The 72,089-nt window shown below is 44.7% G+C and overlaps 3 protein-coding genes and 1 pseudogene across 4 annotated transcripts; all 4 read left to right on the plus strand.

The window, feature by feature from the left end:
- The first annotated feature begins 25,258 nt into the window (after nucleotides 1-25,258).
- Nucleotides 25,259-26,615, plus strand: LOC123087108 (HMG-Y-related protein A). The gene is made up of 2 exons (XM_044509008.1): nucleotides 25,259-25,483; nucleotides 25,611-26,615. Exons 1-2 carry the CDS (start codon nucleotides 25,409-25,411, stop codon nucleotides 26,232-26,234), a joined length of 699 nt encoding a protein of 232 aa, XP_044364943.1. The 5' UTR covers nucleotides 25,259-25,408; the 3' UTR covers nucleotides 26,235-26,615.
- Nucleotides 26,616-32,702: 6,087 nt separating this feature from the next.
- On the plus strand, nucleotides 32,703-37,840 carry LOC123087109 (coatomer subunit alpha-3). The gene is made up of 3 exons (XM_044509009.1): nucleotides 32,703-33,039; nucleotides 33,644-34,138; nucleotides 34,663-37,840. The coding sequence occupies exons 1-3, from the start codon at nucleotides 32,832-32,834 to the stop codon at nucleotides 37,611-37,613; spliced, it is 3,654 nt and encodes a 1,217-aa protein (XP_044364944.1). The 5' UTR covers nucleotides 32,703-32,831; the 3' UTR covers nucleotides 37,614-37,840.
- A 595-nt stretch (nucleotides 37,841-38,435) lies between these two features.
- On the plus strand, nucleotides 38,436-38,588 carry LOC123088707 (uncharacterized; annotated as a pseudogene).
- Nucleotides 38,589-52,077: 13,489 nt separating this feature from the next.
- On the plus strand, nucleotides 52,078-53,760 carry LOC123082364 (neurogenic locus notch homolog protein 3-like). 2 transcript variants are annotated; one of them, XM_044504709.1, is made up of 6 exons: nucleotides 52,078-52,195; nucleotides 52,321-52,497; nucleotides 52,648-52,719; nucleotides 52,865-52,990; nucleotides 53,094-53,183; nucleotides 53,406-53,760. In XM_044504709.1, the coding sequence occupies exons 1-6, from the start codon at nucleotides 52,114-52,116 to the stop codon at nucleotides 53,483-53,485; spliced, it is 627 nt and encodes a 208-aa protein (XP_044360644.1). In that variant the 5' UTR covers nucleotides 52,078-52,113; the 3' UTR covers nucleotides 53,486-53,760. The 2 variants fall into 2 exon arrangements, with proteins under 2 accessions (XP_044360644.1, XP_044360643.1); XM_044504708.1 differs by lacking the exon at nucleotides 53,406-53,760 and having other exon boundaries at nucleotides 53,094-53,356.
- Nucleotides 53,761-72,089: the final 18,329 nt, after the last annotated feature.

The following is a 72,089-nucleotide window of genomic DNA, read 5'->3' on the forward strand; positions in this document are numbered from 1 at the left end:
GGCACGGTCATGGAAAAACCTGGAGTGGAAACAAGGTCTTCAGAGAAGACAATGCTATCTGACGAAGCGCATGTCTTGCTGGTTACAGATAGCTCCTCAAAGGAGGATTCAGAGACAGGTGACCAGTCCTATCCCCCCCCCCGAGGTGCATGCTCTAACTTGGCAGGGTTATGTTGCTCATATCGTGCGTATGGTATCTTGCATTGCTATGTCATTTGCTTAGTTTAGACATGCTTTGTGTGAATGCCACCTATTTAGTGTCTAATTACCATATATGTGAATTATGCAATGCCATCTTGTTGCAAGACATTATATATGTGAATTATGCAATGCTATCTTGTTGCAAGGCATTATATATGTGAATTATGCAATGCCATGCTGTTTAGCCAAGTGTCATATATGTGAATTATATCATGCCGTCCTTTTTTTGTATTTCTCATTGCTTTTGTCGACAATGTTTGTATATTCAACTGTTCTTCCTATGCATCAGCCATTTGAATTGGTGATGGAGAAATCTGGATTGAAAACAAGGTCTTCAAAGCAGACAATGCTACCTGCTGAAGCAGATATCTTGTTGGTTACAGATAGCTCTTCAGAGGAGGATTCAGAGGTAGATAACCAGTCCTATTATCCCCCTGAGGTGTATGCTCAAACTTGGCAGGGTTATATTACTCATATCATGCATAGGTTGTATTGCAATGATTAGTTTTTACATCATATACACGATATTGAATGCCATCTCCTTAGTAGACACATCATATATGCGATTGCCCTCTGCTCACTACCTTAGTATATAAATCATATATTTGAAATATATCATGTCATGATGTTTACATAGACAGCATGTATCTGAATTATGGCATGCCAACCCATTTTCTAAAGACATAATATAGTTATATCATCTCATCATGTTTACATAGTCATCATATTTTGAATTATGTCATTCTATCCGTGAATTATATCATGCCATCATGTTTCCATCGACGGCATGTTTGTGATTTATGGCATGCCAACCACTTTAATAGACACGTCGTATAGTTATATCATGTCATCCTATTTACATAGTCATCATATTTTGAAGTATGTCATTATGTCCTGTTTAGTTAGCCATCATACATGTGAATTGTGTCATGCTATCCTATTTAATTAGACATCATATATGTGAAATTATGTCCTGCTATTATGTTTGGTTAGACCACATAAATGTGAATTATTTCATGCCCTGTTTTCTTCCCTACTATCCATTGCACCTGTCTATCTTACAATGTCTGTACATTCAATTACTTTTCTTGTTTATCAACCATTTCAATTGGAGGGGGTGATGGTAGTATCTGTGGGAGTAAAAACACGGTCTTCAGAAAAGATCGTGCTACCTATCGATGGAAATAGAACCATAGTTGTACTTGCCCAAGAACCAGCCCCACCACACATAACCTAGACTCATGCAGATTGTACCCCTATCCGGTTGGACAGAGAACCAGCTATACCCCTTCTAACCCCAACCCCAGCAGATAGTAACCCAGTTCCCGTTGACACAGCACCGTCTCCACCACAGAGCACCCAAACACAAGCAGTTAGTAAGGCAAATGCAGTGCCCAAAGCACTAGGACCACCACTCCGAACCCCAAGTCAACGCTTAAAGCAGAAGAAGAATTGTTCTCAGGTCAGGTTCCGTAGCTATGGTTCATACTACTTTGCTCTTGCATCACTGTATTTACTCATACCAACTAATTTTAAATTTGAAGGATGCAACTGAAACTCCAGTGGCGCAACAGGTGTGTTTTAAACCTGTTTCTTTAATATGTTTGCTGTTGTAACTTGCTCTATGTTGATTTCAGTTTCAATTGAATAAACAGTTATGTTCTCATGTCATGCACATTACAAGTGTTGTTATTGTTGTGTAGTTTCCCACACTTATATTCTGTCTATGCTGCTTTGTCTTAAATAGATATGATTCGAACTGTATATATCTTGATTTGGCAACATAAACTAGAATGATATAGACCATACAGTGACCATACTACATAGATATATGTTTGTTTCATGTTGTTATCCTGTCCACCTTACTACTGAACTGGTTTACCAAAATGAGTTTCATATACTACATTTTAAACCTGTGATGTCTTTGTTTGTTTCTCTTTTAGAGCGCGGATAAAATATTGGAGAAGAGTACCCCGTTATGCAATGGTAAAGGAAGTAATGCATATAAGGTTCAAGATAGTGAGACATCCTTGTTGGTCTCCAAGAAAGCTGATAAAAACTATATTGAAGACACTGAGACAACCCCAAAGTCCTGTCTTGATGTAGTGTTCAAGTTACTGGCTACTACTGCTGGCACCAGCTCTTTGAACTCACTGCCTGAATCAGTTCGGCTTCTTGAGTCTCAACTTCAAGTTGAAAGACATCGATTGGATGTTATGCGATAGGAAGCCGAAGGACTGAGGAAGTCCCTGCAGAATTCAGATGCATACTTTCTGGTGCAACAGCAAGTGCTGGAGGATTTAAGCGTCAAACAAGAGGAAGTTAATAAGCTTGCTAAGCATCTTGCCAGCATTATGGGTACCTAGGATATTGTTTCTTGAGCTCTTCTGAAGTGGTTTCAGTTCTGGACTTGTTTTGCTGCGGCATTTATATGCTGCTTTGTTCCCTATATTTGCACTGGTGGCAAACTTTGATGCCCAGTGGATGTAATATGTGTAATAGCCATGATAGCCTAGCGTAAGTTGCTTGCTAATTTATTTCCTTATTGTATTCTTTAGTTGTTTTCTTGTAGTCAGTGCAGTTCTTTTTCTGCGGCTTGCTAGTGGCCGCAATAACCTATTTTTTAAAATTGTGCCAAAATAACCATGGGCTACAAATTTACTGTAGTTAACATGGGGCTCCTACGGGCCGTAGAAACAATGGGCCTTCTACGGGGCGTAGAAACAATAGGACTTATACGGGGCGTAGACATAATGGGCCTTATACGGGCCATATCATCAATGGGCCTTCTCTGGGTCGTATGATCGGTTGGCCAAACATGGGCCAACAACAGACCACATTATGGCCGTAAATGGGCTAGAGTTGAAATCGTCCGTTCATGGGCTGAGCATAACGGGCCGTCGTTAATCGGCCGTATTTGATGACGCTATGAAAATGGCCCAACGTATTAACGGGCCACAAACGGGCCGACTGTAACCACGGGCTGAATTTGGCCCACAAGCAGAAAATGACAGTAACGAGCCGTAAGTAAGCGAATACTGGAAATGATCCCAAGAATAAATGGGCCCTAAGAAGGCCGAAAGATAACATGGGCTGGAAACGGCCCAACGGAATAATGGGTCGTTAATGGGTATAAAGTGATACACTGTTCATTACGGGCCAGTTTCACCACGTGCCGTTAATGGGCCGAGGGTTACTAAGGGCCTCATATGGGTCGAAAGACGTCATGGGCCATACATGGGCCGGAAGTTAAAACGGGCTAGAATTATATTGGACGGCCCAGATGACGCAACTGGGCCTAATTTGGATAGGCCGTAAACGGGCCCTGGGCTAGCGGGCTGTAAATGGGCTATATGCAAACAGTCCGTTAACAGGCTTGCCGTGGGCCAGCCTGCCACCTTTTGACCAAGTCAAACATGTCGGCCTTTTCACAGGAATGGGCCTCTGTTGGGCCGTGCCATGTGTCGACGTATCATAGGCGCTTTGGGTCCAATGAGTGGATGACATCTGTCCCAATGATGAGCCGACACGTGTTTCCTCCAGCCAATGATGATTTTACATGTGGAAAATCCCCATTGGTCGGGGCTATTAACGGGTTATCAGATCCAAAACCGGACCCAATAGCTTAACGACGTTCCGTTATGGTGGATGCCACGTGTCGGTCACCCTTGACGAAAGCACTTCTGCGATGCACGATTTATCGTCATGGAAGTGGACACTTCCGTGATGATAAATTTGGTAATGTCATGGAACACTTCTACGACAGCACAGTTATGATTGTCTTGATTCTGTCATAAATTTGTCATGGATGTACATGCATGACAGACAACGTGACCTACTGTGACAAACACGTATCATCACGGAAGTGTACTTTTTTGTAGTGAGGGGGTGGCATATATAGAGTGCGCCAGGACCCCAGCCAGCCCACGTTACAAGGGTTCAATGTACATAAAGAGAGGACGTTACTGGTAATGTCAACATTAAAGTGATATAAATGACCCTTAAGACTATGGAGTGAACGCCTGACTGTTGCCATCCTGAGTGGCCTTAGATCTTCTGCGCTCCGAGTGGTTCATGATGTGGTCGAATGATCATGTCATGGTCGAATGGAATTGGGCTACCCGAGTGGAACTCATGGTCGAGTCGGTTGCATCTTGAGGTAATTCCAGTCGGTAGAATTTGCTATCTTTTGGATATCTTTGACTATAGGGTAGTGTCCTTGGGAAGGGTACTTAGACCAGGTCTATTGCCCTACCCTAGGTACACGGCACCATCACATCCCACACAGTCAATCCAGGGAACACGTTTCCGTTCGGACATACATCCCACATAGTTTTATGTGTAGGCTCGTGTGTGAAAGGTGTAACTATCACACACGGTTTGCCATGGTTAACTGTTTGCTTTTATCAACTATATCACACACGATTTGATGAAGAAAACTGTGTGGCATTGGGATATCCATCGCAAGCGCTTTTTCTGCTAGAACCGTTTGCAAAGGTCCATGGCACATTTAGCAGGTTTATTAGTTTACAATTAATAATTCTAGTATTACGCAAATTCACATTTCATATCAAACAACTGTTTGCCAATTTCATACCAGGCACATAACTATATTATAACATCACAGTACAGTAGCTACATGAAAACAGCATAGTACAACATATAGCTAGTTCAACTTCATAAGAACAATATATTCATTTCCCTAATCATGATCATCCAGGCTCGTCTTATCCACCTCTGCTTTCAGTTCAGTAAGAACCCGTTTTGCACGGGCCAACTGGGAAAGTGCCTCCTCCTTCACAAACACCATCTTAGCAAAGTCCGATTTAAAAAAATTGAGCTCATTCTCCACCTTCAAATTTTTATCCCGCATCTTGAAATATGCTTCAGCATTGACAACACTTTCTCTAAGACTGCGTGTGTTCTCTTCCTCATACATGCTCCAGAGCTTCGCTAGGCAAATCTTCAAAGACTATGGCCACTCTTGATCAACCCACTCCAAGTAAGAACACTTCCGTTCATCCTATAATATTTAAAGCTAGATCAGCAACAATTTTAGGGGAAATGGGTTTATAGCAACATAGAAAATCACCAATGCTTATTTTGAAAAACTGAAGAAACATGTTAATTATGACATATCTTCTCAAAAAGATCAATGTGCAAATGAAATAATTGGTGCTGAGACAACAACCAAATTCTGGAACATCAGAAGCTATAATTAACTACAACGATGCTACAAGTTCTTACTCGTGTACAATAAATAACAAATTGAACATTTTATGAGGAAGGTAAATATAACTGCAACAGCATAGAGACAGTGTTTGGATGACAGCAAATTGATACTAACAGGTGTGTACATGACAAATTTAGTAACATAGAACTAATAGCACTAAGGATGTCCACTATGTATGCCAAAACTGGGGTAAAGACAACTGTTGCTACATCTCGCACTGGTGCCCTGCACTGGTGAGCTGATGCAGCAAAAAAAATCAGGGACCCGGACTCCATAGCACGTAGTTGCTCCGATGCCCAGTTCCTTCATGCCATAAAGATTTAGTATTTTACTGCTTGGCTGCTCGGATGTGTGGACCAAAGTTGGCTGCACAAACTGCTGAAGCGGTGCCAAATAATTTTCTAATGGCATCATTGATGAGATGGCAACAATTTAAGATACTAGGTACAAACTATGACACTGTCTTAGGATGCATTTAGTTGAAGGTGTGGTATGAATGGGTTGGGACTGTGACAGTGTCTGAATCACATCTAACAAATGATTTGTAACAACGAAAGAGGGTCTAACCTTCTCTGCACATGCCAGAAACTTCCTCCCACTATCCATAGAATCAAACGCAACTAGCTTCACACATGGAGATTGATGGTCACAATGAGCAGATAGATCTTCAGCCACCCCGCTCCATTCGTTGCCACTGATGGTCTTATGGAGCTACAAGAGGAGAAATGACTCAAATCAACCGCCAGGTAAAAATCCTTCATTCCAAGTCATAGCCCGAGAGAGAGAAGAGAGGCATACCTGGGTGGTGAAGGAGTAGTCACCGGAGGAGGAACCACTGGAGAGGTCTTTGAAGAAGACCATGGCGACCCCGGCGGTAGGATGCGAGACGGCGAGAGCAAGGAAGCGGCTATAGCTTAGCAAGGAAGGAAGGAGGAAACAGGGGAAATGTGACTTATGGTCGGGGAGAAAAGGGGGTGGGGAAGGGGGAAGGGGGCGGGGGTAGATATTTTGGCGGTAGGCCAAAATTTTGGAAATGTGGAGGGAAACTTCACGCGCGGTGCCGCCGGACCATTCACTTTGAACGATTGTGTGCATCGTAAACAATTCTTCTGCTTTACGCACATGCGATGAGTTTGATAATTCAAATTTTGGTGGAAATGTCCCTGGGTACATCATTCCATAATTTAACATTGCTTGCTAATTTGGGCACACGAAAGAGCGTACAGCAAACAGACCACACTTACTGAATCGAGCAATTTTAGTAATTAAACAGAGCCAGTTGACCTAAACATTGCTCTAACAAAAGACCAGCATTAAAAAAAGTCTAAGTACGCATAATTTTAACAAATCCGCCGCCGCGCAGGCCAATGCATCGCCGGTGTGAGATGAGACGTCGATGACTTGTCCTGGCGACATGCCGCCGTTGGTGGACTCCGCGTCCCCCCTACTGAAGTCGACCGCGTCCTCGTCCTCATCCTCGGCACCGCCCTCAAGGTTGTAGTACTTGTAGTAGTGGCTGCGCCAGAGCTCGCATTGGTACTCCACCGTCGACTCCTCGACGGACAGACTCTTCTCTACCTCTACCTCGGCCACACGCAACTCCTCCTCCCGGCGCTCCTCGATCTCCGCCGCCTCCTACATCTCCAGCTCCCGCTCGGCGACCTCATGAGGAAGCAGGTGCTCCATGGCCACTGCCGCCTTTTCTGATGTGGGTTGCATGCTGGAGTCCGAGGTGGCCTGGAATATTTTGGCGTGTGCATCCTCGATCTTGGCGTGGATGGCCTCGACCCAGGCCAAGGCGACATCAGCGGCATGGACGACAGCTCGAGCGCTCTCGGCATTTGAAGCTGCCCTGTCGGTTGCCGTAGATGCCCTCTCGGCGGAAGCAGCCACGCTCAATGCGGATGCGGTGGCACTCTCAGCGTAGGCGGCCGCGCTCTCGGCGCAGGCGGCGGCGCTCGGGAGGGGGGCATCGTACGGGCCTTCACGAAGCGTTTCCACAGCGTCATCTTTGCAAGAAGGGGGTGCGGGAATGGGGGTCGGGATTCATGGATTCGGGGGTTGCCGGCACTGGAGCAGACGAGCCGGCGAAGCTTAAGGAGGGAGACTTAAATAGACCCAGATATTTTCATCGCAAACGGTTCCTAGAAAACAATTATGTGTGATGTTGTAGATATTTTTTATTAGCTATGAAAGACGAATTTGGAGTACAGTGGCAATGGATGGTGTTTTAAATGCACGAGAAATTTTGTAGTACTAATACAACTGTCATGTCAAAATTTGGAAAATTTCAGGGGCATTTGACCTTTTAAGACATTTAAGTGATTTTCTAGTCATTTAATGACCGTAATTGAAATTTGAACTACATGTACATGCAATAGCTAACCATAATGGTTTGAAAACTCATATTTTGTGTACTTGTGTGCAAGTTAATTCCATGTGAAGTAAATTAGAAAGAATTTTCAAACATATTTATCTCACGACATGGACACATGCATATGTATGCATGGAGTGACATGGCATTTTAATTCCAAAAATTTTAAAAAAAATCAGAATCACATGAAACCTTGGTTGATGTAATGTCATGCCACCAAGATAATGTGGTAAGAAAATTGGCATGTTTGACGAAAGTTTGGACACACACCCCTCACAAACCGGAGCAACTTACTAGAAGGCTCGTGGTTCCAAAAGGGAACAATGCATGTTTCATGATGAACGGGAGATAGCTTTCTCTTACGGCCTTCAATTTTTTTCTATGCTAACGTGCACTACTACAACTATAATGTGAAATTTTTGAAAATTTTAGGAGTCATTTGAATTTTTAAAGAAATTTAAGTGATTTTCTAGCCATTTAATGACTGTAATTCAAATTTGAACTACATCTACATGCAACACCTAACTAAAACAGTTTGAAAAATCATATCTGTGTACTTGTGTGCAAGTTAATTCCATGTGCAGTAAATTACAAGGGATTTTTAAACATATTGGTCTCACGACATGGACACATGCATACGTATGCATGGAGTGACATGGCATTTTAATTCCAAAAAATTAAAAAAATGATCAGAAAAAAACATGAAACCTTGGTTGATTTAATGTCATGCCACCAAGATGATGTGGTAAAAAAATTTGGTCTGTTTGACAAAAGTTTGGACACACACACCCCTCACAAACCGGAGCAACTCACTAGAAGGTTCGTGGTTCCGAGAGGGAATAATGCATGTTTGATGACGAACGGGACATAGCTTCCTCTTACGGCCTTCAATTTTTTTTCTACATCTAACGTGCACTAATATAGCTGTCATATGAATTTTTTGAAAATTTTAGGGGTCATTTGATCTTTTAAAGACATTTAAGTGATTTTCTAGCCATTTAATGACCGCAATTCAAATTTGAACTACATCTACATGCAACGCCTAACCATAGCGGTTTGAAAAATCATTTTTTTGTGTACTTGTCTGCGAGTTAATTCCATGTGCAGTAAATTAGAAGAAATTTTCAAATCTATTGGTCTCAAGGCATGGGCACACATGCATGGAGTGCCATGGCATTTTAATTCCAAAAAATTAAAAAATGATCAGAAAAACATGAAACATTGCTTGATTTAATGTCATGCCACCAAGATGATGTGGTAAAAAATTGACATGTTCGATGAAAGTTTGGACACACACCCCTCACAAACCGGAGCAACTCAGTAGAAGGTTCGTGGTTTCGAGAAGGAACAATGCATGTTTAATGACGAACGGGACATAGCTTCCTCTTACGGCCTTCAAATTTTTTTCTATGTTTAACGTGCACTAATACAACTGTCTATTGAAAATTTGAAAAATTTCAAGGGTCATTTAACCTTTTAAAGACATTTAAGTGATTTTCTAGCCATTTAATGACCGTAATTCAAATTTGAACTACATCTATATTCAATGCCTAACCATAACGGTTGGAAAAATCATATTTTTGTGTACTTGTGTGGGAGTTAATTCCATGTGCAGTAAATTAGAAGAAATTTTCAAACATATTGGTCTCAAGGCATGGGCACACATGCATGCAGTTCCATGGCATTTTATTTCCAAAAAATTAAAAAATGATCAAAAAAACATGAAACCTTGCTTGATTTAATGTCATGCCACCAAGATGATGTGGTAAAAAAATTGGCATGTTTGACGAAAGTTTGGACACACACCCCTCACAAGCCGGAGCAACTCACTAGAAGGTTCGTGGTTTTGAGAGGAAACAATGCATGTTTGATGACGAACGGGAGATAGCTTTCTCTTACGGCCTTCAATTTTTTTTCTATGTTTAACATGCACTAATACAACTGTCTTCTAAAAATTTGGAAATTTTCAGTTGACCTTTTAAAGACATTTAAGTGATTTTCTAACCATTTAATGACCGTAATTCAAATTTGAACTACATCTACGTGCAACGCCTAACCATCACGGTTTGAAAATTCATATTTTTATGTACTTGTGTGTGAGTTAATTCCATGTGCAGTAAATTAGAATGAATTTTCAAACATATTGGTCTCAAGGCATGGGCACACATGCATGGAGTGCCATGGCATTTAATTCCAAAAAATTAAAAAATGATCAAAAAACATGAAACCTTGCTTGATTTAATGTCATGCCACCAAGATGATGTGGTAAAAAATTGGCTAGTTTGACGAAAGTTTGGACACACACCCCTCACAAACCGGAGCAACTCACTAGAAGGTTCGTGGTTCCGAGAGGGAACGATGCATGTTTGATGATGAACGGGAGATAGCTTCCTCTTACGGCCTTCAATTTTTTTACGTTTAACATGCACTAATACAACTGTCATGTGAAAATTTGGAAAGTTTTCAGGGGTCATTTGACCTTTTAAAGACATTTAAGTAATATATCTGGTGTTCAAAAACGAAAATGTAAAGATCTGGCAAGACAACCGACCCCCACACGATTGGCACTTTATCTCGCAGCTCGAGGTTTGGTAGGTGAGTGGCCAGGATCATTAATCAGACACGGTTCTGCATTGGAAACCGTCAGCTGTTATGTTCACACACGGATTTTGGCTATTATGTTCACACACGGATTTTGCTGCGGGAATCGTGTGTAATTCAAACTATAGTACTCGTAAATTCCGGCGACCGGCGTGTGTACTGTCCCCGTCGATCTAGATTTCGGCCGCCAATAAATACTACCTTGCTCACGTCGTCCCGCCTGCATTCTCATCTACATCCTCCCCTCGCTCACCCTCTCTCTCTCTCTCTCAAATCTCTGCCATGGGACCGCTGGTCTGCCCACGCGCCGACGAGGAGTCGTTGCCCCCCGAGGACGCTCACTCAATTAGCAGCGACGAGGACCCCTATGCGCCTCCTGACGAGGTTGTGCCGGACCCCCCAACTTTGGATTGGATTTGGGGCCAGTACAATCTTTGTCTATGGAAGTCGCTGTCGCCGGCTGAGAAAGCCATGCAAGTGGCGTTCAAGAAGGAGATGGCGGAGGAGGAAGCCAGGTACCAGGCGTCCTGTGAAGCCTATGATGCCGCCTGGAAAAAGGAGGCAGCGGAGCTTTGGGGGCGGGCGCGTCGTCGTGCCGAGGAGGTGTACGAAGACGGGTACTTCACGAGAAAGGTCATAGGTGTTGGGCGCCTCGTCGCTGCGTGGAGGTGGGCCGATAAGCTCCAGCGTGCCACCGACGAGGAGCTCCGGTGTGCGCCCAACGAAATGGCAAGATCGGTCGCGCGCGTCCGCCAGCAAGAGGCAGATCGGTACGTCAAGCGCTGCGAGGCGGAGGAGGCGGAGTACTGCCTCCGCACTGGGAAGACGCCGCGCACCAGGGAGCTGCTGGCGAGGGGCTGCTGGAATACTGGCCCCAGGAGGGATTATTAGTTTTAGTATTGTTCATTTCAATTTTATGTATTGTACCTAGTAGTTAAGTATCATCACGTATATGTGATGATATTATATATATATATATATATATTCTGTGATGAACTAATAAACATTTAATATATATATATATATATATTATGAATTCCATTTTCTATCTGTTTTTGTATACTAATTTGAATCTAGTTGTTACCATCCACATATACGGAATGGAAAGCGTATATACACACATTGAAACATAACATATAAGAATGGAAAACAGAGTACACACATTGAAACAGAGCAATACTATGATTGCTGTGAATATATAGCTATCCACGTCGAAACGACTTTTCAAAATAAAACGCGTTCATGAGACCATGACCAGCAACCTTTGCCTACGGTAGCTCTTGGCTCTGCGTGAACTCGTGCAGGCGTTCGTCCAAGCGGTCGACACGCTCGTGGTACATCTGGAGCATGATCTCAAGCTCCAAGTTGGCTATTTCATCAGAGATCACCAGTTCAAGGATGCGACGGCCATGTACCTCTACTGCGCCCTGGTGGACACCTGGGCCAAGGAGGCAGTCGAGCCTACAGACCAACGCGTTGGCATCCAGCGGGCCACCGACAAGGCGAACGGTGGCACCCATGCGAATGGCACGGCGGGCGTCCAGTGCAAGTATGGCGCGGCCGGCCTCTGGTGCAAGTTCGGTGCTAAGGGCCTCTGCCCACTCCTGGTGAGGAATGGGGGTACTGACCGGACGTGTACCCAGCTGCGATGTCGTGTCGACAGCAGGCAAGTGCCGATGGATCTGCTCTTGTTGTGCAGCACGCCGCGCCTCTCGCTCTGCGGCAGTACTCCAACGGCCTCGCTGTGCGCGTTCGAGCCGATACCGCAGCCTATTGGCACGGACGCGCCTAGATTTCTCTGCGGCGCGCCATCGATCATGTTGTGCGGCGAACTGCAGCCTGTCGATGCTGACATGCCTATCTTGATCCGCGGCGCTCAAGCGCCATGCGCCAAAAGTCTGCTCAACCCTGGTGATGATGCGCATCACGACATCGTCCATCGCGTTACCGGGGAGTGCCTCGGCCTCGACGGGCCGTGGCGCCTGCTCATTTTCCTCGTCGATGAGGTTGATGGCAGAGGCGACACTTTGGTGGGTTGGCATGCTTGGAAAAGGTGGATATGCTACAGGCTGCGCTTGTTGCCTCCGTGTGTCGCGCACCGCCTATGCACAATATCGCTGGGTGGCGAGAAACATGTGAGAAAATGGCAGGAAACGGTGGCATGTTCATAAAACTCCATCAATTAATGGAAATTTGGCATAGAAGGAACATCGAGCTAGAACAAGAAGGAGATGATGATCAGATGAACACGAACTAGACTAGGGAACCGTTTTTGTTATTATCGGTATTCGCACACATTTCTGATTACAGACCTGTTTGTCGCGTATCACAAACATCTTGTTATATTGAACCATTTCTGTTCTCTTGCCTCAAGGCAAACAGTTGATCCGAGTGAACCGCATGTCGTATATCGCACACACCTTCATCTGGATGCCCATTTCTTTTGTGTTGCCTAATCACAAATAGTTCATCTGTGTGAACCGTATGCTATATATCGCACACACCTTCATCTGGCTGCCCATTTCTTTTGTTCCTCCTCATCGCAAACAGTTAATTGAGCTGAACCGTATGCCCTGCATCGCACACGCAACTAAAATCTGAACCGTGTTTGATGCATCCTCCATCGCAAACGTTTTGCACCTTTTTGACGGTTTTTTACACCACCGTTTGCGATTATGGCATCGCACACAGTTCCGTCGAAGGGTCTCTGATTGTTGTGTCGCGTTAGCAGCATCCTGCAGTAGTGTAAGCACACACACTTTTGCTTCCTAGATGGATACTCTGGCTTTTCACAAATACCTGTTTCTCAACCTGATCAAGAAAACACCACTTTTACTTGTCCTTTTGGAACCTATGCTTATAGACGTATGCCTTTTGGTTTATGTAATGCACCTGCTACCCTTCAAAGATGTATGACTGCTATATTCTCTGACTTTTGTGAAAAGATTGTTGAGGATTCATGGATGACTTCTTTGTTTATGGGAAGTCTTTTGATGATTGTTTAAGCAATCTTGATCGAGTTTTGTAGAGATGTGAACAAACAAATCTTGTCTTGAATTGGGAGAAATGCCACTTTATGGTTAATGAAAGCATTGTGTTAGGTCATAAAATTTCTGAAAGAGGTATTGAAGTGGACCAAGCTAAGGTTGATGCTATTGAGAAAATGCCATGTCCTAAGGACATCAAAGGTATTCGTAGTTTCCTAGATCATGCTGGTTTATATAGGAGATTTATTAAAGACTTCTCTAAAATTTCTAGGCCTCTTACTAGTCTCTTGCAAAAGGATATTCCTTTTGTTTTTGACGATGATTGTCTTAAAGCCTTTGAAACACTCAAGAAAGCCTTAGTTTCTGCACCTATTGTTCAACCACCTGATTGGAACTTGCCTTTTGAAATTATGTGTGATGCTAGTGATTATGATGTTGGTGCTGTTCTAGGACAAAGAGTTGATAAGAAATTGAATGTTATTCATTATGCTAGTAAGACTCTAGACAACGCTCAAATAAATTATGCTACTACTGAAAAAGAATTCTTAGCAGTGGTGTTTGCTTGTGATAAGTTTAGACCTTATATTGTTGATTCCAAAGTAACTGTTCACATAGACCATGCTTCTATTAAATATCTTATGGAAAAGAAAGATGCTAAACCTAGACTTATTCGTTGGGTTCTCTGGTTACAAGAATTTGATTTGCATATTATTGATAGAAAAGGAGTTGAGAACCCCGTAGCTGATAACTTGTCTAGGTTTGAAAATGTGCTTGATGACCCACTTCCTATTGATGATAGTTTTCTTGATGAACAGTTAGCTGCAATAAATGTTGCTAATGGTACTCCTTGGTATGCTGACTATGCTAATTACATTGTTGCTAAATATTTTACCACCTAGCTTCACATATCAACAAAAGAAAAAAATCTTCTATGATTTAAGACATTACTTTTGGGATGACCCACATCTTTATAAAGAAGGAGTAGGTGGTATTATTAGAAGTTGTATACCTGAGCATGAACAGGGACAAATCCTACGGAAATGTCACTCCGAGGCTTATGGAGGGCATCATGCTGGAGATAGAACTACTCACAACGTATTGCGGTCTGGATTTTATTGGCCTACTCTCTTCAAGGATGCTCGTAAGTATGTCTCATCTTGTGATGAATGTCAAAGAATAGGTAATATCGGTAAGCGTCAAGAAATGCCTATGAATTATTCATTTGCTTTTGAACCATTTGATGTTTGGGGGTTTGATTACATGGGACCTTTTCCTTCCTCTAATGGGTATACAAATATTTTGGTTGCTATTTATTATTTTACTAAATGGGTAGAAGCTATTCCAACTAGTAGTGCTAATCACAACACCTCTATTAAAATGCTTAAGGAAGTTATTTTCCTAAGGTTTGGAGTCCCTATATATTTAATAACTGATGGCGGTTCACACTTTATTCATGGAGCTTTCTGTAAAATGCTTGCTAAGTATGATGTTAACCATAGAATTGCATCACCCTATCATCCTCAGTCTAGTGGTCAAGTTGAACTTAGCAATAGAGAAACAAAATTAATTTTGCAAAAGACTGTTAATAGGTCCAGGAAGAATTGGTCTAAGAAGTTAGACGATGCACTTTGGGCTTATAGAACAACTTATAAAAATCCTATGGGTATATCTCCTTATAAAATGGTTTATGGAAAAGCTTGTCATTTACCTCTTGAGTTAGAACATGAAGCTTATTGGGCAGTTAAAGAACTCAATTATGATTTCAAACTTGGTGGTGAAAAGAGGTTATTTGATATAAGCTCATTAGATGAATGGAGAACCCAAGCTTATGAAAATGCAAAGTTATTCAAATAAAAAGTTAAAAGATGGCATGATAAAAGAATCCAAAAGCGTGAGTTTAAAGTTGGAGAATATGTTTTTTGTACAACTTTCTATTTAGATTTTTTGCAGGAAAGCTCCTCTCGAAATGGGAAGGCCCCTATGTCCTCGAGGAGGTTTACCGGTCTAGAGCCATCAGAATAAATAATTTCGAAGGCACTAACCCTAATGTTGTCAATGGGCAACGAATAAAGCATTATATCTTAGGTACGCCTATTAATGTTGAAAGTAATATTATTCAAACCTTGACATCGGAAGAACACATAAAAGAGTCCTTTCGGAACACTCCAGAATCGTGAAAATAAGGAGGTACATGATATGGTAAGTAAACGGACTCCAAAAATCTGCAAAAATATTTTTTATTAGTTTTGGAATATTTTAAAATTTTGGAAATAAAGAAACTCCCAGGAAGCGTACCCTGGTGGGCACAAGACACCAGGGCGCGCTTGGCGCGCCCAGGTGGGTTGTGCCCACCTGAGACACCTCCCGTACTCCATTTTTCTACCATATGCTTGTCCTGCAAGAAAAAAAATCTATATATACTTCCCGAACCTGTTGATCACCGTATCGTGGAGAAATCCTCTGTTCTCCTTTCCCTGTTGTTTTCTGTCAGATTCCATCTACCATGGCCTCTTCAAGCTCCTCCAAGGACAAGATTTCTCCTTCATCACCACCATCATCTCCTTCACCACCAAAAGGAGAATTGAGTATCGGGTATGGGCACTCCCCTTGGCTTCCGCCAAGCTTGGGGGAGGTGCCCCGGTATCGTATCATCCCACTATCTTTTTGCTTTTATTTATCTTAGTTCAATCTATTGCTTTTAGATGAAATAAAGTTTAGTTCGATTATTTCTTCTTTTGAGAGTTTGCTTAGTGATCTATCCTTGTAATCATGTGCAAGTTATATACTGAAGTTAGTTTTAGTTTTTGCTTTCATTACTTTCATGCTACAAATAAAGAAAAGAAATAAGGAAGAAAGAAAAAGAGAAAGGAAATAAATGAAGAAAGTAAATAAATAATGAAAATATTATATACTAATCCTATGGTAGGTGATGACACCACATAAGGAAAAGTATAAGTAGAATATTTTATTATAGATTGACAAACATAGCATTAGTCAATGGTGCAACTCATGGAAGAATTAATAAGGGAAGAGAAGATTCACATATACATATATTATCCTAGAAATCTTTTGTGATTGTGAGCCCTCATCAAAATATTATATGCCAAAATTGTTGGCATTGGACAAGCAAGACAACTTAATGGTTCATGTTTGTTTATATTCACATAGAGTCATATTGTCATAGATCCTTTAACATGTGATGCTTGCCACCTATCTTTGCTAGCCAAAAGTTATGTACTAAGTATAGATACTACTTGTGCGTCCAAAACCCCTTAAACCCCAAATCTTTTTCAAGTGTCTGCCATACCTACCTAGGGATTGTGCAAGATCCCTCAAGTAAGTTGTCATCGGTGCAAAAAGGCAATAAAAATTGCTTCTAAAAGTGTGAGATCGTTTAGGGTAAGAGAAAATTGAGCGTTGTATGAACTTGGATGACAAAGAATAAAAGCGACAGACTACATAATAAAGGTTGTCATCTTAATGGGCAATACAACGTGACGTTCGCTTGCACTAAGGGATTGAGCATACAAACAAATAAGTGCATGGCAACCTCTACTTCCCTCTACGAAGGGCCTATCTTTTACTTTTATGCAAAGAGTCAAAGTTTTTCCCTCTATTCCTTTTATTTTTCTCTTTTGGCAAGCATCATGTGGCGAGGAAAGATGTAGGCACATATGTCCAGTTGAATATAGATAGCATGAGTTATTATTGTTGACATCACCCTTGAGGTGAGTATGTTGGGAGGCGAACCCTATCTTTCTTTGTGTCCGATTGAAACGTTTTGCTCATGGGTACAAGGTGAGTGTTAGCAATCATAGAAGACTATATGATGGTTGAGTATGTGGACTTGCCTAAAGGCTCCAACATGTGACCCTTCCTGAAAAGATGATGAATTGTAGTTGCAAACTTGACTGATAACATAGTTCATTGCTTTCTAATAGAGTTATTGCTTTATACTTCGATTGTGTGATGAACTATTACTTATTCATGAGAAGTATATGATAAAAGTTCTATGATAAAATTCCTACGTTTAATTTTGTTTCTGCTATAATAATCAACATGATGCTTCTATGTCCGTATTTTTTTTTATCGACACCTCTCTCTCAAAGCATGTGGACATGTTTTTCAATTTCGGTTTTCGCTTGAGGACAAGCGAGGTCTAAGCTTGGGGGAGTTGATGCATCCATTTTGCATCATGTTTTCTTACTGTTATTTATAATGTTTTTATCCATAATAATGCTTTTTGGAGTAATTCTAATGCCTTTTCTCTCATAATTTGCAAGGAACACACCAAGAGGGAGAATTCGCTTGCACTAAGGGATTGAGCATACAAACAAATAAGCGCATGGCAACCTCTACTTCCCTCTACGAAGGGCCTATCTTTTACTTTTATGCAAAGAGTCAAAGTTTTTCCCTCTATTCCTTTTATTTTTCTCTTTTGGCAAGCATCATGTGGCGAGGAAAGATCTAGGCACATATGTCCAGTTGAATATAGATAGCATGAGTTATTATTGTTGACATCACCCTTGAGGTGAGTATGTTGGGAGGCGAACCCTATCTTTCTTTGTGTCCGATTGAAACGTTTTGCTCATGGGTACAAGGTGAGTGTTAGCAATCATAGAAGACTATATGATGGTTGAGTATGTGGACTTGCCTAAAGGCTCCAACATGTGACCCTTCCTGAAAAGATGATGAATTGTAGTTGCAAACTTGACTGATAACATAGTTCATTGGTTTCTAATAGAGTTATTGCTTTATACTTCGATTGTGTGATGAACTATTACTTATTCATGAGAAGTATATGATAAAAATTCTATGATAAAAGTCCTACGTTTAATTTTGTTTCTGCTATAATAATCAACATGATGCTTCTATGTCCGTATTTTTTTTATCGACACCTCTCTCTCAAAGCATGTGGACATGTTTTTCGATTTCGGTTTTCGCTTGAGGACAAGCAAGGTCTAAGCTTGGGGGAGTTGATGCATCCATTTTGCATCATGTTTTCTTACTGTTATTTATAATGTTTTTATCCATAATAATGTTTTTTGGAGTAATTCTAATGCCTTTTTTCTCATAATTTGCAAGGAACACACCAAGAGGGAGAATTCGCTTGCACTAAGGGATTGAGCATACAAACAAATAAGCGCATGGCAACCTCTACTTCCCTCTACGAAGGGCCTATCTTTTACTTTTATGCAAAGAGTCAAAGTTTTTCCCTCTATTCCTTTTATTTTTCTCTTTTGGCAAGCATCATGTGGCGAGGAAAGATCTAGGCACATATGTCCAGTTGAATATAGATAGCATGAGTTATTATTGTTGACATCACCCTTGAGGTGAGTATGTTGGGAGGCGAACCCTATCTTTCTTTGTGTCCGATTGAAACGTTTTGCTCATGGGTACAAGGTGAGTGTTAGCAATCATAGAAGACTATATGATGGTTGAGTATGTGGACTTGCCTAAAGGCTCCAACATGTGACCCTTCCTGAAAAGATGATGAATTGTAGTTGCAAACTTGACTGATAACATAGTTCATTGCTTTCTAATAGAGTTATTGCTTTATACTTCGATTGTGTGATGAACTATTACTTATTCATGAGAAGTATATGATAAAAGTTCTATGATAAAAGTCCTACGTTTAATTTTGTTTCTGCTATAATAATCAACATGATGCTTCTATGTCCGTATTTTTTTTATCGACACCTCTCTCTCAAAGCATGTGGACATGTTTTTCGATTTCGGTTTTCGCTTGAGGACAAGCGAGGTCTAAGCTTGGGGGAGTTGATGCATCCATTTTGCATCATGTTTTCTTACTGTTATTTATAATGTTTTTATCCATAATAATGCTTTTTGGAGTAATTCTAATGCCTTTTCTCTCATAATTTGCAAGGAACACACCAAGAGGGAGAATTCTGGTAGCTGGAAATCTGGACCTAGAAAAGCTACGTCAGGCCACCTATTCTGCACAACTCCAAATGAGCTAAAACTTTACGGAGATTTTTTATGGATTATTTAAGGAATATTGGAGTCGGTAAACACCAGAGGGGGGCACCAGGTGAGCACAACCCACCTGGGCGCACCAGGCCCCCTGGCGTGCCCTGGTGGATTGTGACCTCCTCGGTCCACCTCTGGTGCCCATCTTTTGGTATATAAGTGGTTTTGACCTAGAAAAAATAAGAGGAGGACTTTCGGGACGAAGCGCCGCCGCCTCGAGGCGGAACTTGGGCAGGAGCACTTTTACCCTCCGGTGGAGCGATTCTGCCGGGGGAACTTCCCTCCCGGAGGGAGAAATCATCGTCATCATCATCATCACCAACAACTCTTCCATCTTGGGGAGGGCAATCTCCATCAACATGTTCACCAGCGCCATCTCCTCTCAAACCCTAGTTCATCTCTTGTATGCAATCTTGTTACCGGAACTATAGATTGTTGCTAGGGGGTGACTAGTAGTGTTGATTAAATCTTATAATTGATTACTATATGGTTTATTTGGTGGAAGATTATATGTTCAGATCCAATATGCTATTTAATATCCCTCTGATCTTGAGCATGATTATTATTTGTGAGTAGTTACTTTTGTTCTTGAGGTCATGGGAGAAATCATGTTGCAAGTAATCATGTGAATTTGATATGTGTTCGATATTTTGATAGTATGTATGTTGTGATTCCCTTAGTGGTGTCATGTGAACGTCGACTACATGACACTTCACCATATGTGGGCCTAAGGGAATGCATTATGGAGTAGTAAATAGATGGTGGGTTGCGAGAGTGACAGAAACTTAAACCCTAGTTTATGCACTATTCCGTAAGGGACCGATTGGATCCTAGAGTTTAATGTTATGGTTAGAATTTATTCTTAATACTTTTCTCGTAGTTGCGGATGCTTGCGGGGGGGTTAATCATAAGTAGGAGGTTTGTTCAAGTAAGAACAACACCTAAGCACCGGTCCACCCACATATCAGAGGGGTAGGGGAACAACCTTGGGCGCCCCAGGTAGGAGTAATCCTACTTGGGGGGCCTATTCCAATTCTGCCTCCCCCCTTCCTTATTTCTGGAAGGGGGAAGGAAAGAGGGGAGAGGGGAAGGAAGGGGGATCCTATTCCCTCTCTTTCCTTTCCTCCTCCCCTTTTCCTTCTCCACTTAGGCCGGCCCATATGGGGGGCGCACCAGCCCCTTGTGGCTGGTGTGTTTCCCCTCTTAGCCCATAAGGCCCATATCTTTTGCCGGGGGTGCCCGGAACCCCTTCCGGTGACCCGATATGTACCCGGTACCCTCCAGAACACTTCCAGTGTCCGAATACTATCGTCCTATATATCAATCTTTACCTCTCGACCATTTCGAGACTACTCTCGTCATGTCCGTGATCTCATCCGGGACTCCGAACAACATTCGGTCACCAAATCACATAACTCATATAATACAATATCGTCATCGAACATTAAGCGTGCGGACCCTACAGGTTCGAGAACTATGTAGACATGACCGAGACACCTCTCCGGTCAATAACCAATAGCGGAACTTGGATGCTCATATTGGCTCCCACATATTCTACGAAGATCTTTATCGGTCGAACCATTATGACAACATATGTCATTCCCTTTGTCATTGGTATGTTACTTGCCTGAGATTCGATCGTCGGTATCTTCATACCTAGTTCAATCTCGTTACCGTCAAGTCTCTTTACTCATTCTGTAATACATCATCTTATAACTAACTCATTAGTCACTTTTCTTGCAAGGCTTCTTATGATGTGTATTACCGAGAGGGCCCAGAGATACCTCTCCGATACTCAGAGTGACAAATCATAATCTCGATCTATGCCGACCCAACAAACACCTTCAGAGATACCTGTAGAGTGTATTTATAATCACCCATTTACGTTGTGACGTTTGATAGCACTCAAGGCATTCCTCCGGTATCCGGGAGTTGCATAGTCACATAGTCGAAGGAATATGTATTTGACATGAAGAAAGCAATAGCAATAAAATTGAACGATCAATATGCTAAGCTAACGGATGGGTCATGTCCATCACATCATTATCCTAATGATGTGACCCTGTTATCAAATGACAACACATGTCCATGGTTAGGAAACCTTAACCATCTTTGATCAACGAGCTAGTCAAGTAGAGGCTCACTAGGGACACAGTGTTTGTCTATGTATTCACACATGTATTAAGGTTTTTGATCAATACAATTCTAGCATGAATAAGGAAATATAAAATAACAACTTTATTTTTGCCTCTAGGGCATATTTCCTTCATTGACAACACCTCTTACACATTGGGTTGCAAATATTTGTTCTTTGTGTGTGGGTACCGTTTACATAGTGTTGCTTGGTTCTCCTACTGGATTGATAACCTTGGTTTCATAATTGAGGGAAATACTTATCGTTGTTGTGTTGCATCATCCTAAGCAACGCAGAAACAAGCAATTAGTGGGGTTTATTCATGTGTGAGTTTACTTTGTCTACGTCATGTCATCTTGCTTAAGGTGTTACTCCGTTCTTTATGAACTTAATACTCTATATGCATGCTGGATAGCGGTCGATGTGTGGAGTAATAGTAGTAGATGAAGGCAAGAGTCGGTCTACTTGTCTCAGATGTGATGCCTATATACATGTTCATCGCCTTGGATATCATGATGATTATTCACTTTTCTATCAATTGACCAATAGTAATTTGTTTACCCATCATATGCTATTTTCAAGAGAGAAGCCTCTAGTGAAAACTATGGCCCACAGGTCTACTTTTATCATATATTAAAATCCAAAAATACCTTGCTACAATTTTATTTACTTTACTTTATTTTGTAATCTTGTGGTATATATCTATCACTACGAGATTTGATCCTTGCAATTAACCGCCGTGGGATTGACAACCCCTTATTCGCATTGGGTGCAAGTATTTTTTTATTTTTTGTGTAGGTACTGCTAACGAGGTGTTGCGTGGTTCTCCTACTAGATTGATAACCTTAGTTCTTAACTAAGGGAAATACTTATCTCTATTGTACTACATCATCCTCTCCTCTTCGAGGAAATCCCAATGCAGCTCACAAGTAGTAAGGCCAATGGCGGTAACTGTGTCATGGCATGGGGATCAGTGTGCACACCAAAATGGGCCGATGGATTGGGCATCCCAAACCTTAGGTGGCTGGATATCGCCATGCTGGCGCGCTGGTCGTGGTTGCCTAAGTCGGGATGATGATAGTCCGTGGAAGGAATTTAACATCTTGGTGCAAAAGGAATCTTTTGTCCTATTTACTGCTGCATCTGGAGCAAACATTGGTGATTGGCGTGCCACGATGTTCTGGGAGGACCCGATGGCTAGATGGCATGTGAGTTATAGAAATTGGGCCTACTGTATATGAGAGAGTACCTCGGCGTGTAAGATTGTCCAGACAGTTCAAGAGACACTATCAAACCAAGCCTGGGCTATAGATATTGGACCGGATCTTTGGTTAGGTGCACTTCAGGAATACATGCAACTTTGGCCAAGGATCAATGTGGTGCAACTTCTGGATGGGTGCAAGGACACAATCCGTTGGTCTTGGAAAAGTGATGGAGGCTTCTCCATACGATTTGTGTATGCCATCGAATTTGCCAACAGGGAGGTGATGCCAATGATGGAGTTCACTTGGAATGCCAATTTTTTGCATGGCTCGCAATCAAAAACAGGTGCTGGACTTCAAATAAACTGGCCACAAGAGGATTACCACACTAGGACTCTTGTCCGTTCTGTGCTCAACACGAGGAATCTATGAACCACATCATGTTGGGATGTGTTTTTTGCGCGAACGGTGTGGAAGACGATCTACACGGCCCTAGGGAGGCAGGACTAGACTCATCGGTCGACGACATGCTACAATCGTGGTGCCTTAACAAGACATCTACGAGGTACAAACCCAAGGACCTGAGGACGGTTCTTCTACCGGGCATGTGGGTGCTCTGGAGACATAGGAATTCAAAAGTCTTCGATGAGGTATCATCTTTGGTAAAAGTTGTAGTTGCACAGTTTGAGATAGAGTGTCGAGGATGGAGACATGCATGACTGACAAGGGTGATTTGGATCATCTACTCAGAGTGGTGTCTAGGTGGGTTAGGCGAGAGTAATCCTAAGTTTGTGAGTGGGGTATGGGTGGAGTGTTGTGTTAAAGCTATGTAATACCACATGGTGGATTCGTGGTATTTATCTCCCTCTATCTTTCTATATAATACGATACACACGTTGTTCGTATTCGAGAAAAAACAAGCTCCGGTGCGGGAACATGTACTAAAGAACATTGTATTCCGTCAAGAATGAGGAAAAGGGAAAACAATATTATTTTATGTATTCTAATCTAAAGACTTGACAAAGTTATGAATCCCCGCAAAGAGACATGAAAATCATGGCTACTTGTCCTACTTACTCTGATGGTCCAAAAGATATGAAGCATATCTAATTCCTTTGCTTTGCAAAGGAGGTTTGAAAAAGGTTAGGGGTGGGTGATTGTGCTAGAAAAGTGGTGTTGGAGTATCCACCAGTCCAAGATTTGTGGATTGGGTAACCAAAATGTGCGTGAAATGATTGCTATCTCAACACGGTATCGATGATGGGAAAGGCGAAAATTGATACAGAAGAAGACAACTCAGAGTGCGTATCAAAAATTTATGGGGGGTGGCTCTTACGATAAACTTTGTTATTGCCTCATCTCCAAATGCTTCTATGAAAAGGGGTCTGGTCTTGACCTCTAGTGAGCTTTGTGAAACTTAATGTTGATGCTTCTTTTGACCATGGCATGCTCAGGGGCATGATGGGGGGCAGTCCCTAAAGATGACAAAGGCAGATTTATCATTAGGAGAATGGGAGGATAGAATATTGCGCGGATGTCGTGATGACTGGATGCAACCGCCTTATTATTGACTCGGACAATCTAGAGGTGATTGATACTATGAAGGATGGAGTACGGTTGGCGGGTGCGGCGGCGGTGGTAATTTTCGATGATTGTTTTTATTATGCTTGTGATTTCATTATTACTAGGTTCGAACACTGTAGTATGTAATAGAGAAGCAAATAAAGTTGCTGGCGAGCTCCCTAGATTAGCTAGATTTTTCATGACTCCTGAGTCGATCAAGCCTCAGTCAATGCTACATTCATGAGTCTTACATGAATATCCACGCAAAATTTTCTTTAATTTTCTTTCTTTTATAATATGCTCTCTCACTCCATTGAGACTCTAGATCATACCTGGCCAAACGGGCCGGCCCGGCCCGGCACGGCCCGCCAGGGCACGATTACTATATGGGTCGTGCCGTGCCGGCCCGCGTGCTGCGCCCTCAGGCCCAGGCACGGCCCAATTAGTAAACGGGCCGGCACGTTGGCCCGTTTAGCATGGTGGGCCGCATATTTTCAGTCTATTATTTGACGCACTGAGCGTTTTTTAACATATTTTTACATGTTGGGTCATATATAGATGTATAAAAAAAATAAAAATAAAACTTAATCAGGCCGTGTCGTGCCGGCCCGCGTGCCCAGCCTCCAGGCCCAAGCACGGCCCAGGGCGTGCCTCGTGCCGGGCCCAGCCCGTTTAGCCCGTGCCGTGCCTGGCCCAAGGCGGGCCATGCCGGCATGCTCACGGGCCGGCCCGAAAAAAACAGCCCATTTGGCCAGCTATACTCTAGATGTAGCCACACCCTTGAAAAAAACCGTGGAACGGCCGGGCTGCACTGCCAACCACCAGTGTGGGCGTGGCGGGTCGTGGGTAGTGGGGATGCGCGAGTGGGAAGGGAAGGGAAGGGAAGCCGGTCGCAACCCACGGCTGCCCGGTACCACCCGACAGATTCCTCGTCTGAACCGTACTTGCGTTCCATTTCCGCCCCGCAGCGCCTCACCCAGATCCGCGTCCCCGTGCGCTGCGCCCCCAATTCCCACCCCCCACCACCACCCCTTCCCTCGCTCACTCCCACACGCGCTGCTCTGCCTGCGCTCGCGAGAGAGACAGCCGAGCCGAGCCAGCCCGCGGGCGACGCACGCAGGCATGGCCACCTCCAGCGGCGACCAGTCGTCGCCCCGCGCGGCCTCCGACCTCGCCGTCCTCCCCTCCTACCCCGAGGCAAGCACCCCTCTAAACCCTAGCCTCCGCGGCCGCCGCTGCCGCCTCGTTCTTTCCCCAGATCTGCGGCCCGGCCCCCGACCGATCTGGGAAAATTGACTTCTTTGGCTCCTTGTGGTGGGTGCAGATGATCGTGGAGGCCATCGCGTCGCTCCGGGAGCCCAACGGCTCCAGCCAGGCCGCCATCGCGCGCCGCATCGAGGCGGCCCGCGGCGCCGGCGGCGACCTCCCGCCGTCCCACCCCGCGCTCGTCGCGGCGCACCTCTCCCGCATGTCCGCCGCCGCCGAGCTCGTCGCCGTCGCCGGGGGCAAGTACGCGCTCCCCCCGCCGCCCCCGCCCTCGAGGTCCCCCGTCGAGGAGGACGACATGGAGGCGGAGATGGAGGAGGAGGAAGAGGAGGACGACGAATCCTCCGACGACGCGCCGCTGCTGCTGCCGCCCCCGCCTCCCGCCAAGCGCGGCCGCGGCCGGCCCCCGAAGGTGCGCCCGCCAGGCCACTACCCCGGGGGGGCCCCCGCCGCCATCGGCGCCCCTCCTAGCGACGGACTAGCCGTCGTCGCCGTCGCCACCGCGCCGCGCCGGCGGGGCCGCCCGCCCAAGCCGCGGGACCCGGACGCGCCGCCCAAGATCCCGCGACCGCGCGGCCGGCCGCGCAAGAACCCGCTCCCGGACGGCATGGTGCCGGTCCCGCGGCCCGGCCCCACCACGGCCAAGCCGCGCCCGCAGTTCGCCGAGGTCGGCTTCGTGTGAGCGAGGCCGGGCCGGAGCGAGCGAGCTAACAACATTTCCACTTTGTGCCCGGTGTCCGTTCCGTTCAATGTGGGGGTCATTTCTCCGTTCGTGTGTTGTTCTAATTCGAGGTGGAAGACGAGACAAGACGAGGCAGCAGCAGCGTTTGTCCGGTGAGTGTGGGTGGTGTTTCAGTACGTGGTGTGGTGTTGGTCGCCGGAGGGGTGCCGTCTCCCCCGGCGAGCGACGGTGTATCCCTCTTGTATCTCTGTCAGCGCACACTTAGTCGATCAGTTCCTTCCGCCAGGAGGATACCACGAGCTGAGGCGTCCGCGTCTGCTCCAGCGTGTATTGATGCTCTTCGCAGTTCATTTCAAGCGTGAATCACATTGATTTTTGTTACTTCTGACTTCAATCTCCCATGGTTTTTCGGTTGCCGATCTGTGATGTGAACACTGCACTCCAGTAACTGTTAAAATTCATTTGCAACCGCTCTTGATGCTCCATTTCCTACATGGTTTCAAACATGTGCTTGCATCTTGTCCCTTGTGCAAGGACAAGGATCACGCATGATATGCCTCGCCTCCGCTGTGGTGTTCTCTGGGCCGCGAATGAGATGCTGGTGCACGACAGAATCTGGTGATCTGCTGATGCGGGGAAGCGATCCCGGAGAGGCGATCAGATGCTGTTGCGACGCCGAAGTAGCAGCAGTCATACTCCTAGGTTGTTGTAAGAATGTTCATGGCTGGCATCAATGCAGGTGGAGAGAGATGGCTGAGGAGCACGACGTGGTCTGGGCTCCGGTGCTTATCATCTGGTCAAAGGGTGGTTCAATCCTCTTCAATTCCATCATCCCATGTGGTGCTGAGTTCGAGCTGCCGGCGGTGGTGATGGCAACCATGGCTCCATCCGGTGCTGAGTTCGAGGCGAGTCGCTCGCGTCGTCTTCTTCCTCGTCCATTTAACCGGCGGTCCTGTCCGGCTTGAGAGTGGAGAGATCGCTGGCCTCGAGATAGCTTCGGTCTGAAAGAAACGCCAGTTTGTTGGGAATGTTGCGGCTCGTCTGCATCGGCAAAGCTTCAGTGATCGTGTATCCCGATGACTCTTTCTGCCGCCTCACTTTTTTCTCCCCTGCTACAGCAACCTTGGGCGATTTCTTTGGTAATTCAAACCCTCTGTTACTCTGTTTGGAACGCAGTAACTTGGACGTTTTGTGCAGATTTTGCTGTTCTCATCTCTGTCTCTATGTTACTACTATCTGTTACTTCCTCCATTCCACAATGTAGTGCGCCCGTGTTTTTCAAGATTAAAGTTTGACCATAAATTTAACCAACGAGACCGACTGCGGCAGGAGAAAAAATTATATCACTGAATTCGTATGTGAATTCAGTGATATAATTTTTCCTCCTGCTTTCCTCCTGCCGCAGTCGGTCTCGTTGGTTAATTCTACGGTCAAGTTTGAATCTCGGGAAATGCGGGCGCACTACATTATGAAATGAAGGGAGTATGTTGCTATTTAAAATTTTATTATGACTTGTTGGGGCTTCAGGCGTGAAATTGGACGGTCTCTGGATCAAACTGCAACCCGGACGGTATCTTCATCGTGAAGCTATGACCACTTGGTCGAACTGCCGTGCGCTCAGTTCATGTTCCTAGTTCACCTCAACCTATCCACAAAATGTTCTTTTCCTCCTGAAGAATCAAAGAGAATTGGCATGCTTTATAAGAAAACACAAAAACATGCAAAACGGATTTCCGCCCGAAGAGCCTAACTACGAGCAAGCCAACTACCTACACCATGCCCGAAGCATCGTCGGACCAGAAAGCTGCACTTGCAAGGCAAACCACCGATAGAGTTCCGGTGCCAGAGAGAGATTTCCTCCTTTGAAAGCTAAGGGCATGTACAATGGTGCCATCTTAAGAGTGCCAGGTAAGATAAATAATAAGGTGGAGGAGAGAAAACTCATAAGAGAAGGCTTGTCTTCTCTTATTTAAGATAAGACAAGAGATGATCTCTTAGCACAATATGTCTCACCACATTTTTAGGAATTGCTAGTTATTGAAGATAAGACTAAGAGATGACCCATTGTAGACATTTTTCTTTGTCATCTCTAAATTACATGCAAAACTTAAGATAAGACTATCTTATCAACCATTGTACATGCCCTAAGAGAACACCGACAATCCCCATGACCAATGATGCTTGTTCGATGACGAGCTCTCGCTTTCTCAAAGTGGCAACACCGATAGACTCAAACCGGCCTCACAACACCATATCGTGTCAAGGTCTCCAAGGCGTCGCCTCCTAGGAGGGAGCGGCGCCAGGAGCAGCTACTGTCATTTGATTTGGCAAAACCGGATATGAGGTTTTCACCCTAGGGACAAAGATGGGGTAGAGAAGTTGCGGAACCTATGAGTGTGTATGAATTTTTCTAGTTTCACAATTCTAAGAAGCACAACCAAGATTTAGCAAATAACACGATGTAAATATCTTAGATCTTGGTCTAGAAAGTGTAAGATGGATGGAAGTCCATTTTTCAGAATAAAACCATGGTCGGCATGGATCAAACCCCATGCCAAGCACTCATTTTTTTCCTGACAAACTTGTGCCCTCCGTAGAGGGCCAGTCCTATTTGGCGCCTAGGCCGCGCGTACGACTTGCGTGTGTGTGTCCTCTGTATGGGCTTGCCCATGCTGGTTTTTCCCACTTATATTGCTTATTTTTCTGAACCGGCCCTGAATTCAGTGTTGCCTTTGTTTATTCTTCTGGCATTTTCTTTCTTTTATCTTTTTTCATTTTATTTTTATTTTTCATGCGTTTGTTTTTATTTTCTTTATCTTCATCTTTCTTTTCTTTTTCATTTTTCCTTCTAGTTTTTTATTTTTTCGTTTTGCAAACATCTTTCAAACCCATGAACACTTTTTGAAATCATATTTTTTAAGAAATCATGAACATTCTCGAATTGTAATTTATTTTGAAATCATGAACATTTTTTAAATTCGTAAGCATCTTTTGAAGTCGTGAACAATTTTTGGATCTGCGATCCTTTTTTAAAAATTCAGGATATTTTTTAAATTGTGAACATTTGTTAACTCATGAACTTTTTTCGACTTCACAAAATTTTTGGAGATCCACAAACACTTTCTTGTTTTTAGTACAGCAATTTCTAAAATTCATATTTTTTTTCAAATTTATGAACATTTTTGCAAATGCACGCAAATTTATTATTTTTTTGATTTTTTTATCAAATCATGAACATTTTTTCAATACGTGGTATGGTTTTAGAAATTCGCAAACATTTTTTCAACTCGTGAATATTTTTTGAATCAACGAACATTTTTTGAATTACATACATTTGTTCAAATCCACAAAAAAATTTGAATGCGCAAACATTTTTCAAAATTATGAACTTATTTGATTTCTTGAACCCTTTTTTAAAAACATGATTTTTTTTATATGCGATCATTTTTCGAATCTGCAACAAATTTAAGATTTCTTGATTAATTTTTTCTCAAAATTCACAATTTCTAGAAATTTTGATTTTTTTAGATCCCGAATTATTTTAAAGAAGACTAAAAAACAATTTGTTGCATATTCTTTCTTTTAAAAAATAATATGTTTATTCTTCTGGCATTTTCTTTCTTTTATCTTTTTTCATTTTATTTTTATTTTTCATGTGTTTGTTTTTATTTTATTTATCTTCATCTTTCTTTTCTTTTTCATTTTTCCTTCTAGTTTTTATTTTTTCGTTTTGCAAACATCTTTCAAACCCGTGAATACTTTTTGAAATCATATTTTTTAAGAAATCATGAACATTCTCGAATTGTAATTTATTTTGAAATCATGAACATTTTTTAAATTCGTAAGCATCTTTTGAAGTCGTGAACAATTTTTGGATCTGCGATCCTTTTTAAAAAATTCAGGATATTTTTTAAATTGTGAACATTTGTTAACTCATGAACATTTTTCGACTTCACAAAATTTTTGGAAATCCACAAACACTTTCTTGTTTTTAGTACAGCAATTTCTAAAATTCATATTTTTTTCAAATTTATGAACATTTTTGCAAATGCATGCAAATTTATTATTTATTGATTTATTTAACAAATCATGAACATTTTTTCAATACGTGGTATGGTTTTAGAAATTCGCAAACATTTTTTCAACTCGTGAATATTTTTGGAATGAACGAACATTTTTTGAATTCCATACATTTGTTCAAATCCACAAAAAAATTGAATGCGCAAACATTTTTCAAAATTATGAACTTATTTGATTTCTTGAACCCTGTTTTAAAAACATGATTTTTTATATGCGATAATTTTTCGAATCTGCAACAAATATAAGATTTCTTGATTAATTTTTTCTCAAAATTCACAATTTCTAGAAAATTTGATTTTTTTAGATCCCGAATTATTTTGAAGAAGACTAAAAAACAAAAAAGACAAAAAATGTAGAGAAAAATAAGGGGCTTCCCGTTCCGCTCATGGGCTGCACGCGGGTCCCTCCATAGAGGGCCACCCCACTCTTGTTATATTGGAAAGGCCTAATTGCGAAACCGGGCCAAAACCCAGAAGATTACAAGATCAACGCTACACGTTACAGGCAAAGGAAAACATAAAAATGAATAACAACTTTGCCATCAAGAACCAGGTGTAAACAACTATAGCAAGAAAATGACATGTCGACCTCCAGGCCGCATGAAGGCGGACACGTGCTGCTGAGTCTGGTTGTTCGCCGACCAAGGGATTTACTGTCGACACTGACGAACAGAAGCCCGAGGTCATCACCGGCGGATGAAGAGCAAAAACACTATTAACATGTTAGCAAATCCTTCCCCACAAGGTTTGGAGGGAGAGGACGAGCTTGGCGTCAAACCAACTTGCTTCAACTTCCAGACGACCTACTCCAAAACCTAATCGAAAGCACAGAGTGAGAACAAAGCAGATAATGAAGATAAGAGGGAACAACACCTGCCGAGAAGGGACCAACATGATGCATGCATTTTTATTAGAACAACTAGACCTAGAATAAAGGAAGAATGACCGACATAGATTTCTCCTTCCTACGCCAACAACAATCCAAGGGGGAGAAACGGGGGATCAACTCTCCGTCTCTCTCCCCATCGCGTCTCATTTCCTTCCCCGTCAGCCCCTCCCCTTCCCGGCTCTCGCCAACGATGAACAGGGCGAGGGGCCCTTTTCCCCTTTAATTCAGTAGCCCCTCATCAATCATGTTGGAATAAGCACCAATACAGATACCATATGGTGTTTTATGTGAATTTGTATGGATGTTATTCCCAATACAAAATCCATTCCGCACGAGAACCAATCCATTGTTGGATGTTTAGGAGGGTACTTGTACTCTGAGTCAATGAACAATCTAACCATAGCTTTTGCCATCCTATTGTTCGATCAATGCATAATGTTTTCAATAGAAGGTGATGTTTTCGATGATATCAAGATGCTAGTGGCGACATCGATCAGTCTTAAAGCTCGGCGACTGCAGTCTTTGGAGGACATTGTACATAGTGTTTACGTGTGACGATGGATGCGTAGATACGAGAGCACACATTGTACTCATAGTGCAAAGTAACATAGTACTAGTGTCATAGAGGACTTCATTTATTAGCTTGTATACTCATCTTGTCTTGGGAAACGCTATATTACAGTAACATATTATGTTACCACTTTTCATTAACTATATACCACGTAAGGCTGGTCACAGTGAGGAGGAACTTAGGAGTAACATCACACACTCCAATACAACTTTGCTTATGTGGCACGTATTTAATGAAGAGCGAGGTGTTTGTGGTAACTAGCTAAGTTACCGAAACATCACACACTCCAAGAAACAATGAGTCTATAACCTAATAAATACATCGTTGCATGACACTACATAGATGTTCCTACCCACTGTGGAGGTAGTAACATAGTCTAGGGAAGTGTGAAGTTACTAGCTTATGTTCTTGCCCATTGTGACCAGCCTAAGCAATTTTTTCTTGAAGTGCGCTATGTTACTAGCTAAGTTACTCCCACTATGACTAGCCTAATGGTGTCCAGTGACATTTTTGAGCATGCGCTTAACGAAGCGATGACATTTTTAAGCATGCGCTTAACGAAACGATGACATTTTTGAGCAGTTGAAATTTCTAATGGCAAAACCAAGTAGTAAAATACAACCAGAATGACATAAATGATAAACACCCTTATCTAAAACGTCCTGCACTTCTCTAAGCATGAAATTTATAATTCGTACTCTACCAAAAATTGGTCACAGCCAAACCGCTTATCTTAGCATTGCGGCGAGCGAGCGCGTGACTGACAACCCGGGCGCACCATTTCCGACGGCTCAGATCGCCTCTCCCCCAGAATCCAACGGCGGCGCCGCCTCTCACCACCTCAGCACTCAGCAGCGTCGGAAACCCAGATCTCCTCTTGCCCGAGATCTAAAGCACCTTCCTCCTCCCCATCATCGGCCATTCCCTCCCTCCCCTCCCCCTCCTCCGCCCCAGATCCACCGACCCCCCCACCCCACCTCCGCTCCTCTCCGCGGCCAGGGCCAGGGGCCGCCGCCGCCGTCGCCGGGGACGACGCGCCGCCGGCGGGGGAACGGAAGATGCTGACCAAGTTCGAGACCAAGAGCAACCGGGTCAAGGGCCTGAGCTTCCACCCGCGGCGGCCATGGATCCTCGCCAGCCTCCACAGCGGCGTGATCCAGATGTGGGACTACCGCATGGGCACCCTCCTCGACCGCTTCGACGAGCACGACGGCCCCGTCCGCGGCGTCCACTTCCACGCCACCCAGCCCCTCTTCGTCTCCGGAGGTACTGCCCCGCCCCGCCCTGCTAGATCCCGCTCGGCTCGATCGGTTCGGGCGTGATTTGCCATTTGCGGATTGACACAGAGCCGCGCGCCACGGCCCCGAGCCTTGCCTTGGATTGGAGGCTCTGCGCGCGAGTGTCGAGGCCGTTAGATGTCTCTGTGATCCGTCGACGCTGCTGTTAGATCGCGCTTGATGTGTGCCGGTGGCTGTTAAGGTGTCATAAGTTGGTAGGATGGGTTGGTCGGATCTAGTGCTTCCTTTTATGATCTTTGCTGTTTCTAGAATTGTTTACTTGGAGTGCCATTTGGTTTTTATTAGTGACTGTTATCACCGTAGTTTATTAGCCAGTTGAAAGTGAATGTAGAGTAGGTGGTAAAATAATCCAATGCATGCTCATTAGCATTCACAAAACGTTGAGGGGATTGTGTCGCTGATGACACTGGGGTGCACTCTGGTTAGTCTGCTTCATGTTTTAGTTACTAGCTTAACAGTGAGTCAATGCTTGAACGCTGAGTGAATGTAGAATAGGTGGTAAAATAATCCAATGCATGCTCATTAACATTCACAAAGCTTGGACTAAGATTTTGGGTTGTGATGCAATGCAGGTGACGATTACAAGATCAAGGTGTGGAATTACAAGACACACCGCTGCTTGTTTACGCTTACTGGGCATCTCGACTACATTCGTACTGTGCAATTCCACCATGAGTACCCATGGATAGTAAGTGCCAGTGATGACCAGACAATCCGGATCTGGAACTGGCAGTCACGTACTTGTGTGGCTGTGCTCACCGGGCATAATCACTATGTCATGTGCGCGTCCTTCCACCCCAAGGAGGACCTGGTTGTGTCAGCATCGCTAGATCAGACTGTCCGTGTTTGGGATATTGGTGCCCTGAGGAAGAAGACGGTGTCACCTGCGGATGACATCCTGCGTCTCACTCAGATGAACACTGATCTGTTTGGGGGTGTCGATGCGGTTGTGAAATATGTCTTGGAAGGCCATGACCGTGGTGTCAACTGGGCATCATTTCACCCCACATTGCCACTCATTGTTTCTGGGGCAGATGACCGGCAAGTGAAGCTGTGGAGAATGAATGGTAACAGTGCAATCACTTCTTTAACTATTTATGTCTGGTTTATTTTATTTCGTTGTATGAAAACAATAATTACATATTTATGTACGCATCATTTCATTATTTTGTATGACAGTTTGAAACAATGCTTCTGAATTAGTCATTTTATTTTGAATCCTTTTGATTCTGTTTAAGTGATATTACTTGTACAGAACCTTTTACTGTTTACTCCTCAGTCTATCACAAGTAATATCAACTAAATTGTCAGTGGTCATCAAAACTAGCTGAACGCAAGAAACATGTTTCGTAATTGTCAAATTACCTTTTTGTTAATTCTGAGTGATCACATGTATATAACCATTTAATATCCAGTAAAACACTCTGCATATTAGTAGGACTGAACAAATTATAAACAAATTATCAAATTACCCTTGTTTGTTCAACATGAGAAATGTCAATTGAAGGTCTAGTCTAGCACTAATTATTTTTTTGCTGAGTATTGGTTGGATTGAACAAACAATAAAATAAAATTTGATATTTTTTGACAGATACCAAGGCTTGGGAAGTTGATACTTTGAGGGGGCACATGAATAATGTGTCGTGTGTGATGTTCCATGCGAAGCAAGACATCATTGTGTCCAACTCAGAGGACAAAAGCATTCGCATTTGGGATGCCACAAAGCGAACTGGTATTCAGACATTTAGGCGGGAACATGACCGTTTCTGGATCCTTGCCGCCCACCCTGAAATGAATCTTCTTGCTGCTGGTCATGACAGTGGCATGATTGTGTTTAAATTAGAGAGGGAACGCCCAGCTTTCAGCGTGAGTGCTGATACTGTGTTCTATGTGAAGGACAGATTCCTCCGGTTCTTTGAGTACTCCACCCAGAAGGAAGTTCAGGTGGCTCCAATAAGAAGACCAGGATCCGTCAGCTTGAACCAGGCACCCAGGACACTATCTTATAGTCCAACTGAAAATGCTGTGTTGATCTGCTCTGATGTGGACGGGGGCTCATATGATCTGTACATTGTTCCTAAAGATTCTGCTGGCAGGGCTGATTATTTGCAAGAGGCAAAGAAGGGAGCTGGTGGCTCGGCTGTTTTTGTGGCACGGAATAGGTTTGCTGTCCTTGAGAAGAGTAGCAATCAAGTTTTGGTGAAGAATCTTAAGAATGAAATTGTGAAGAAGAGTCCTCTTCCTATTGCGACTGATGCAATTTATTATGCTGGGACTGGTAATTTGTTGTGCAAAGCTGAAGATCGTGTGACCATCTTTGATCTACAACAAAGGCTAGTTCTTGGTGAACTCCAGTCAGCTGGTGTTAAATATGTAGTTTGGTCCAGTGACATGGAGTATGTTGCACTGCTGAGCAAGCATGCAGTGGTTATAGCTAGCAAGAAGCTTGTTCATCGCTCTACACTGCATGAAACCATTCGTGTGAAAAGTGGTGCCTGGGATGAGAACAGTGTTTTTATTTACTCTACTTTGAACCATATCAAATACTGTCTTCCCAATGGAGATAGTGGGATCATAAAGACCCTTGATGTCCCTGTTTACATAACAAGGGTTATTGGGAACAACATTTTCTGTCTTGATCGTGATGGAAAGAACAAGCTGATATCAGTCGATGCTTCTGAATACATTTTCAAGCTCGCCCTTCTCCGGAAACGTTATGACCATGTTATGAGTATGATTAAGAGCTCACAGCTGTGTGGGCAGGCAGTGATTTCATATTTACAACAGAAAGGGTTTCCAGAAGTTGCTCTCCACTTTGTGAAAGATGAGAAGACAAGATTTAATCTAGCTCTTGAAAGTGGTAACATCCAAATCGCAGTGGCTTCTGCAAAAGAGATTGATGACAAGGATCACTGGTACAGGTTGGGAATTGAGGCCCTGAGGCAGGGGAATGTTGGTATTGTGGAATATGCATACCAGCGGACGAAGAATTTTGAGAGGCTGACTTTTCTGTATCTTATTACTGGTTACATGGACAAGGTGGGCTTCATGTGCAAAATTGCCGGACAGAATAACAATTTGATGGGTCAGTTCCACAATGCATTGTATCTTGGGGATGCTAGGAAGCGAGCTGAGATCCTGGAGAATGCCGGACAGCTTCCTCTTGCCTATGTCACTGCCGCCACTCATGGGCTCACTGAAATTGCTGAAAGGCTTGCTGCTGAGTTGGGTGAGAATGTTCCTTCTCTACCTGAAGGAAAAACTCGCTCACTTTTGATTCCGCCCGCACCTCTCATATCCAGCGTTGATTGGCCATTGCTCCGGGTGATGCGTGGCATATTTGAGGGTGGACTGGATGCTACTGGGAGAGCAGAAGTTGAGGAAGATGATGAAGCTGCTGGTGCTGACTGGGGTGATGAGGACTTGGATATTGTGGATGCAAGTGATGCAGTGGCAAATGGGGGTGATGGTTTTGATCCCGAGGAAGGTGAAGCGAACAAGGAGGATGGTGAGGAAGGTGGTTGGGATCTTGAAGATCTGGAATTGCCTGAAGCAGAGACCCCAAAAGCTGCTGGAAATGCTCGCTCCACTGTGTTTGTTGCTCCTACACCAGGAATGCCTGTCAGCCAAATTTGGACTCAGAAATCTTCTCTTGCTGGGGAGCATGCAGCAGCAGGCAACTTTGACACTGCAATGAGGTTGCTCAGCCGCCAGTTGGGCATCAAGAACTTTGCTCCCCTGAAACCCATGTTTCTCGATCTGCATATGGGCAGTCATTCATATCTTCGTGCACTTGCAACTGCTCCCGCTATATCAATTGCTGTTGAGAAAGGTTGGAGTGAGTCCTCAAGTCCTAACGTGAGGGGCCCTCCTTCACTAGTCTTCACCTTCTCACAAATGGAAGACAGGCTCAAGGCAGCCTACAAAGCCACAACCGAGGGGAAGTTCCCAGAAGCGCTGAGACAGTTCCTCAGCATCTTGCATACCATTCCCCTGATCGTGGTAGACTCACGGAGAGAAGTTGATGAAGTGAAGGAGTTGATCGAGATAGTGAGGGAATATGTTCTTGGTCTAAGAATGGAACTCAAGAGGAAGGAATTGAAGGACAACATCAACCGGCAACAGGAACTGGCGGCCTACTTCACCAACTGCAAGCTCCAGAGGGTTCACATGAGGCTTGTGCTCTCAAACGCCATGGCTCTATGCTACAAGCAGAAGAACTTCGCGACCGCAGAGCACTTTGCAAGGCTGCTCCTCGAGAACAGCCCCAACGAGGTCCAAGCGAAGAAGGCTCGGCAGGTGCAGCAGCAGTGCAACGGCAAGCAGGACAGCCATGAGCTCAACTATGACTACAGAAATCCGTTCGTCGTCTGTGGCTCGACGTATGTTCCCATCTACCGCGGCCAAAAGGATGTCTCGTGCCCATACTGCGGATCCCGGTTTGTTCCTTCCATTGAAGGGCAGCTTTGTACCATATGCGAGCTTTCTGTGGTTGGCGCGGACGCCTCGGGCCTCCTGTGCTCCCCTACACAGACGAGATGAGCGGAAGAGGCTAGTCGTTAGAGCTCCCCTATATTCTTTCTAGTCTCGTAAAGTCTTGTCTTATATTTTACCAGGAGGTTTACTGAATGTGTAAGGAATAAGCATAATAGTACATGGTTTTGTCGAGTTTTTCTCATACTTCTCCATACCCCCGGTTTTGTTTGCCTTGAGGATGCTGTTATACTGCTTGAGACTTACCATGATCAACTCATGCAAACTTTGCCCTATCCGTTGATGTATCATAGTTTCGCTCACAGTTAGATTATTTGTTGATGTCAGGTTACATGTGAGATAGAAAACTTTGCCTATACATGATATCAACGAGTTAATTAGTACTCCATCCGTCTCATACTTGTTGTCGCTCAGCTCAAACGAAGGTATCTGTCATTGAATATTGGTTGTCGCTCAAACGGATGTATTTGACATTGAAATATGTCTAAGATACATCCATTTCTGCGACAATTAATATGGAACGTAGGGAGTATAAGATATATTTTTCATCGATGAAGAAAAGTTATGGTTTAGATATGTTTTGCTATCAACGAAAATTATGGTGTTAACCTTTTCTTGAGAAAAAAATGCTAGTGTCAAGCCTGTTAACTCATTTTTTTTCCTTTGATAACTTCATTCGTTTAGCTCTTGTTTACCGCAGGCCGATTAGCGTAAGATAGAGAAATGGCCTTGTATACTAGCGGCCCATGAGAAGAGCGAAGCGTGCACAGCTGGTTTTTGCGCGTTCCTTTTGTCCCACATCGCTGGGCTAGCGAGGATGGGGAGGTGGAGATGGGTATAAGATGGCATGGTGAGGCTACAGGTAATCTCATCTTTGCGCTTGGGGCAATGACGCAGCTAGTGAGGTTATACCGAGGCGCGTCAATTGCTGGTTGAAAACTATTTCCAAACCCCCTCTTTGGCTCCTCGGAGCCACTGAGAATTTCTGGAAGGGCTCTCTCTCCTTCGGGTGAGGGTAAAGCCCTACAAATCACAAACATAAACATTTATATTATTTGTGGGCAGATTATGAGACCGAAACTAACAAACCACGTGTACGAACAGGCATCACAGCATTGAAGCTTGCTGGAGGGTAGGAAACAACGTAGCAAGACGACCTCGGGAGTGTGTTGCCTGCCATCGATTGTCGTGGGTACTTGCCGGAATCGGCCTGCGCAGCAGCCAGAGCGAAGATGTTTTTTTTTGTTGCAACAAGGCTCTTGTTGCAATAGCGGCGGACACGGCTGTGAGCTGCAGATGCTTTTTTAAAACAAAGATCTATTCTGCAACAAGGATCTTGTTGCAAAGAAAAATTCCGCAACATAAGCTGCAAAGATTTCTGCAACACGATCTTTGTTACAAAAAAATCCGTAACATTACCTGTGTTGCAGTGGGAAGGATGACGCTCGGCCGCTCGATGGCGTGAGATTTGACGGCTCGCGGTAAGCCGGCGGACGCGTAGCACGCCCCATTATTAAAAGCCAAAAAAAGGTTTGTCTATTCCTCTTTAGTAAAATTATATGTGCGCACTCTGGTATGAATTACCATCGGGAATCTGAAATTGAACCTATAATCAGAGATGATGTAGACGACCTAGTTATGCACACACTCTCTCCGTCCCCGTTTTTGTAACGGAGAGAGTACAACTGAATCAATTGCTGTGAGGTGTGGCCTGCTGTTGGCACGCCAAATAGGTATCCAGAAGCTAATTGTGCAGTCTGATTGCTCGGTGCTCGCCGATTGTATGACGGATGAATTAGGTTCCTTGGCGATGGCGGTTACGATTATCAATGTCTGCTTTGGTTTGTTATAACTGAATTTACTTATATGGTCATTGAGCATTGTGCTCGTGATGTTAACCACATGGCTCATGAGCTAGCTAGTTTAGTTAGGGTTCATCCTCCAGTTGTGTGCTCGAAAAATCCTCCTGGTTCTGTAATAGCGCTTTATGGTGGATGATGTATCTCTTTTTGATTTGAAATAAAGCTAGCCATCATGACATTTCTAAAACATCTCTCACATTTAGATTATTGTCCGCTGCATCTAGCCAAGAAAAGAAGCGCCAACTGCCAACAACAGTGGTGAGCGCAACCGTAAATGTGTGGTGAAACTATAGAGGGGAGATTGCCTTATGAGAAGGCATTGTGTGCTGCTTAAGCATTGGCATGCTTTCTCTTCGTGCTCACTTTTGTATGAAGTATCTTTGTCCAAGGAGAGGGCGATTTAGAGCCAAGCTACACCCGTCGATGAACAATCAATTCGGGATTTTTCTTTTATTATTTTGGCATGCAAGATGCCGCGGTGCGCTAGGTGTGTGCAAAATTTTGTGGGAGCTTCTGGCAAAAAAAAAAACAAACAAACAAATTTGGCTTCTTAAAGTAACTTTGAAAAAGTGTATTGTGTAGAGATGATTTTTCTCACCAGCTCCTCAAATGTCCAAACACCGCAAAATTTTGCATGCACATGGTGCACCTGATGATCTTGCATGCCAAAAAATGTCAGATTTGTTTTGACTCTTTGGCTATTTATTTTTTTGAAACAGGGCAAAAGATTTGCCTCATATATTAGTTAAGAGAGGAATAGAGTTTTACAAGTGTCCATACAACACCGCATGACAATTACTCGCGTATTATGATTTCCCCTAGTTTCTTTGCACCCGCGGCGACCCATAGTTTCGCTTCCTCGAGGATGATGTTGAGGACGATCGGGGGCGGTGCACTTTTATGTCGAAAGACCCTGGCATTCCTTTCGTTCCAAATTGCCCAAGAGACAAGCATAGTGAGAGAGGCCATGGCCTTGCGTGATGGAATATCCATGCCGGTTCTTCTATCCCACCACTCCTCAATGGATCCCGCCAAGTGCCATGTAGATATATCAACATGTTCAAGGCCAAGTTTTGCAACCAGCATGCTCCAAAGTCTGATGGTGTAACGACATTTGAAGAAGAGATGTGGCCCGTTCTCGGGCTCTCGTTTGCAAAGCGGGCATAAGCCACAATTTTCCCATCCACGCTTTGCAAGTCTGTCGGCAGTCCAAATTCTGTCCTGAAGGGCCAACCAAGCAAAGAACTTGACCTTTGGTGGTGCCCAATTCTTCCATATCATGCGGTCCAAGGGGGATATGACCAGGCCCAAGAATTGGGCCCTATAGGCTGAGGCCGCGGAGTAAACCCCATCATTTTTATGTTTCCACACAATCACATCATCTGCAAGCTCATCAAGGTGGAAATCATGCACGAGCATCCAAAGTGTGAAGAATTCTCGGATGTGGTGGACGGTGACAATATCTGGGGGCTTTATCTTGAGGATCCATGCATTGTTCTTTAAGGCTTCCCTCACCTTCCATGTTTTCCTCGTCGAGGCCTCGTAAATAAGGGGAGCAATGTCTTTTGGTTTACGGTCAAGCAGCCAAGAAGAGTTCCAAAAAGGCGTTCTCGCTCCGTTCCCCACAGTGATGATGGTGGAGGCATAGAAGAACTCAAGGTCCTTCTCGTCACAGGAGTTGCCTAGACCCACCCAGAGTTTGGATGGGTCTGTCCATTCATACCAAGGCCACCGCAATCTTAGAGCACGCGCAAATTTTTCAGTGTTGAGGACACCCAGACCACCATATTCCAAGGGACGACATACTACCTCCCAATTGACCTTGCACTTGGCCCCAATGGTCTTGTCTGATGCGGACCAGAGAAACGCCCTCTCCATCTTATTGAGATTATGCAAAGTGCTTTGGGGGACGACCAAAGGAGTGATGGAGTAAATTGCTTGGGAGGTGATGACGAACTTGACGAGCGTTGTACACCCAATGGTGATGATATTTTGGCCCTCCCAAGGGGCCAATTTTTCTGCCGCCTTGTCCTCAAGATACTAGAAGTCCACCTTTTTTAGTTTCCAGACCGAGAGGGGTAGTCCCAAGTAAGTCATCGGAAAATTAGCTCTCTTTGCTGGCAAACTTTGAAGGATGTGGTCCAGGTTTCGTTGACTGCACCGGATTGGCACAACGGAGCTCTTTTGAAAGTTTGTGTGAAGGCCCGTGACATCACCAAAGCCCCTTAGGATGGATGCAAGGTTGTCGACGTCCCTCTTTATTGGTGCAACAAACACGGTGTTCGCACACGAACACGTCACCGTGTACCTCCAACGCCGAGGGTGATGCACCGCAGCTCACGTCGAAGGAGACCCGGCCGGAAGCACGGTACGCAAGCAATCCAACGGGTGCTTTTGAGGACCCGAAGCCCCCGCGCGCCCGGGAGGGACCCCGTCAGGGCGCGCGGTGGCTATGGGCTGCCCTAGGTTGACCTGATCGCCCCTAGGGCCTCGAGGTTTGTCGCCCTGCAACAAGAAGAACGAACGAAGAACGAGGAAGAAGAAGAACAAGGGATGGAGATAAAGGTAAAGGTAAAAGATGATAGATTGATATGTTCGATTGTGTGTTGTTCAATCGGCCGTCACCTCTCATCTATTTATGAGGCGGCTAGACTTCCCGTACAAGAAAATGACTAAAAATTCCGTCCAAAACATCAAAAACCCTAACCTAACTCGGACAGGAATCTTTGGTAATCTCCCGGACCAACTCGGTCTCACTGATTGGTTCGTTTCGGTCCCACCGAGTGAACGTTGCCAACTCTCTGTATCCTTCTGTAATTTCTCGGATCAACTCGGTCTCACCGATTGGTTTGCTTCGGTCCTACCGAGTGAACATTGCCAACTCTCTGGTAAATTTTCGGACCAACTCGGTCTCACCGATCAAATCAACTCGGTCGGTCCGAAATGACTCTGCAGCTTTTGTTTCTGACCTTGTTTTGCCTCCACAGGTTGCATACAAACTCGGATTAAGACGATTTTTATATCAAAATCAATAGTTTCGATGAGACGCACAACTTTCATGTTGTAACAGTTTCCATAAGAGGCCATCTTAACTGAGTTTTATGCATTTCTTTACTCTGGTGTCAACATGAGCATCTCTGAACTTGTCATAACTTTTGAGTTCGAGCTCCGTTTTAGACCATCTTCATATCCATCTTGATCTTCTCGAAGAGAGATATTCCAAGGTGACTTCCAATCATAAGTTTGAATTGGTCTTGATATAACCTATGCTAATTTTATGATCGTGCCAATTTTGAGCGTCAACACATGCCCCCCTGTTTTTCGGCATAGCTAGCGTGCCGAAAAATAACTTGTACCATGTTGGTTCTAAGGACGATGTCAACACTCCATCGGCCATTTTGCATCTTCTTAGGACAATAAGTATATATCGACCATTACTTGTTTGAATCCTTGATGCAAACTTGGGTGAAACCTTCCCAATTTCATTAACAATCCGGTGATAATTTTCCATGGATATGTATTTCAAAGTCATCCTCTGAACCATATTGTTCACCCTTTCACTGGGATTTTGCAGACAATCAAGAATGAATTCCCTCTAATCCTTTCTTTCACCTGCACACAAATTTCATTTGTGGCCGAAGCAATGGGCTTTGGTTCGGCCTAACCTATGTCGATGAGATCAAGCACCGGCTATTGATAGATGTGCAATACACCATGATCAACATGGTAGCCTAATGCTTGTTGCGCCAACTCATTTGCTCTTCAATTTTCATGTCTAGATATAAGAGAAATATTAAAGCAACCCAAGGTAAATTTTATATCTAGAGATACCTCAAGGTAAACTATAAGTGATTCATCAAAATATTGATGACCCTTGGATATTTGTTGCACTACTCAAAACGAATCACCCAAAGCCTCAATGTGCGTAGCACCTACGGCACCCAAAAGATCCAAATCGAATAACATTGCATATTCGGCTTTGATTATTGTGCAAAAAATATATTTTAAGTGGCATGAGGCTTCACAAAATAGTACCATAAGGAGATATATAAACAACACCAACACCTTGGCATTGTTATGAATTCAACCATCAAAACATAATCTCCATAGTACTGGAAGGACAAGGCTAATATCAATATTATGCATGTCATAAATCCGATGGTCGATAATAAAACAACAATTATTTGGCCTCTCATATTCGTAGGCCGAATCATATATATTAAATCAAAGCATAAACCCACTCAATTTCTATGAATCGGTCTATGCAACATATTTTGAATGGCATCGGTCATAATGTTTCATCTCCATGCAAGCATAATATAAGTATATGTATAGATTTCCATGAACATGTACCTTGTCTTGCTCTCCAATCAAACTAAAGACGATGTTTAGAATGGTACACCGGCTATGCTTTGTCATATTCTTAGGGCGATAAATAAATATCGGCCACCTCCATAAGGTTCATGTAGAATTCATCGACCAAAGCATGTATAGCCGAAATAAACAAATGAAATGACAAATCAAGAATTTCGGCTGTTTGGATCAGCAACAAACTTGTAGCTAATCAAATGTATAGTGATTTGGTAATACCCTCTCATGATATAGAAGCTTATGTTGCATCCATGGATGAAAATAAATCCATGGAGGGTAATTGATCATACCTAGGGATGAGTTCCATGGCAAAGGCATCAATCGCATAGTTGAAGAAAATGGATGATGTGCTAACCGAAAATTTTGATGTTGTGATGCACTCCTTCGGCTTAATTGGTTGTTGCTTCCATCCTTCTCTCTCTTCACTTTTATTGTACAATGGAAGCTTGCACATAATTCTCATTTTGGGCACTTCCTTTTGGAATCCATGCCATATTCCTTTCCTCAAGTTCTTGTGCACTAAGTTTTTGCAATTTCTTCTTTTGCCAATATGATAAGCCGAGTGGGCACCCCGGCTGTGATTTTGTTTGAAGTAATGGCAACTCTTGTTTTACCTTGTGCACTCTCAACTTCTTCTCTTCAGATTTGACACCTGATTGACTTGCCTCATCGCCTTTAGTAGCAAATGTCAACACTTTAATTGACTCTTTTTCATTTGAGATCAAATCTGAAGTAACACTCTTACGACCATCTTTTTTAACATGGTAAACTTGCTTGACCACCTCTTTCTCGTTCCTTGAGCTCCGGACCGATTCCTTGTGATTGAAACGATCTTTGACATGTGATTGTTCATCAAATGTTGATTTTCTTGGAGCTGCATAATGTTGGTGAGACGGTCCAAAATAAGATGGGTAATGTGTCCTTGTGTCATACCTGTCCCATGATGGATATGGATTTACATGAGCATAGGGAGGTATCCACGACATTGGCATCGGCGGCCCAAAGTAAGGATATGAATATGCTGCATTGAGATTCTCACTTTGCTAATGCCGACCCTCATATTTGCGCTTTGGGGATGACTTTGGTTTCTTTGCATGATTTGGCTGATAAGCATTCTTCTCTTCACTCTTCTTTTGATATTTATCCCATAGTTCAGCGAAATTGATTTTTGATCTCTTACACTTGCGCTTATTTCGGCCTTTGTTTTCTTTTGGTTTGCTTTCATCGATCATTGAATTTGCTTGCTGCCCCCCAGTCCTTGGCTTCTCCACTGTAGATTCGATGGAATTCTCGCCCTCAAGATTATGTTCATTATGCTCTTCAACAACTTCTTTACTTGAAAGCTTGATCCCATCACCTGAAGTTTTTACCTTCTCTTTAAATGGATCGGCTTGAAGCAGCCGATGCAAAAACTTTTTGCCATCGGGACCAATCGGAATAGACCTATCATCTCTTGGTGTTTCAACAAACTTCAATCGTCCTTTTTCAATGGCCGATTTAACTATTTGACGAAACATGTTGCAATCCTCAAAATTATGCTTGAATAAATCATGCAACTTACAATACATTCGTCCTTGAATTGATGGCTTGACATGGTGATCAAGAATTCTTATGTAATTATTTTTTAGCAACAAATCAAATATTTGATCACACATGCTGGAATTGAAGGTATACTTCTTGTTTTTTAACCGATCTTGCTGTGTGAACGGCTTTGGAGATAAGCAAACGAATGGTTCAGATTTGGAATCTCCCCATTCGGCTATGCATTGTGTTTTCCACTCTATCTCTGATGTCTTTGGACAAGTTATTATATTAGCATCGGTTTTCTCAATAGAATTTAACCTTGGCTTTAAATTTCTGAAACAAAGATATTTAGAACATAGACGTCTTAGTTGAGACCAAGTGTAAGCCAAGTAAGAAATAAGAAAAGCTACCCAATTAGATATGAGCTTTAGATAAAGCAATGGGGAAAGCCTTGGCTGCAATAATTTTTCACTATCGGTCTTTCTGAATGGTGCAATATGTTGACCGATATACTTTGTGACAATCTGATTGCTAACAAATAAATTAGCCTTCTTCATGGGTCTCTCAATATTTCTTATGAAGATTTTTCTAATATATGCATCAACAACTAAGTCATGACCAAATCTGAAAACAGGTAAATTAATTGCTAGACATACCTCTTCAAATATGTTGGGAGAGCATGATGGTGGTGTGACTTGAAGAATATCTTGCTCCGCCTTCGGATAGCTCCCCAATGCCTTGTGATCATCTTTTTCTTGATTTGGTGCATCATTAGTTTCAAGATATTCGTCCACCAAACTTTCTTCGCCTACTTGTTCTTGTTCTTGAAGCTCATCAATTTCTATGGCACGAAACTCATAGGGCAGGAAGTAGGTTCCGTTAACTTCAGAAAAATCAAGTATGGCTGTCTTGATATACTTTCCATGCCCTTTCTCAATAATGTTTGCCTCTTTGGAATTGATGGATTCGGAATATATATAACTTGATTCGGCTTTTTCAACCGAAGCACTTTTAGTTTCCGAATCATCATTCTTTTCACCGGTTATGTCAATTGGCAAGGCTTCTTTTCTTTGAACTAATTCCCTATCAATTCTCTCTTGGCGAAGTACTTGCACCCTATCGCGCAAAGCTTTAACTCTCCTCTCAATTTCAGCCCGCTCTAGTGTAGTTTGCCCCCCAATGCTTTTAGGATCTTTCAGCAATGAACTGTTAGTGTTGCCAAAATTTTGCAACTGTGTAGGGGGTGTATAATATGCTGCGGTACTAGGTGGAGGTGTATGCACTTCTGTATAATGATATGCTCTCTCGCCAATTCTATCGATTGATGAAGTTTCATCTTCTTGCAAAACTCTAGCCTTTATTGCAGCATAATCAGGGAACAACCCCTTTTCATATTGTTCAAGGCAAAGAGCACTAATCCTCTTGTTTTGTGCCAAGCTCTTTTTTAATGCAGCCACAACCGCTTCTGGAAGAGATTGCTCTGCAATACTTTCAGATTCTTTCTGCAATGCATCGCGAGTGTTGCCGAAATTCTCAAATTGCATAGAGTATGCATTATATGCTACAGTATTTGATGACGGCACATGTGTTCCTGTAAATTTTTCACTTATTCGGCTATGACCATGAAGATGCGGGGCCAAATTATGAACATCTACAGTTGCATGCGGTGCTGAAAAATTACTAACATGAGGTGTAGCATATGATGGTTGAGGGTAATTGGCCAAATAACTAGTAGTAACATGTCCAATTCCCTTATCCACCGGCACGTTTGGATTAACATACTGCAAGTTATTTGCCGATGAATAAAAACTTGAAACACTTTGTTGCATACCATTGGAAGTTCCTACATAGGGTGTCTCAACTTGATTAACCGAACTCATCATGTTATTCATCGGCATATAAATTTGTGGGGTTGCTGATGCATGGGAGTTGGGATACATATATTGCATGTTGCTAAAATTATATGAAGTAGAATCATGGAGATTTTGTTGCATCGGCCCTTGCACATAATTAGATGCATGATTGATAAAGCTAGGGCTAGCCGATACATTATGCTCATTAGATGATCTAGCAACAACATACACATTATTTGCATCTACATATGTGAATTGGGTATTCATATTACCTTTGTAGATTGCAAACCCTAGATGACGATCTCTTCGTAGCAATAACGGGCCGGAGACCGTTCAAAGCTTTGTCCCCAGCGGAGTCGCCAAAAAGTGTGTTCGCACACGAACACGTCACCGTGTACCTCCAACGCCGAGGGTGATGCACCGCAGCTCACGTCGAAGGAGACCCGGCCGGAAGCGCAGTACACAAGCAATCCGGCGGGTGCTTTTGAGGACCCGAAACCCCCACGCGCCCGGGAGGGACCCCATCAGGGCGCGCGGTGGCTATGGGCTGCCCTAGGTCGACCTGATCGCCCCTAGGGCCTCGAGGTTCGTTGCCCTGCAACAAGAAGAACGAACGAAGAACGAGGAAGAAGAAGAACAAGAGATGGAGATAAAGGTAAAGGTAAAAGATGATAGATTGATATGTTCAATTGTGTGTTGTTCAATCGACCGTCACCTCTCATCTATTTATGGGGCGGCTGGACTTCTCGTACAAGAAAAGGACTAAAAATTCCATCCAAAACATAAAAAACCCTAACCTAACTCGGACAGGAATCTTTGGTAATCTCCCGGACCAACTCGGTCTCACAGATTGGTTCGTTTCGGTCCCACCGAGTGAACGTTGCCAACTCTCTGTATCCTTCTGTAATTTCTCGGATCAACTCGGTCTCACCAATTGATTTGCTTCGGTCCTACCGAGTGAACATTGCCAACTCTCTGGTAAATTTTCGGACCAACTCGATCTCACCGATCAAATCAACTCGGTCGGTCCGAAATGACTCTGCAGCTTCTGTTTCTGACCTTATTTTGCCTCCACAGATTGCATACAAACTTGGATTAAGACGATTTTTATATCAAAATCAATCGTTTCGACGAGACGCACAACTTTCATGTTGGAACAGTTTCCATAAGAGGCCATATTAACCGAGTTTTATGCATTTCTTTACTCTGGTGTCAACATGAGCATCTCTGAACTTGTCATAACTTTTGAGTCCGAGCTCCGTTTTAGACCATCTTCATATCCATCTTCATCTTCTCGAAGAGAGAGAGATTCCAAGGTGACTTCCAATAATAAGTTTGAATTGGTCTTGATATAACCTATGCTAATTTTATGACCGTGCCAATTTTGAGTGTCAACACACGGCCGCATCATCCGCATAGTGTGAAGTTCTCACCATAGTGCCACATCCACGTATCTTGTGGAGAAGGCCCTTCCGAGTTGCCAAATCAAGAAGCTGGCGGCGAGGGTCAATCGCGATCACGAAGAGCAAAGGGGAGAGGGGGTCCCCTTGCCGGAATCCACAACCGTGGGTAATGGGTGGGCCGGCCACCCCATTAAGGAGGATGCGCGAAGATGACGTGCATAGAAGGGCAGCTATCCAGTTCCGCACCTTGATCGGGAAACCTATCCTTTGAAGGAGATCAATGATATACTCCCACCTAACTGAGTCAAATGCCTTGCGAATGTCGAGCTTGAGGAGGCGGGCGGGGGTCTTGCATTTGTGAAGTCGGCGTGCGAAATTGCGGACGCACATAAAATTGTCGTGGATACTTCTCCTTTTAATGAAGGCACTCTGGGCATTGGAGACTAGGGCGTTCTTGTGAGGGGCCAGCCTCATGGAAATCACCTTCGCCAAGATCTTGGCGATCGCATGGATAAGGCTAATAGGTCTATAGTCGGCGATTCCCTCCGCCCCATCTTTCTTTGGAAGTAGCACCACATTCGCGGAGTTGAGCCAATGAAGGTTTGCGGTGTGCAGGGAGTCAAAACAGTTTATGACTCGCATCATATCATGCTTGATGGCCTCCCAACATTTCTTGAAGAACATTCCAGTGTATCCATCTGGGCCAGGTGCCTTATCACTTGGCATTTCATTGATCGCGTTCCAGACCTCCTCCATGGTGATGGTGGAGTCAAGATCATGCAGGTCATGTGGCTCAATATTGAGCTCGGCCCAGTTGAAATCTCTTGTGCTGTTGTCGCCCTTTCCCAAAATCTTGGAGAAGTGGCCGTGAACGATTTTCTCTTTTTCCTCATGCTCGGTCACCCATCCGTGTGCATGCTTGATCCTGTGAATATGGTTCTTTCTCCTCCTAGCATTGATGCGGCGATGAAATTTTTTTGTGTTTGCATCCCCCTCTCTTAAGTTGGTAATCCTGGAATATTGCTTTTTCCTGGATCTCTCAATGACCGCCAAGCTGATGACCCTTTGAATTTACTCAACAAGTGCCGGTGAGCCTGGGTTCATACGCAAATTTCCACCCTTCTATCCGACGCCTTCTTCATACTTCGTTGTGAAAAAATAACACTGCAAATAAATTCGCATTGCCATTACTAATAAACCACACATTGCTATTGAGAGTTTGACGATGTCATGACCTCAGATGTAGTTAGGTAAAACTAATCTAGCCCAACATCCATAGAGTGGGCCAGTGCGGTGACTCGGAATCCATCAGTTATACACAGGTACATCATCAATTTGGAGTACACACCATGTACACACAACACGAGGCAACTTATACACAAAGAATCTAGAGGGGCGCTGATAATGCAGAACTAGATCTTTGTGTGTACGTCGCCCCATGTTCATTGTTGCTGATAGAAAATATCGACAATTGACGCGCTAGATAGGGGTTGTGCACATATATTTAGATTGGATCCAGACAAACTACCTTCAACTTCGGCGACTTTGCTCCGGGCCAAGGAATTTGATGCTTACACCAGGTCTACTAGGATGTAATATAGTTGAGCTCCCAAGTGTAGGAGTTTTTAGCTAGCAACAAGTTTTCCTAAATGAGAACCGAGGTATCAATCTGTGAAGGTAGTGTATCTCCTCCAGTGATCCACCATGAACACTTATAATACCTAGTTTTTTGAGTTGTGGCTTGTGCATAACCTGCTTTGGAAATAATCCCTAGATAAGCCGTCATGAAAAATAAGCCCCTGAGAATAAGCTAGCTAGTTCTTTTCAGTTCATGTCCATTCAACTTTATTTGCGATATACTTAGAGAAAAGTCTATAATGCCCATCAACTGTATGTTCAGGTCAAATTCTACAGGGCCAGACGTGCGACCCATACAAGAAATCTGACAAACAACTAGTTCCTTGGGTTACTACATATACCCCTCCACCACTTCATGGAGGGATAAGACTATTACATACAAACGAATGCTAGAACACCAAAGTGACCCCTCTAAATTTCTCCTACATCAAGTCCTAAACCCCGGAGAGATTTGTGACAGTTCTTGAGAGAGATTTCACCAGGTGATAGATCCACTTCCTCTTTATATTTTGATCAAAGCGAATCACGATTTGAGCAAGTCTTGAGCGTTTCTCCCTTTGGTTTTGTTACTCTTGGAGGTTGTAGATTCCTAGGCGGTGGGAGTTCTCCCGTGAGAAATCGACTTGTGATTTACCCTGGAAAGTATGTGAAGGTTTGGAGGTCGCCTCAAAGTTTACCGCTAGTGGTTGGAAATTGCCTTTGTAGAGATATCTCAAGGAGAATAAGGTGAGCCTTCATGGAGTTGATGTGCCCTCGTGGTAACGCCAACCCCTCCAACGGTGATTAGGTTCCCTCAAAGGAAGTGATCATCGGGATACTTCCTCCGAAGTTTCGATTATCCCTAACCCTAGCTCTCACCTGTAGTTTATTTTGGCCACTTGACCTTGCACTTGCTAACACAACATGTTGTTTTGCTCACCATATTATTGCTATCATCTATTGTTAGAACTTGACTAGCACTTGCGTAAAATTGCTAATAATTAATTAGACTTTGTAGTTGTATTGTATCTATTCACCCGCTCTAGGTTCATGTCGATCCTTTCACGCTAACATGTCATTGTCCTCGCTCCCATATTTAGGGCCGGCCTAACCTTTTCGATAACATCCAGGAAGTCTTCGTGCACGTGCCCATAAGGATCAGTGTCCCGGAGCCATAGTCGTAAATGTGCAACCCTTGAATTGATCCAAAGAACATGACATCAAATCTCGCCGTCGTGTACGCACGACGAGATACCCTAACGTCATTGCCCCGAAGAGCCAGCAGGAATCTATGCCAGAGCTCTGTCTAATCCGTCCCGATGGACAAATTCGAGGATAATCAGAGCCCGGAAGACCGACTAGAAGATAAAGCATCGCCATCCACCCGAGCATCGTTCCTACAAGGATTAGAACCCTAACCTATCCACCAACCGGAGCCGAGGCACCACAATTCCCCTCCCGGCCTCCGTCCACCGGGGCGGCAATTGACGGGCTCGCTGGCGGAGATTGAGGGGAGAAAGGCTTTGCCCTAGTCGTGCTTCCACATATTTCAAATCCAAATATTTTCGAAGCCAAATCTGACGGAGTGGTCGCAAACATGTAAACAATTTGTTATGTCGTTTCACAAGCTCACGTACACACGTGAACTTGTACTTCTAGAGAGAAACAAAAGATTGGACCATTTCTGTGCGTGTCCAAAAAAGAGAGAAACACACGAAGCTTGCCACATACAGGTGATGAAACCTATGACCCCGACAAGAAACAAAACACACGCGATGGCGCATCGCTGTCGCCCAGCTTTGCCCGCCCCGACGCCGGCAGCCAGCCCCTATACGTACGTACAAATGCCTCCTACATACTAGTATAACATTCCAGCCTGCCTTTCCCTGAAGATCCTAGCGCGAGAGACAAGAAGAAGATGGCCGCCGGCAGCTTGGCGATGCCCGCGCTACTCGTGGCGCTGCTGGCCTGCGCCGCCGCCCGGACGGCCGTCGCCGCCGGTCAGTCCTTCTTCTTGTCCTATGGCTTCTTCCTCAGTTTCAGGTGCAGGTGGAAGAGAGAGATACGGTGTGGTGCGTGGTGACGCTATAATAAGCTGCTGTTTGTGTCCGGTCCTCTGTCGCAGGCGGCACCGGCGCGGCGTGCGTCGGGGCGCTCTGCGGCATGGGCACCTGCAAGGAGCTGCAGGGGAACATCCCGTTGGGCTACGAGTGCGAGTGCGACCCCGGGTGGTCTCGGCCCAACTTCACCTTCCCTCCCCCCTTGCCGCCACACCTGTTTCTGCCCTGCGCCGTCCCCACCTGTAAGCAAAAGCGATCCATATGATATGATCACACCATGCACCATACTGTACGATTCACCTCTAAGCAGGGCTGTTGATCGCGCGTGCCAAAGTTAAAACCTTTGGATTTAACCTCTCTCTGGGAATATAATCGTTCCTTTGTTGATTCAGGCCTATCGATATCGGAGTTCACCTGCTACAGGCCCAAGCCGCCAAATCCCGCCAACGCAACCGTACTTGACCGTGCGTAAACTCGACCTCCCAACCTGCACTACGATTCAAACCTTGATAATCAGCGATCCATCGACGAGCTAGTTCATCAGGCAATGACATGGGCTGATTTTCCTTTGGCTTTGTGTGTGTGTGTGTGTGTGTGTGTGTGTGTCAGCCTGCTCATACACTGACTGTGGCTCGGAAGGCACGTGCGTGAGCGGAGAGGGCCGGCAGTACCGGTGCCAGTGCAACCCAGGCGCAACCAATGTGGAAGGCGACCCTACCCGCCCTTGCATCACCTGTAAGACCCCTCCCCCCGGTCTGAAATAATTGTCTCAACACTGAATTGAAGACTCTGCCTTTTCTTCTTCTTGTTTTGAGACCTGCTGTGCTTGAGCGTGTAGGTGCCACCGACGACAAGGGCTGCCCGGTTTCCACCCCTACGACGACACCGGCGCCGCCTTCGCCATCGTCGTCGACGGCGCCACCACCTGGTAATGCCAACGGCGCTCCCTCCAGCACCAAAGGCAATGCACCATCCATTCGATCCAACTCATTCCATCCCGTCCGTCGAGATCGTCACACACATATATACACTCGGACACAGAGCCTTGCATAGTTGCATGCATGCATCGATCCGCCTTCCATCTCCAGCCAGCATGAATGAAGAGAGGACATGGGCTGCTGACTAACTAATGACGCTGTGTATTTTGCAGGCTCTGTTTCGTTGGGGAATCGGCTGCGGCTGTCGCTGCTGCTGGCCTCCCTCGCCGCGCTTCACGCTGTAATTGTGTGATCAAGTGGCAGTACGCTGTGGCCTGTGACACGGACGTGCACGGATCAGGACGTACGTACGCTATGTATGGTGTGTACTGCGTATGCCAGTTCACAGGAGAAGATTGACGTGAACAAAGCAAATAATGGGGTTTGCATAACCCGGTTTTGGCAAATTTTAGCAAATAATGGGGTGTGCATTACCTGGCACATTTGTTTAGAAACAGCAAATATACATCACAATAGCTGTATGTAAGTTGCCTGACTTTGCGATTTGGATAAGTCGATTTTGTGGGAGGAGAAATGTTTGAAGGAGGAAGAAAGTTGAAGGAAGAAAAAAGAAGGACGACCGTTGGACCTCAATCCAATGGCCTAGAAAATTGACTTACCCAAAACAAAATTTTAGACGACTTATGTATAGCCAGTCCATACATACATACATACATGTAAAATACGGTGAAGCGATGCACCGTCGACACAAACACATTGTATGTTATATAACGAATCAGGGTTACACGATTAGATCGGTAAATATTCCTTGATCCCGACGACAACTATGCTACCACTCAACACACTATAGAACTAACACATTCCATCAGCGACTTCATCTTCCTGTTGGGATAAACCTGATGTTAAGTACATACATTGCAAAAAAGTCCTACATTAATTTATAGAGGGAGCAGTTTATTAGTTAATATCACCTTTTCACGCGCCTAAAAAAAGCTACCCTTTCATGAATAAAATGTTAGTCCACCTCAATAGGATGTTAGTCCACCTCAATAGGATTTGTACTATCATGAAAGACTGTATTAGCAGATAAATAGGTGGAGTCAAGATTGTTGCACCATAGCAAAGCAGCCTTTGGATGACTTGTACCAACTTATGTCATCAAAGCTTTTACCAAAATTACTTCAATAATATATGCAGGGACTTATATTCTACCACAGTACACAGATATGGACACATGCATGTTTTCTTCTTTTCTTTCTGCGAAATGAGAGTTATTTACCCAAAACCACCGCATTTGGGGCTAGGGTAACAACTTGATACCACATTTGAGTCAGAGCACAAAAAACCACCAACTCTGCGCCTAATCTATAACGCCGAGCACTGATAGTCGAATTTACTCACGAAAACAGGGAAACCGACAGATAGGGCCCACATGTCGGGACGATGTGGCATGCCTATCTGGACAATTTGCTGAGGTGGACGTAGGTCCCATCTATCATCCTCACACACCTCCTCCTTCCTCCTCTCTGTCTTTTTTCTCTCTTCAACCAGCGAACACAGAGGACCTCGCCAGTGGCCATGCTCAGGCTGGACCCATGCCTCCGCCGCCATGGTCGTCCCTGCGGGCAGCCCAACGCCTGACGAGACGCCACGTCCCCCGCCATCAACCTCCTCCTCTCGTCCAAGCCGCTCCGGCGATGCGCGCCTCACCCCGAGCAGCACCACTCGGGCCGCTTGCCTTGCCGACCGCCGCTCGCTCCGGATGTGGACGCCCGCAACCCCGCTGCCCTGGATCCGGTGCCCAGGACCCGTACGGCGTCCGCATCGGCCGCCGGCGTCCACACCCCACGGAGCCCACAACAGCTCCTCCCCCATCCGCGGTCGCCGCCGACCACCATTCTCATGGCCAGAGACCACTCGAAGCCCCACCACCTTGTCTGGGAGCACCGGAATGCCTCCCTGAGCACGCCGTGGTCGTCTTATTCACCTCCGACCACCAACGTGCCTCGATCTCCTGCTCCGGTGAATCCCTGCGCCTCGCATCGAGTCCCTAGGCTTCGACATGTCCTCTTGATGCCTTCGCCGCCAACACCGGCAAGATGCAAGTCCCCAAGCCGTCTTCCTCACCTCACCATGCTTCGTCGGCCGCTGCCGTTCACGAGGACATTGCTCCAGTGCTACCTCGCCGCGTCCGAGCACGCATACGTGCTGAAGGTGAGCACCGCGCCCCTTCCCCGCGCCATGGCGTGCTGTGCCTTCTTCAGTGACCAGAGGATGAACGCACGGAAAGTGCTCGATGGAATGCCTGATAGAAAGAATGTTGTGAAGAAGATGACCCTCTAGTCATTGACAGGTGGGGCCCAAGTCTCATTTGCCACATCAGTCGGTCAAAGTTTTTGGTCTTCGCCACATCAACCTGACAAGCGGGGCCAAGCTGTCAGTTTCACTGTTTTCGTGAGCTTATCAGAGAATTAGTGCTCGGAGTTATAGGTTAGGCGCAAAGTTGGTGGTTTTTTGTGCCCTGACTCAAATGTGGTACCAAGTTGTTACCCTAACCCCAAATGTGGTGGTTTTGGGTAAATAACTCACACCCGTGAAATGACACAGATCTATAATATTTTGCCAGTGATACAATCAACCCCAAGAAAGAGAGAAATTACAACCGGGTCCCTAGGGAGCCGACCACACACATACACCACCACGAGTTGAGGGCGCGCTGCCGCTCCCTCCTAGAGACGGCGTGACCTTAAAATCTCACATGCCTATTTTCGTGCACCCTAGAAAACTAGATTACAACCTACACAGACGCAAAACCACCAATAAACCTTCTAACATCAGGGCAACATGCCCAACGTGTATAAAAAAATGCATAGACAAGAATAGACTACGATTTCAGAAGCTTGAGCCCAAGACACATAGTAATACCTAAGTATCCATTTGACTGTTGTCCAATGCATATTAGTGGGTGCATGTATAAACTGACATCAATATCACATAATGTGAGAGCTTGAGGTGCATAGGTGGTGCTTCGCTGGCCTGGCTGGATCCGGGCGGATCTGGCCCGTGGTGGTCCGGCTTGGGGAGGTGGTGTTGCTGGGTGGTGGAGGCGGGAGTGGTGGAGGCTGGTGGCGGTGAGTGTTGTTGGTGGTGCGAGGTGGGACTGCTGCAGCCAGTTTTGGATCTCCCTCACCTTTGGTTGGTGTTGTGGCACTTCGGATCTGGTCTCCGGCAGGTGCACGATGGCGCACGTGGGGCGTGTTGGTGCTCTTGATGTTTGGTTGCAGCTCGGAACCATGGTGGTTCCTGGCTTCGGGCAGCGCTCCTCTGCTCCTCGCCGGCATGGTGCTCGGTTAGGTTTGGCGGCTCGCGCTGCATCCGGTGGCCCTGCGTTCGGACGGCCATTGGTGGGTCCATTGCCTAGTGCTGATATTTGGCCGTATGCGGTCTCCGCGGGGTGCGGTTGACTGCGACAGTTTGTCGTGCTTCTTCGTCTCGGAGAGGCCCGATGGTGGTGGTGGTCAGCTGTCGTCTTGCTGTAGGGATGTGCTCAAACTCCGGGTGAGAACCTTGTTGTAGGGATGTCAGTGGCAATGGTGTCTGTGGACATCGTTTTCCTTGTAGGAGGTGTCATTGTGGAGCTCGAGCACCTGTAGTACTTTGTTTTGTGGTATCAAGATGAAAACCTAAGATCCGGCTTGTCGAATCGGATGACGATCTTGTGTCCTTGTAGGCACTACCTCCTTGGAGGCATCATTTTGGAGACCCAAATGACGGCTTCTGTGCCTGCGTGTAGTTGAGGTTGCAACGTTTGGTGGTGGTGGTGTGGCCAACTTGGGATCGGTCATAGGGTCCAATGGTGGTGGTGGTGGTGCGACTGGCTTGGAGTCGACGATAGTTGTTTGGTGGGGTTTTCTGGGGTTTGGTGGCGGTGCCTTGGGCGCCGCAGGGCGGCCATCCATTTCCCCCTTGTGAAGGTGTCTCACTATGCATGCTCAAGACTCTCCCTTGGCGGTCGATGTGTTGCAGCGAGCGTCGTGCCCTTGGTGATGTCTTGGTTCATCTTTGCTCTTTGATGGCGCCAGATGCCTCCCCAAATTGTTAATCGTTCCGATCTTCCGTGGCGGGGCACCCAATCAAGGTTCATGTTTTTTGCACTCGTTGGTTGTGGATGCTTCTGAGTTGTGCCGTGGGGCTCGGTATGCACGCAATGCAGTGCTTTAGGTTCCTCGCAAAGTCTTAAGTATTGTGATCCCTCAATGACACCCCACAACTACTTGTGTCTTTCGTGGTGATGGTCCTTTTAGTCTGCTAGCTAGTGTTGGAAATATGCCCTAGAGGCAATAATAAAATGGTTATTATTATATTTCCTTGTCCATGATAATTGTCTATTGTTCATGCTATAATTGTGTTATCCGGAAATCGTAATACATGTGTGAATATATAGACCACAACATGTCCCTAGTAAGCCTCTAGTTGACTAGCTCGTTGATCAATAGATGATTACGATTTCCTGACCATGGACATTGGATGTCATTGATAACGGGATCACATCATTAGGAGAATGATGTGATGGACAAGACCCAATCCTAAGCATAGCACAAGATCGTGTAGTTCGTTTGCTAGAGCTTTTCTAAATGTCAAGTATCATTTCCTTAGACCATGAGATTGTGCAACTCCCGGATACCGTAGGAGTGCTTTGGGTGTGCCAAACGTCACAACGTAACTGGGTGGCTATAAAGGTACACTACAGGTATCTCCGAAAGTGTCTGTTGGGTTGGCATGAATCGAGACTGGGATTTGTCACTCCGTATGACGGAGAGGTATCTCTGGGCCCACTCGGTAATGCATCATCATAATGAGCTCAGTGTGACTAAATAGTTGGTCACGGGATGATGTGTTACGGAATGAGTAAAGTGACTTGCCGGTAACGAGATTGAACAAGGTATTGGGATACCGACGATCGAATCTCGGGCAAGTAACGTACCGAATGACAAAGGGAATTGGATACGGGATTGATTGAATCCTTGACATTGTGGTTCATCCGATGAGATCATCATGGAACATGTGGGAGCCAACATGGGTATCCAGATCCCGCTATTGGTTATTGACCGGAGAGTCATCTCGGTCATGTCTGCATGTCTCCCGAACCCGTAGGGTCTACACACTTAAGGTTCGTTGACGCTAGGGTTGTAGAGATATTATTATGCGGTAACACGAAAGTTGTTCGAAGTCTCGGATGAGATCCCGGACATCACGAGGAGTTCCGGAATGGTCAGGAGGTGAAGATTTATATATAGGAAGTCCAGTTTCGGCCATCAGGAAGGTTTCGGGGGTAATCGGTATTGTACCGGGACCACCGGGTGGGGCCACCTATCCCGGAGGGCCCCATCGGCTGAAGTGGGAGGGGAACCAGCCCTTGGTGGTCTGGTGCGCCCCCCATGGGCCTCCCCCTGCGCCTAGGGTTGGAAACCCTAGGGGTGGGGGGCGCCCCACTTGGCTTGTGGGGCAAGTGCCCCTTGGCCGCCGCCCCCCCTTGGAGATCCCATCTCCTAGGGCCGGCACCCCCTCGGGGCCCTATATATAGTGGGGGGGGAGGGAGGGCAGCCGCACCAAGTCCCTGGCCCCTCCCTCTCCCCTTGTAACACCTCTCTCTCTCTCTCTCTCTCTCTCTCTCTCTTGTTGGAGCTTGGCGAAGCCCTGCCGAGATCACCGCTGCCTCCACCACCACGCCGTCGTGCTGCTAGATCTCCATCAACCTCTCCTTCTTCTTGCTGGATCAAGAAGGAGGAGACGTCTTTCCAACCGTACGTGTGTTGAACGCGGAGGTTCCATCCGTTCGACACTTGGTCATCGGTGATTTGGATCACGACGAGTACGTCTCCATCAACCCCGTTCTCTTGAACGCTTCCGCTCGCGATCTACAAGGGTATGTAGATGCACTCCCCTTTCCCTCGTTGTTAGATGACTCCATAGATTGATCTTGGTGATGCGTAGAAAATTTTAAAATTCTGCTATGTTCCCCAACAGTGGCATCATGAGCTAGGTCTATGCGTAGTTTCTATGCACGAGTAGAACACAAGTTGTTGTGGGCGTTGATTTTGTCAATTTACTTGCCGTTACTAGTCTTATCTTGATTCGGCGACATCATGGGATGAAGCGTCCCGGACCGACCTTACACGTACGCTTACGTGAGACTGGTTCCACCGACTGACATGCACTAGTTGCATAAGGTGGCTAGCAGGTGTCTGTCTCTCCCACTTTAGTCGGATCGGATTCGATGAAAAGGGTCCTTATGAAGGGTAAATAGAAATTGGCATATCACGTTGTGGTTTTGGCGTAGGTAAGAAATGTTCTTGCTAGAAACCTATAGCAGCCACGTAAAAACTTGCAACAACAATTAGAGGACGTCTAACTTGTTTTTGCAGCATGTGCAATGTGATGTGATATGGCCAAAAGGATGTGATGAATGATATATGTGATGTATGAGATTGATCATGTTCTTGTAATAGGAATCACGACTTGCATGTTGATGAGTATGACAACCGGCAGGAGCCATAGGAGTTGTCTTAATTTATTTATGACCTGCGTTTCAACATAAACGCCATGTAATTACTTTACTTTATTGCGAAACCGTTAGCCATAGTAGTAGAAGTAATAGATGACGAGACAACTTCATGAAGACACGATGATGGAGATCATGATGATGGAGATCATGGTGTCATGCCGGCGACGATGATGATCATGGCGCCCCGAAGATGGAGATCAAAAGGAGCAAATGATATTGGCCATATCATGTCACTATTTGATTGCATGTGATGTTTATCATGTTTTTGCTTCTTATTTGCTTAGAACAACGGTAGTAAATAAGATGATCCCTCACACTAATTTCAAGAAAGTGTTCCCCCTAACTGTGCACCGTTGCTAAGGTCCGTTGTTCCGAAGCACCACGTGATGATCGGGTGTGATAGGTTCTAATGTTCGCATACAACGGGTGTAAGCCAGATTTACACACGCAATACACTTAGGTTGACTTGATGAGCCTAGCATGTACAAACATGGCCTCGGAACACGGAAGACCGAAAGGTCGAACATGAGTCGTATAGAAGATACGATCAACATGAAGATGTTCACCGATGATGACTAGTCCGTCTCACGTGATGATCGGACACGGCCTAGTTGAATCGGATCATGTATCACTTAGATGACTGGAGGGATGTCTATCTGAGTGGGAGTTCATTGAATAATTTGATTAGATGAACTTAATTATCATGAACTTAGTCTAAAATCTTTACAATATGTCTTGTAGATCAAATGGCCCACGCTAATGTTGTCCTCAACTTCAACGCGTTCCTAGAGAAAACCAAGCTAAAAGACGATGGTAGCAACTATACGGACTGGGTCCGGAACTTGAGGATCATCCTCATAGCTGCCAAGAAAGCATATGTCCTTGAAGAACCGCTAGGTGAAGCACCACCCCCAGCAAACCAAGACGTTATGAACGCTTGGCAATCCCGTGTTGATGATTACTCCCTGGTTCAGTGCGGCATGCTTTACAGCTTAGAACCGGGGCTCCAGAAGCGTTTTGAGCAACACGGAGCATATGAGATGTTCCAAGTGCTGAAAATGGTTTTCCAAGCTCATGCCCGGGTCGAGAGATATGAAGTCTCCGACAAGTTCTACAGTTGTAAGATGGAGGAGAATAGTTCCGTCAGCGAGCACATACTCAAAATGTTTGGGTTACACAACCGCTTGTCTCAGCTGGGAGTTAATCTCCCGGATGATGCGGTCATTGACAGAATCCTTCAGTCGCTCCCACCTAGCTACAAGAGCTTTGTGATGAACTTCAATATGCAGGGGATGAAAAAGACCATTCCTGAGGTATATTCGATGCTGAAATCAGCGGAGGTGGAAATCAAAAAGGAACATCAAGTGTTGATGGTGAATAAAACCACTAAGTTCAAGAAAGGCAAGGGTAAAAAGAACTTCAAGAAGGACGGCAAGGGAGTTGCCGCGTTCGGTAAGCAAGCTGCCTGGAAGAAGCCAAAGAATGGACCCAAGCCCGAGACTGAGTGTTTTATTGCAAGGGAAGTGGTCACTAGAAGCGGAACTGCCTCAAGTACTTAGCGGACAAGAAGGCCGGCAACACCAAAGGTATATGTGATATACATGTTATTGATGTGTACCTTACCAGTACTCGTAGTAGCTCCTGGGTATTTGATACCGGTGCGGTTGCTCATATTTGTAACTCAAAACAGGAGCTGCGGAATAAGCGGAGACTGGCGAAGGACGAGGTGACGATGCGCATCGGGAATGGTTCCAAGGTCGATGTGATCGCCATCGGCACGCTACCTCTATATTTACCTACGGGATTAGTTTTAAACCTCAATAATTGTTATTTAGTGCCAGCTTTGATCATGAACATTGTATCAGGATCTCGTTTAATACGAGATGGCTACTCATTTAAATCCGAGAATAATGGTTGTTCTATTTATATGAGAGATATGTTTTATGGTCATGCCCCGCTGGTCAATGGTTTATTCTTGTTTAATCTCGAACATAATGTTACACATATTCATAGTGTGAATACCAAAAGATGTAAGGTTGATAATGATAGTCCCACATACTTGTGGCACTGCCGCCTTGGTCACATTGGTGTCAAACGCATGAAGAAACTCCATGCATATGGACTTTTGGAGTCTCTTGATTATGAATCATTTTACACGTGCGAACCATGCCTCATGGGCAAAATGACCAAGACTCCGTTCTCCGGAACAATGGAGCGAGCAACCAACTTGTTGGAAATCATACATACTGATGTGTGCGGTCCAATGAGTGTTGAGGCTCGCGGTGGCTAGAGTTATGTTCTCACCCTCACTGATGACTTGAGTAGATATGGGTATGTCTACTTAATGAAACACAAATCTGAGACCTTTGAAAAGTTCAAGGAATTTCAGACTGAGGTTGAGAATCAACTTGACAGGAAAATCAAGTTCTTGCGATCGGATCGTGGGGGAGAATACTTGAGTCACGAATTTGGCACACACTTAAGGAAATGTGGAATAGTTTCACAACTCACGCCGCCTGGAACACCTCAGCGTAATGGTGTGTCCGAACATCGTAATCGCACTCTATTGGATATGGTGCGATCTATGATGTCTCTTACCGATCTACCGCTGTCATTTTGGGGCTATGCTTTAGAGACTGCCACATTCACTTTAAATAGGGCTCCGTCGAAATCCGTTGAGACGACACCGTATGAATTATGGTTTGGGAAGAAACCTAAGCTGTCGTTTCTAAAAGTTTGGGGATGCGATGCTTATGTGAAGAAACTTCAACCTGAAAAGCTCGAACCCAAATCGGAAAAATGCGTCTTCATAGGATACCCTAAAGAAACTATTGGGTATACCTTCTACCTCAGATATGAAGGCAATATCTTTGTTGCCAAGAATGGATCCTTTCTAGAGAAAGAGTTTCTCTCGAAAGAAGTAAGTGGGAGGAAAGTAGAACTTGATGAAGTATTGCCTCTTGAACCGGAGAGTGGTGCAGCTCAAGAAAATGTTCCTGAGGTGCCTGCACCGACTAGAGAGGAAGTTAATGATGATGATCACGAAACTTCAGATCAAGTTGCTACTGAACTTCGTTGGTCCACAAGGACACATTCCGCACCAGAGTGGTACGGCAACCCTGTCCTAGAAATCATGTAGTTAGACAATGGTGAACCTTCGAACTTGTAACGCCCTCGATGCGGCTATATCTCCCACGTGTCGAAGCACGACTTAGAGGCATAACCGCATTGAAAGCAATGTCGCAAGTGAGGTAATCTTCACACAACCCATGTAATACATAAGGGAAAGAGATACATAGTTGGCTTACAATCGCAATTCACACAATACATGAATAAATCATTACATCATCCAGATACAATCAAGGTCCGACTACGGAACCAAAATAAAAGAAGACTACCCTAAAAGCTACACAGATCCCCGATCAACCCCAACTGGGCTCCACTACCGATCAATTGGAACGAAACAACACAAAGGACAAGTTCTTCATCGAGCTCCTCCTTGAGCTTGGTTGCGTCATCTGCACGGTTCAACGGCACCTGCAAACTGGTTTTGGAAGTATCTGTGAGTCACGGGGACTCAGCAATCTCACACCCTCGCGATCAAGACTATTTAAGCTTATAGGTAAGGCAAGGTAGGATGTGGAGCTGCAGCAAGCGACTAGCATATATGGTGGCTAACCTATTTGCAAAAGAGAGCGAGAAGAGAAGGCAAAAGCACGGGCGAACAACTATGATCAAGAAGTGATCCTAGAACAACCTACGTCAAACATAACTCCAACACCGTGTTCACTTCCCGGACCCTGCCGAGAAGAGACCATCACGGTTACACACACGGTTGATGTATTTTAATTAAGGTCAACTTCAGGTTTTCTACAACCGAACATTAACAAATTCCCATCTGCCCATAACCGCGGGCACGACTTTCGAAAGTTCAAATCCCTGCAGGGGTGTCCCAACTTAGCCCATCACAAGCTCTCACGGTCAACGAAGGATATTCCTTCTAGCGGGAAGACTCGATCAGGCTCGGAATCGCAGTTACAAGACATCCTCGACAATGGTAAAACAAGTCCAGCAACACCGCCCGAATGTGCCGACAAATCCCGATATGAGTTGCACATATCTCGTTCTCAGGGCACACTCAGATAGGTCAAGCTACAAGTAAAAACCAACCCTCGAGTTGCCCCGAGGTGGCCCCATAGGCTGCCCATTTCGGACCAACACTTAGAGGAGCACTGGCTCAGGGGGGGGGGGTTAAAATAAAGATGACCCTCGGGAGCGTGACTCCCAAGGGAAAAAGAGGCTGGGAGGCGAATGGTAAAACCAATGTTGGGCATTGCTGGAGGAGTTTTATTCAAGGCGAAATGTCAAGGGGTTCCCATTATAACCCAACCGCGTAAGGAACGCAAAATCCAGGAACATAACACCGATATGATGGAAACTAGGGCGGCAAGAGTGGAACAAAACACCAGGCATAAGGCCGAGCCTTCCACCCTTTACCAAGTATATAGATGCATTAATTAAATAAGAGATATTGTGATATCCCAACAAAATATCCATGTTCCAAACATGGAACAAGCTCCAATCTTCACCTGCAACTAGCAACGCTATAAGAGGGGCTGAGCAAAGCGGTAACATAGCCAAACAACGGTTTGCTAGGACAAGGTGGGTTAGAGGCTTGGTTCAACAATGTGGGAGGCATGATAAGCAAGTGGTAGGTATCGCAGCATAGGCATAGCAAAAGAGCGAGCAACTAGCAAGCAAAGATAGAAGTGATTTCGAGGGTATGGTCATCTTGCCTGAAATCCCGCAAGGAAGAAGAACGAGTCCATGAAGAAGGCAAACGGACGTAGTCGAATGGGTCCTCACAAAGAAGCAACACCGGAGAGAAGCACACACCATAGTAAACAACCAACACACGAACATGGTATGATATGCGGGATGCGGTATGTGATGCATATGCATGATTTGACAAGGAATTATTGAACCTGGCCTCAACTTGTAAATCCAAGAGTGCCACTGGAAAGGTGAGGTGATTTTGGTTGAAATCGATATAAAGATCACCGGAATCGGATGCACGGTTTGGAAATGACAAACAAAACAAATATGGCACCGGTCTGCGATAATCAGCAAGTAGCCATCTAAATGCATCAAGTAATACATGCTAAGGCACTCCAACATGGCAACAAAGTACATGGCAGGGATCCACTCATGATGCTTGACAAAAGATGAACACTGAGCTACGGCTAATTCATCCATTAACAGGTTCAAACAAGCATGGCAAAAGTGCAAATGATAACCAGTTTTAGACTTAGTGAAATTAACAGAAGTCTGGAATTTATCATCAGGAAGCACACTTTAGAGCATGAAAACTACATGCTAAAGGAACTTAACATGGCAAAGCAAGGCATGGCATGAAGCTACTCAAAGCACTTAGCAAAAGTCCCTTAGTTACCTTGAGTCAAAAGGGATCAGAAAATACAATTGCAAGCATGTGAACATAGCAAAACCATAAACAGATTCAGACTTAGAGAAAAACAGGAGCATGCAAAACAGATTAACGAGTAGGCATGTTTACGAGCACGATGCACTCACTACAGAGCATAGCATGACAAACTAAGCATACACCCATCAAGAAGACATGTCATAAAAGCTAGACATGGCAAGAACAACAACATAGCATGCACGGATCAATAGCAACATCCTCGGCAAAATCGCTAAACAAGTTAACAATCTGCCAGGAACATTTTATAGCAAAAGTAGAGCTCGGTTGACTCAAGCTAGGGTGCTTCATAAATGCAAACAAAGACATGAATGGATAGAGCACCACACTGTTAACAAAACATCCTTATTGATCATCCTCAAAAGAGGCACGGATCACTAGGAAACAATATGAACATATGGCATAACAACAAAATCAGGATAAGGACAGTGAAATTCTAAGTCCCTGAAATCAGCATCATCGAGTAAGCTACTTTGCATGCTTATGCTAGTCACCACAAATATGACAAAAATACATGGCAAGCACCTCTGTAAAGATGGCATGGCGTATTACAAAACACATGTAGAGCTCAGGGTCATAGCAAGCACACATTAAATATGGCAAAAATGACAAATAGCTATTTGCTGAAACAGATTTGACATATTCATCACATAGCCCTCTTCCAACAGCATTTCGGGCATCAAGATGATCTCAAATTAAAATGATGCAATGAGATGAAATGATGTACTCGTCGAGGCGAACATTTTGATATGCTACACGTGCAAAACGGAGCTACGGATGCAGAGTTATGAGCTGATGAAGATTGCAAAAAAATAATGTGAGGGGGAGAAAGTCAACCGAGTTCAACCTCAGATCTGGGGTTCCTCCGAGGTACTGTAGCAGCGAGCGGCCAGAAATCGCCGAGAATGGAGGCCGCGGTGGCCGGATCCTCGCCGAAATCCGCGGAGGAGGGAGAGGACGGAGGAGGCCGGCGACGGTGCCGCGGTGGCACGCCGGAGGCGAAGGATGCGGCGGCGGCGCGGCGAAGCGAGAGGCAAGGCGGCGGCCAGTGGCGAGCGAGCAGGGCGGCCGGCGAGCGAGGCACAGAGCGCGGCGGTGGATCGAGCGAGCGTGGCGGCGGGGATCCTCGGGCGCCGCGGTGGCGAACGGGCGCGGGGCGGCGGCGGCGCGGGTCAGGCGGGCCGGATCTGGGCCCGCAGGGCTCGGCGTGGTGGAGGCGGCGACTGAGGCCAGGTGGCGGCCTGGGAGTGACTGGGCGCGGCGGCGGGATCTTGTCTGGTCCAGGACGGACATGTCCGGCGGGCGAGAGGGGGATTTTTAGGGTTTTATCCGCGAGATTTTGGGGGAGATGACATATATATAGGTAGAGGGAGCTAGGAGAGTCCAAATGAGGTGCGGTTTTCGGCCACGCAATCGTGATCGAACGACCGAGATAATGGAGGGGGTTTAGGTGGGTTTTGGGCCACTTTGGAAGGGTATTGGGCTGCAACACACACGAGGCCTTCTCGGTCCCTCGGTTAACCGTTGGAGTATCAAACAAAGTCCAAATGGCACGAAACTTGACAGGTGGTCTACCGGTAGTAAACCAAGGTCGCATGACAAGTCTCGGTCCAATCCGAAAACGTTTAATACCTGCACACGAAAAAAGGTAGAAAGGGACACCGGGTGACATAGGAGCGCCGGATTGCAAAACGGACAACGGGGAAAATGCTCGGATGCATGAGACGAACATGTATGCAAATGAAATGCACATGATGACATGATATGGAATGCATGACATGCAAGCAATGACAAGGCAACAACAGCGAATAACTGGAAGACACCTGGCACATCGGTCTTGGGGCGTTACAACACTCCACCACTACGAGAGGATCTCGTCCCGAGATCTAGAATGGCATCAGGAGGACAACGGAAGAGAAGGAGAAGAGGTAAAACTAAGTTGCTTCTTTGACCAATGAGTGAAACCAAAGAACCTTGAAAATGTTAAGCCATTTCAAGAAAAGCATACAACGGAGATGACGAAGTTGAAAACACTCCGTTTTAAAAGAGGAACAAGGGAGAACAACTTCGGGCAGCACTCCGATTGAAAAGAAAAGGAATTGAATAAGAACTTGGTAAGATGAGAAGATATTTGATGAAAACACGACACTCCGGTTGAAAAAGGATTAGCAAAGGAAAGAATATGGTCTAGACAAACCGAGATGATGGGTTGAAAAGAGCAACATCACAATGCCTCCGGAACAAAAGAATAGAAGATAGATAATTGAAATAGGAGAATGGAGAAGAAAATGCCAACTTCTGCCACAAAAGAGCTTGAATAGGCATCTTTAGGAGAAGGGTCGAACGTAATTGTTGGAAAACCAACAACGAAAAGAATAAGCTTGTAGTGGGCTTATGGAGAATATCTCAAAATTATGAGGTGAAATTCTGCCACTAACGGAAAACAATAGATTGGATTGATATGAATAGGGAGACGAGAAAGCTTATTTCACTGGGAGGATAAATGAAAACTTGGGTCATTTATGAGCACCATAAATAGCAACAATCCTTAGGAGAGGATTTGGGTGAAATATAACCCAAGATAACTCTAACAAAACGATTGATGGATTGAGAAGAGCTCATGCTTGAAAAGATTAATGGGTTTAACTATCTCATTCTTAAGAACATGTGAATCATGAAACATGAACTCCAAATTATCAAGAATGGCATAATACCACCTCAAAAGATAAAAAGAGAAACAATTGCACTACGGATTGCAAGATGAAGAAAACTTGAGCTCCTTTGAAAAGAATCTCGAAGATCACTTCGAGAAGGAATTAAATCCTTGCTGAACCACCATATACAGCCTCCATGAAGAACTCCGGTAACAAAAGGATGATCAAAGGGAAGGAAGGAGAAGTTGAAAATGCAAGGTGAAAACTTGTAATGATTTTTAGATGGATCTCCGTGATGAGATAATTGAGAGAACTTGAAACTCCGGGAAAAAGAAAGATGAACAAATGGTAACAAGAATTTGATGAGCCTCCGGAATAAAGAATTAATCCCTTGGAAGAAACAAGAGTAAGAATTACATTATATGTATCCCTCATCAATTAAATTGATGACAAGCAACGGAATTGGCATACTACTTATTCTCGTAGCAAGGATGAAGATAGATATAGCTCAACTTGAGAAGGTCTTCAATGATCCACCGGTAGAATTTGGAAAGCACAAATGAATTGATATGATAACGAATGACGAGAACTCTTGCACGAACCACCGTAAGAATTGAAAACAATTGAAGAAAAGATAAAGAAACACCGGGTAGAATTAGAGAACGAATGATGATGCTTGAGAGAATTTAGATCCATGAGAATGACAAGATCACGAGCTGATTAGAGGATATTTGAACGATGCACCGGTAAGATTGGAGAATGATAACTAAAAGCTGAGAATGAATAATTATGAGATGATGGGCTCCGGAGAATCAAAATGAAAATACTATGAATTACTCCGGATAGGTGAAAAGAATTCTGATAATCGAAAACAATAAAGAGAGGATGGAGTCAAAGCTAGAACCATGAATCTTTGATGGAAACAGATAAGATTGCAGAGGAAATCTTCTTTGGTCTTCCAATGTTGATAATGACGATGAGAAGATCCATCAAGAATTGTTGAGGCACTCCGGGAGAATGAAAGCGAAGAGGTTGAGCCAATAATGAGAAGAGTTTGAAAGATCTTGGGAAAGACATTTGACTGATGATGGTTCATTCTTACGTCAAACTTTGCAAAGAATTTGAGAGTAGCTCCGGGAAGATAAGAAGAGTCAGGTAAGATCCTGGGAAAAGACCTGTGGGTTAGGGGCCACTGAAAAGAAACACCGTTGAAATGATTTAAAAGAGAGGTTGCACCGGTTGAATTAAATGACTTAAATGAGATAACAATCTCGAAAGATCTTGAATGAATGCAGAGTGGACAACACGAATCTTCGAAATATCTTGAGCACTCCGGAACAATTAAATAGCGAGAAGTGAATGAATATGAGGTGCATCGACATGAGAAGGTATTTGAAATGATGAAAAAGGATATGATCAACACCAAAGCTTGAATTGAATCCACCGAAGAAGAAAGAAAACCGAGAATGATGAGCTTGAAGCTCCATTAGAATCTTCACGAGAATCGCCGGATAAGAACATGAAGGAAAAGAATGGAGAGACTTCACATGAATAAAAGGATACTTAATTAAGAAATCTGAGTCCTTGAAGAAACAAGGGTGGGAGGGTGGGAAAACAAAGGCAACATGTTATGGATGAAACAAACAACGTTGAGAGCTTAGATTGAATCTTGCGAATGTTGAAAAAGATTGGATCCACTTGAAGAGAAACACGCCGGTTGAAATGGATTGACATGACAATCTCGATGATCATGAAGGATTGGTATTCACATAGGAACATGAGAACACCGCTTAGGAAAGGTATGGAATCAACATTTGACTTCGAAGCAACTCGAATACCACAACTCAAAACAAAACAAAGGATTGGCTTGCAAAATAAGCCGGAACAAACATATGATAGAGATTTCGTCCGAAGTTTTTGTGGTGGGGCCTACACGGGCTCGATCGTACATCACCATCATGTACAAGGCAGTGCACATGACATATGAAGCGTCCCCGAGTCGGCATAGCCAAGGACTCTTTAAGACACAACGAGACCACTGTAAAACCAACCATGGATAGGCGGACCACTAGACGTCGAACCCCAATTTCATATCATACATCTGTCGGAAAGATATCCTAAGAGCTACTTGAATTCCCACTTATAAACTCCCGAAATTTTCTGGTTATGCAATCAGGTGTTGGGGATACAGGGGAAGCATAATATCTCACCCAAACTAACAAATCCTACATCCAGCTGTATCCATCCTTCAACACATAACCAAGAAACCTTCGGAAATCGTTTACCTCAACCTCCGAAAAGCATCCGTTATACGAGTTATGGCAATACTCCCAAACTCCCGCCCCAGTACTGGGTGGCGTCGAGGTTATCTCACCAACAACTGCATAAAAGAGATTTTCGATGTCGGCGAAACTAAACTCAGGTATTCCAGAACTGCAACGATAAAATTGTGACGACAACACCTCGGAGCTCAACTCCCCGGGACACTGCCACAACCCCTAAATATCAGGAGGCAGCAAGAACAATGTTCTCGTCACAAAACCATCGGAACGATTCCAAGATACCCGCGTGATCCTAAATTTTTTAGTGAAATTTGAGAAGAGAAGAGTCAAAACTCTACGTCAGGATGCCTCACCAGAGCAACGAAGGGAATGAGGAGTAAAAAGAAGTCCTAACTCTCCGATATATATAATTCCTAAATGACTCAAAACATTTTTCTAGACTCAATAATGTTGGGGAACGTAGTAATTTCAAAAAAAATCCTACGCACACGCAAGATCATGGTGATGCATAGCAACGAGAGGGGAGAGTGTAGTCTACGTACCCTTGTGGACCGACAGCAGAAGCGTTATGACAACGCGGTTGATGTAGTCGTATGTCTTCACGGCCCGACCGATCAAGCACCGAAACTAGGGCACCTTCGAGTTCTAGCACACGTACAGCTCGATGACGATCCCCGGACTCCGATCTAGCAAAGTGTCGGGGAAGAGTTCCGTCAGCACGACGGCATGGTGACGATCTTGATGTTATACCATCACAGGGCTTCGCCTAAGCACCACTACAATATTATCGAGGACTATGGTGGAGGGGGGCACCGCACACGGCTAAGAGAACGATCTTGAAGATCAACTTGTGTGTCTAGAGGTGCCCCCCTGCCCCCGTATATAAAGGAGCAAGGGGGAGGCCGGCCGGCCCTTGGGGCGCGCCAAGGAGGAGGAGTCCTCCTCCTAGTAGGAGTAGGACTCCCCTCTTTTCTACTCCTACTAAGAGGGGGAAAGGAAGGGGGAGAGGGAGAAGGAAAGGGGGGCGCCGCCCCCCTCTCCTAGTCCAATTCGGACCAGAGGGGTAGGGGGCGCACGGCCCACCCTGGCCGCTCCTCTCTCTCTCTCCACCAGGGCCCATAAAGCCCATTACTTCTCCTGGGGGGGGGGGGTTCCGGTAACCCTCCGGCACTCCGGTTTTCTCTGAAATCACCCGGAACACTTCCGGTGTCCGAATATAGCCGTCCAATATATCAATCTTTATGTCTCGACCATTTCGAGACTCCTCGTCATGTCCGTGATCACATCCGAGACTCTAAACAAACTTTGGTACATCAAAATATATAAACTCATAATGAAACTGTCATCGTAACGTTAAGCGTGCGGACCCTACGGGTTCGAGAACAATGTAGACATGACCGAGACATGTCTCTGGTCAATAACCAATAGCGGAACCTGGATGCTCATATTGGCTCCCACATATTCTACGAAGATCTTTTATCGGTCAGACCGCATAACAACATACTTTCTTCCCTTTGTCATCGGTATGTTACTTGCCCGAGATTCGATCGTCGGTATCTTAATACCTAGTTCAATCTCGTTACCGGCAAGTCTCTTTACTCGTTCTGTAATACATCATCTCGCAACTAACTCATTAGTTGCAATGCTTGCAAGGCTTATGTGATGTGCATTACCGAGAGGGCCCAGAGATACCTCTCCGACAATCGGAGTGACAAATCCTAATCTTGAAATACGCCAACCCAACATGTACCTTTGGAGACACCTGTAGAGCTCCTTTATAATCACCTAGTTATGTTGTGACGTTTGGTAGCACACAAGGTGTTCCTCCGACAAACGGGAGTTGCATAATCTCATAGTCATAGGAACATGTATAAGTCATGAAGAAAGCAATAGCA

The sequence above is a fragment of the Triticum aestivum genome, chromosome 4A, assembly GCF_018294505.1.
Source record: "Triticum aestivum cultivar Chinese Spring chromosome 4A, IWGSC CS RefSeq v2.1, whole genome shotgun sequence".
NCBI classification, from domain to species: Eukaryota; Viridiplantae; Streptophyta; class Magnoliopsida; order Poales; family Poaceae; genus Triticum; species Triticum aestivum.

Excerpts from the sequence above, each read along its gene's own strand:
- LOC123087108 (XM_044509008.1), top strand. The coding sequence starts at position 25,409 with ATGGCCACCTCCAGCGGCGACCAGTCGTCGCCCCGCGCGGCCTCCGAC. Across the intron at positions 25,484-25,610 it reads TCCTCCCCTCCTACCCCGAG|ATGATCGTGGAGGCCATCGC; the intron begins GCAAGCACCCCT and ends TGGTGGGTGCAG.
- LOC123087109 (XM_044509009.1), top strand. The coding sequence starts at position 32,832 with ATGCTGACCAAGTTCGAGACCAAGAGCAACCGGGTCAAGGGCCTGAGC. Across the intron at positions 33,040-33,643 it reads GCCCCTCTTCGTCTCCGGAG|GTGACGATTACAAGATCAAG; the intron begins GTACTGCCCCGC and ends GATGCAATGCAG. Across the intron at positions 34,139-34,662 it reads GAAGCTGTGGAGAATGAATG|ATACCAAGGCTTGGGAAGTT; the intron begins GTAACAGTGCAA and ends ATTTTTTGACAG.
- LOC123082364 (XM_044504708.1), top strand. The coding sequence starts at position 52,114 with ATGGCCGCCGGCAGCTTGGCGATGCCCGCGCTACTCGTGGCGCTGCTG. Across the intron at positions 52,498-52,647 it reads GCCCTGCGCCGTCCCCACCT|GCCTATCGATATCGGAGTTC; the intron begins GTAAGCAAAAGC and ends TTGTTGATTCAG. Across the intron at positions 52,720-52,864 it reads CAACGCAACCGTACTTGACC|CCTGCTCATACACTGACTGT; the intron begins GTGCGTAAACTC and ends TGTGTGTGTCAG.